Genomic DNA, 72089 nt, shown 5'->3' with positions numbered 1-72089 from the left:
ACCATTCAGACAACTCATCAAAGAAACAGTTTCAAATTGTTTGTTTAGAACTCCAAATCTTTCTCCAAAGAATACCTAAAAGAAGAGTTTACCAAGTATAAATTAGTAACCCTGCACAAATAAAGTCAATTGTGAAAATACTATCAGCTGCAAAATGAAGCTGCTCTACAACAATCAGTTTAAGAATGAAGCATGTGTAAGAACCTGCATCAGATCTTTGCTGGATGTTTTGTTTCTCTGTCTTTTTGTCCATTATGTTTTAATACAACAACGGTTATTAACTTAGGTTAGTTCTGTCTTAGGGTTAAGGTCAGTGTTAAGTGGCAAAAGAATCCCCACAACTCGTCTAGCAGACGACTGAAAAGAAAAACCTTTAGTCTAAAGACAGCTGGGAGAACTTTTGATCATGACCACTAAAAGATATGAAGACAGAAATACATAAAATAAAAATAATTATGGGTAATTCAACACTTTTTCAAGTACTTTGTAATGAAAAATCCATCTTTAACTATTTCAATTAAAATGGACAGTTTCCGAAAAAAGGAAAATAATAATTAAAATGTTCCAATGTACATCGGATTTCTCAGTACTGTGATGCTTTTCTGAATAAGAATGCCTGAGAATCAATTAAACAATAAATAATCAGTGAATATATTGTAGGAGCCATCAGGATGCTTATATCAATTAATATTTAATTAAATAACCACTGGGTCCTGGGAATACCAGCCCAATTTGGTGGTGGTATTAGGACAATAGATGAAAGAGTGAATCAAGCTCTGGCATTACTGAACAGCAAACGTCTGCACACACATGGAATAAATTCACAACAACTTCTTAAAATGCAATAATTTATTAATGAAAATAATTCAACTCAAAGCTAAACATATGTTAATTACCAGGCTAGAACAATTAAACTAAAAAATATCAAGCACAAGGAATATTACAGAAAACTAATGAACTATATACAAATGAAGGAACAAGGGAATCTATAAAAATGGTTAAAAACCATAACCAATAAAATAATGCAATATTGCCGTTCATTGTTGTCTATGTTTGAGAACCATGGTTTATCTTGAGGAACCTGGAAATAAGGTTAGGTCACTCTTAGAACTAACTAAGAACAATAATTGGTACATCTCCAAACAACCAATCACAATGTGGATAAAATATTGTTTTAATTTCAATTAAATCCAATTCAATTTATTTATGGAGCGCCAATTCACAATACATGTTGTCTCAAGGCACTTCACAACAGTCAGGTACATACATTCCAATTAATCCTAACCATTGAACAATGCAGTCAGATTCAGTTATTTATTCAAATTGGATAAATAGTTTTTCTATCTAAGGAAACCCAGCAGATTGCATCCAGTCAGAGATTTGTAGCATTCCCTCCTCCTGGATGAGCATGTAGAGACAGTGGACAGTTACTGGCGTTGACTTTGCAGCAATCTCTCATACTGAGCATGCATGTAGCGACAGTGGAGAGGAAAAACTCTCTTTTAACAGGAAGAAACCTCGAGCAGAACCAGGCTCAGTGTGAGCGGCCATCTGCCACGACCGACTGGGGGTTTGAGAGAACAGAGCAGAGACACAAAAAGAACACAAAGCACTGATCCAAGAGTACTTTCTATGGGAAGGAAAAGTAAATGTTAATGGATGTAGCTCCTTTAGTCGTTCATCTAGAAAGAAAGAACAGATAAACTTTGAGCCAAGGTTTTCAAGGATAGAGTCTGAAAGAGAGCAGATATAATTAGTTACAATAAAAGCTCAGTCAATTGCTATATCTAGGAGAGAGAAAGGGTTAAACACTGAAAGACAGGGCCAAGTGGATCATCTGTAGAAGGTGAGCATTAAGTTGTTGGCAGCAGAAGCTTGGACGATGCCCCTCTCCAGAAAGGTGACACAGGTAGACGCAGTCAGGCCAGGTGTAGCTTCTAGGAAGAGAAAAGAGAGAGAACATAAAGTTAAAAACTGAAATAACAGCAAATAATGCAAAATTGGAGAGTAGTGTGAGAATGTAGCGAAGAGGGTGAAAGTGGTCATTATGTCCTCCAGCAGCCTAAGCCTATAGCAGGATAACTACAGAGATAGTTTCAGTTTCAGTTTATTTATTTATATAGGGCTTATTTACAACAATGTCGTCTCAAGGCACCCCACAAAGGGTCTGGAACGGCACGGGGCCGCCGGGGAGGCCAGACCAAACCATCGAGTGTCAGAGCCCGGCCACCCCAGAACGTGTAGGGGCAATAAGTAAAACTGATAAAGTTTGTCCATCTAAAGCCAACTGGTGGCCATTGTTATACTAAAAACCACAAGGATTGGGATACCTCTCTCTGTCTGACTGATTATAACCATTGGAAAAGAGAAGGGGTCATACAGGTAGCAGAAATGGAGGGTGTGCTTGCACCTCAACCATAACTGACCCGGTTTAGGCCAAGCCTGACTCCCCCTTACTCCAACCAACAGGGAGGGAGGAAGGCGGAGGTAAAAAATAAGGAAGATAGCCTAAGCCACTCTAACTATAAGCTTTATCAAAAAGGAAAGTTTTAAGCCTAGCCTTAAAAGTAGACAAGGTCTCTGCCTCACGGACCAAAACCGGGAGCTGGTTCCACAGGAGAGGAGCCTGATAACTAAAGGATGTGCCTCCCATTCTACTTCTAGAGACTCTAGGAACCACCAGTCTGAGGTCTGAGAACAAAGTGCTCTGTTAGGAACATATGGAACAATCAGATCTCTGATGTATGATGGAGCTAGATCATTAAGGGCTTTATATGTGAGGAGGAGAATTTTAAATTCTATTCTGGATTTAACAGGGAGCCAATGAAGGGAAGCTAAAATAGGAGAAATATGATCTCTCTTTTTAATTTTCATCAGAACTATTGCTGCAGCATTTTGAATCAGCTGAAGACTTTTAACTGCATTTTGTGGACATCCTGATAGTAAAGAATTACAATAGTCCAGCCTTGAAGTAACAAATGCACGGACTAGTTTTTCAGCGACACTCCTGGATAGGATATTTCTAATTTTGGCAATGTTCTGGAGGTGAAAGAAGAAAATCAAAGAAACCCGTTTAATATGGGATTTAAATGACATGTCCTGGTCAAAAATAACACCAAGGTTTTTTACTTTATTACCGGAGGTCAATTTAATGCCATCCAGGTTAAGTGATTGACTAAGCAGTTTCTTTTTTAAATACTCCGGTCCAAAGACAACAACGTCTGTCTTGTCTGAATTTAGAAGCAAAAAATTTAACGTCATCCAAGTTTTTATGTCTTCAAGACATGCTTGTAGTCTATTTAACTGGTTGGGCTCATCAGGATTCATGGATAAGTAAAGCTGAGTATCATCAGCATAATAGTGAAAATTTATCCTATGATGCCTGAAGCATATATATATTAGATATATATATACGAGAAATGGCCCAAGTACTGAACCCTATGGTACTCTACAATTAACCCTGGAGTTTAAAAATGATTTATCATTTACATGAACAAAATGGAATCTGTCAAATAAGATTTAAACCAGCCTAGCGATGTTCCCCTGATTCCTACAGCATGTTCCAGCCTTTCTAGAAGAACATTGTGATCAACTGTATCAAATGCAGCACTGAGATCTAACAGAACCAGAACAGACACAAGTCTATTATCTGAGGTCATAAGAATATTATTAGTGACTTTCAGCAGAGCTGTTTCAGTGTTATGATGAGCTCTGAAGCCTGACTGAAACTCTTCAAACAGGTCATTGCTGTGTAAATGCTCACACATTTGATTAGCAACAATTTTCTTAAGAATTTTAGATAAGAATGGAAGATTGGATATAGGTCTGTAATTTTTCAAGTCATCTCAATCAAGCGAAGGTTTCTTAAGTAAATGTTTAATTACAGCTACCTTAAAAGCTTGTGGTACATATCCATTTACTAAGGATAGATTAGTCATGTCTAAAATGGGGCTGGTAATCAGAGGGAAGACTTCCTTATATAATTTGGTTGGGATTGGGTCTAACATACAAATTGAAGGTTTAGATGAAGCTAATATTTCTGATAACTCAGGAAGCTCCACAAGATCAAAACAGTCCAAACACAAATCAGGTTCTGCAGTTACTTCCAATGTTGTCTCACTTGCTGAGGATGAAGTAATCGTCTTCGGGAGTATGTCAAAGATTTTATTTTTAATAGAATAAAATTTTTTTAAGAAGAATCCCATAAAGTCATGACTGCTGAGAGCTAAGGGAATGGATGGCTCAACAGAGCTATGACTCTGTAAGTTTAGCAACTGTACTAAAGAGAAACCTAGGATTATTCTTGTTGTCTTATATTAATGATGAGAAATAAGCTGTTCTGGCTTGGCGAAGTGTCTTTTTATACAACAGTAGGCTATTTTTCCAGATTAAGTAGGAATCCTCTAGGTGTGTAGAGCGCCCTTTTCTCTCAAATTTTCTAACATTGTGCTTTAAAGTACGCATAGCTAAATTGAACCAAGGAACCTGCCTTCTGTGAACGATTACCTTCTTTTTCAAGGGGACTGCATTGTCTAATGCACTACGCAATGTTGAAGTAACACTAAGAACAAAAGAATCAATTTGTGAAGGGGCAGAAACAGAATTATTGCCCTCCACTGTGCTTTTCTGTGACAATGAGGAAATTAAAAGTGGAACAGATTCTTTAAAGGTTGTAACGGCATTGTCTGATAATGATCTACTATAATAAAATTTTCTTTCAGGTGTGGAGTACTCAGTTAAATTAAACTCAAAGGTTATTAAGAAATGGTCAGACAGGACAGGGTAATGAGAAAATATTGTTATGTCTTTACAGTCAATGCCATATGTCAGCACAAGGTCCAGAGAATGAAGACAAAGGTGGGTAGGTTTTTTTAATATTTTGAGCAAAGCCAATTGAGTCTAAGATAGCATTAAAGGCTATATTTAGGCTATCACTTTCAGCGTCAACTTGAATGTTAAAATCCCCCACTATAATAACTTTATCTGTATTTAACACTAAATCAGATAAAGGGTCTGAAAACTGATCTAAAAATTGAGAGTAAGGGCCTGGTGGACGGTACAAAACAACAAACAGAAGTGGTTTTAGTGGTTTGGAATTTGGATGAGGAAAACTAAGGATTAAATATTCAAAAGAGTTGTAGCTATTGATTGGTCTGGGACTAATCAATAAATCGGACTGAAATATGGTTGCTACTCCTCCTCCTCGCCCAGTATTTTGAGGAATGTGAAAATTTAAATAATTAGTAGGAGTTGACTCATTTATAGTAACATAATCCTCTTTAATGATTTGTAGAAAAAAACACAACCTTCTCGATAATTAACTCTCAATGTTGTTAAACATTATTAGTAAATTAATATTTCAGGAAATATTACTTTCCAATATTTTATAATTATTTTCTAGATTGGAAACTAATAACCTTTCCAGATAGTTGATTTGTAATGTATTATTAGCCATCACATGGAGTAAAGGACTACTAAAATCGCCATCAGAAATGTCTATGGACTCAAAAGATGGCGACAGGTCAGGTGTAAACATTTGATTTCACTGGCGCTAACCATTAGCGGTTGTAGCTAACAAAGGGAGCTTATAGCTTGTTCACCACTTCTTTAAAGTCAAGCATGTACCTTGAAATACCATTAATATAAGGATTACAATGCATAGAGCGTTATGGCCGATGTGTGTCTAAAACAACCATTTAAATAAAGTCTGTGTTTGTCCTGTCGAAAAGATATTACAGGTTTTGTTCTACAGACATTTCTGATGCAGAAGCAAGTTTTCTTCTGAATAATTTCACCAGTTGAGCTTAAACAGTCGTCCAGATCCACATAATTCCTTCTGGAGATTATATTAATCAGCCCTAGCCTCATCTACCAAGAAGGAACAGGTTAAATGTTTTTAACTAATGCTGTTTTTTGTCACAATTAAAACGTCATCGCTTTTTTACTTTGAACAGTTTATGGGTAGAGAGAGTTAGGACATAACTAACAAATTTACAAAACGAATCGCTGACAATCATTTGGGTGAGAAGCCATAATGTCAGCTTCATCAAAGATGCAATAATAAAGCTGTAACAAACTCCTATGAGCGGGTCATGCTCACGATGGGCAGAACCCCCGTTTGACTCTGTAGGTTTGTCTGGTGTCGGCTGTGGGTTCGCTGAGATGTGGAGATGTCACGGCCAGCAGCGGGGGGTCTATGAGAGCACAGCGTTTGAATGTCGTATACCTATCAGGTTGTCTGCGCTGAGGGATCGTTGGTGCTCAGAAATCTTGTTAGAAACAGTCCTTATAAGTCCCACCAGTAGACACATCTCTTAATAGCAGATGGAAATGCTGGTTAGCATTACAAGTTTGTTAAACCAGCCAAACATCAATTTGTTGTAAAACACAAGAACTACTTTGGTTGAGTAGGTTAAGTTAGAGAGCCATATCTAGAGTTATGTCTCTCTAACTTAAGGTTCCACAAAGCTTTCAGGTAATCAAATATGTATTTCCACAAACTTTCCTGGAGTGTAACAGTTTGCCTTTGCCAGACGACAGCCTTCATGATCCCTCATCATCACAGTCATGAGTAAACCTAAGGGAGGTGGTCTCCAAGGAGACAACATCCAGGATGCTTTGTTGGTCAGCAAAGGTGATGAGAGTACATACGAGTGTGTGTGTGTGTGTGTGTGATGTCTGGTTTCCCGGGGCAACTAATGGAGCGGACGAGAGCCGGGGCCATTATGTAGAAGCAGTGAGAGCACTTGAGACCCTCCCTTCCATTTTTCTCTGTTTCCCTCTCTTCTATTCTTCCCATCCCTCGGCCCAGACTCGAACCAGCTCACAAAGACTCTTCAGTGGCAGCAATGAAAACAGAGCAGGGAGCGTGTAGGTCAGACGTATATGAGAGGACAGGGAGAGCGAGTCAGAAGAGGATGGGGGCACAGACGGCAAACACACACATGCAGGCAGAGCGCTTCTGTCCAAATCATTAAAAACAAGCCAGCACTCACAACCTCTTTCACACACAGTCATGAGAAAAGCAATTGCAGGAAATAAAGCTGTGGTCCTCCAAGTGCAGCCCCTGGCCTCTTCACTGGCTCACAGCCAGACAGCAGAGATGCCACAGCTTCCATTTATTCAAGCACTTTTTCTGGCTGATTTAAGTGCATCTTATTATATTGCTTTTATTAGAGGGACAAGCATGTTGTGCCAGAGCCTTTTTGTGTACAACTAGCCTATGTGGCACCAAAAAGGCAAAAGCATTTATTTGAATGAATGTTGAAACATTAGGAAATGCAGTGGTGATCCACTAACCAAACAGAAATCTGATACTTATGAGGTGGATGAATCTAACTAAATGTTCGGTTTTGTTTTAACGGGTCCTCAGCACCCCCCCAATTTGCGTATCTCTGTATTCTTAGGTAAAAAAACGGACTGCACTCTGTTTTTTTTTCTGTAATCCAGAGCATTACTGCATCTTTGCATGTGCAGGACTCATTTTTACCTTTTTCTTGAATGGATCAAAAGAAACATTTTTAGAGCCATTTTTTCTCAGAGTTTCTACATGTTTTTCAATAAAAAAGTTCACACTGATCAATGGCTTAATTTTCCAGGGTGAAATGGTGTGTGTGCATGAGTGTGTGTGATGGTGGGTGGGCATATGTATAGAAATAAATGTGTTGTGTTGAGTGGTTGTGTGTGCGAGTTTGTCACCTGGAAGTATACATTTATAAGTGTGGCGAGGAGAGGCCTGCAATCCACAGCACCTAGGAGCAGCAAAACTGGCTGTGGAAGGCCCCAGCAGTCCCAGGCAGCCAGACATAAAGCATCACCGCAGGGCAGCCATAACGCAGAGGAGCAACAGCCCCCAGACCAAAGAGTCACAGAGCCCCCCTTACCCAGCCACACTGCCACCCCCAGCTACAAACACTAGTCCTGGAAACCGGGGCCCACACCAACCCCCGGCAGCAGGCCCACCCGGCACCAAGCAGCAGAGACCCCTCAGAGTCCCCAACATGTTGTGCAGGCGCCAGCTCATGACAGCAGTTGAAACCTGGAGGGACCAAGGTAGGAGGGGCACATTGTACTTCACTCTGGGGGGCCAGTGCCCAAGAGGTCCCCACCAGAGCCCAGCACAGCCCCTTCAGCCCTCAACCAGGCCAACACATTTAAATTTAGACTAGATAATAGATTTAAGTTGGTGATATTAAAATAATGTATTTTTATCAATGCCATATAATTCTTCTTAATCATTAAATGATATGATATCTTTTCCATCAAACATGTCCTCTAAATGATTTATTCCTTTACTGTTCCATGTTGAAAAGTTAAGGGCCCTTTCATTTTGCAAGATGTCTGGGTTGTTCCAAATGGGCGTTTGTATGCATGAGAGAATTGAAGACCAATTAATTTGGAGATAATCCTGCCAGAGCTATTGATGCTTTCAAAACAGCTGTGCTGCTAAATTAAAGGGCTAATAAATGGAACATCTGAGATACAGATTTCTTTACATGTTTGTTCAATTTGTGTCTATAGACTGTCTGATGGATTTTTCCAAATCAATTTTAAAATATATTTTAATCCACAGGGGTTGGACAATGAAACTGAAACACCTGGTTTTAGACCACAATAATTTATTAGTATGGTGTAGGGCCTCCATTTTCAGCCAATACAGCGTCAATTCGTCTTGGGAATGACATATACAAGTCCTGCACAGTGGTCAGAGGGATTTTAAGCCATTCTTCTTGCAGGATAGTGGCCAGGTCACTACGTGATACTGGTGGAGGAAAACGTTTCCTGACTCGCTCCTCCAACACACCCCAAAGTGGCTCAATAATATTTAGATCTGGTGACTGTGCAGGCCATGGGAGATGTTCAACTTCACTTTCATGTTCATCAAACCAATCTTTCACCAGTCTTGCTGTGTGTATTGGTGCATTGTCATCCTGATACATGGCACCGCCTTCAGGATACAATGTTTGAACCATTGGTTGCACATCGTCCTCAAGAATGGTTTGGTAGTCCTTGGCAGTGACGCTCCCATCTAGCACAAGAATTGGGCCAAGGGAATGCCATGATATGGCAGCCCAAACCATCACTCTGGGCATGCAACAGTCTGGGTGGTACGCTTCTTTGGGGCTTCTCCACACCGTAACTCTCCCAGATGTGGGGAAAACAGTAAAGGTGGACTCATCAGAGAACAATACATGTTTCACATTGTCCAAAGTCCAAGATTTGTGCTCCTTGCACCATTGAAACCGACGTCTGACATTGGCATGAGTGACCAAAGGTTTGGCTATAGCAGCCCGGCCGTGTATATTGACCCTGTGGAGCTCCCGACGGACAGTTCTGGTGGAAACAGGAGAGTTGAGGTGCACATTTAATTCTGCCATGATTTGGGCAGCCGTGGTTTTATGTTTTTTGGATACAATCCGGGTTAGCACCCGAACATCCCTTTCAGACAGCTTCCTCTTGCGTCCACAGTTAATCCTGTTGGATGTGGTTCGTCCTTCTTGGTGGTATGCTGACATTACCCTGGATACCGTGGCTCTTGATACATCACAAAGACTTGCTGTCTTGGTCACAGATGCGCCAGCAAGACGTGCACCAACAATTTGTCCTCTTTTGAACTCTGGTATGTCACCCATAATGTTGTGTGCATTTCAATATTTTGAGCAAAACTGTGCTCTTACCCTGCTAATTGAACCTTCACACTCTGCTCTTACTGGTGCAATGTGCAATCAATGAAGACTGGCTACCAGGCTGGTCCAATTTAGCCATGAAACCTCCCACACTAAAATGACAGGTGTTTCAGTTTCATTGTCCAACCCCTGTATGTGCCAGGTTATATTTATAAAAATTTGGAAGCTCCAATCCACCTAAACTTTTAAGCTTTTAAATTTATGTGTGGAGGTTTAGATTCTATTAGCTGTTTACATCATAAAAATATTTTAGTTCTGACAAATTGCCGCTGCCAGTGGACCAATGAATATACCAAACAGTGAGAGGGAGAGTGGACTGACATGTCTGGTGCCTCTCTCAAAACTAAGGCTCTGTGAAATCCAGTCATTTGTTTTTTAACAGGCATTAGGTGAGCTATAAAATAGTTTAATCCATGATGAAAAAATATGTCCATAATCAAATTTCTGTAAGGTAGCTAATAGGAATGTCAAATTAACTTTGTCAAAAGCCTTATCTGCCTTGCAGATACAGTAAATGAGTGTATTATTTATTGCATACTATTGCATACCATTTTTTTTAAAAAACCGAGCCTGGTCTGGTCAGGATGCATAGTATGAGGTATGAGGAGATCTTTTCAAGCCTTATGGTCAACGTCTTGCAGATTGTTATAAGCATGGGGTGATTCTACTATAAGATCTGCATTTATAGGTGATATTGAACAGTAGGTAGATGGAAGTGTTTGGATCTTTATTCAGCTTGTTGGGACCCACAGCCATGGAAACAACATGAAAGATGCAGTACAAACTTTTCTGGAACTTTCAAAATAGCAGCGGACTTCCCATGATGTCACTGCCTGTATAAAACCCCCACCTTTCCAATGGTCAGTGTTGCCAGGTGTACGATAATTATCGTATTTGTACAATAATTTTGCTCTCTGTACGATGTACGATCAATATTCCTTAAAAAAGGCCAAATGTACGATAATTTGACCACTCCGTGAATGTGTGGTTGTAATCAGTTGTCATCAGCCTATCGCCAAAGTCTGTCGGAGATTTTTGTGAACCTTGAAGGCATCTGTGTCCGAATTCGGAAACAGATGCTGGAAATTACAGCCAATCGTGCTTTTCTAAATGTGACTTACGAGTGACGTGAATGCGTTTGCCTCAGAACAACGGCCATGATTGGCTGAATAATCCACTGCGCCCGCCCATGATTGAGGAATGAAAAAAAGAAAAGAAGAAGCAGAGCCCGGCACTGTGGGGCTGCAGATGTTGATAAATCCATTCCGTACTGACGCCACAAAGCTGCGAGTGCCTGTTAGACGCTATTCAACACATCAACGATAATTTCCCTCAAAATACGATAATTTTATGTCTCTAGTGCGATAATCCTACATTTCTCACCTGTCAACACTGCCAATGGTCCTTTCTCTACCACCCAGACTCCATGCGAGGCTGGCCGGGGAGACAGCGCGCTAATGTCTCTTTGCTGGCAAACAGACGTAAACTCTTGAAACTGGATCTAATGGTGTCATACGATCATATGCACTTAGTTAAGCACAGATGAATTACTGTTTGTGTACCCGGTATTCATTCATAAAAAGGGGAAATTAAGGTATAAGCATTGCTTTACTTTCTCTCTGAGGTCTGCAGAAGCAAACTGTGTTCCAGAGAAGTCCCCAGTAGAGACGATGTCTCTACGAAACCGAGTGGAGCGGTTTTCCCAGTCTGAGAGGAGGACAACAGGAGCCGCATCACCGTGTTAACGTGCAGTGTGGTCAGCAGACAGAATGGGTCGCCCAGCCTCTGTTCTGGAGGTTAGCTGGAAGCTAACCCTTTGTTCACAGAGCTTTCTTCAAACTTCGTCATCGCCTGGACAACTCCTCAGTATGGTTCATACGAGGTTAGGGTTTGGGCAGAGTAATAGAGAAAATTTATGATCTGAACGTTTTTCATTTTATGAAGTTTGGTTTTGTTTGTGTTGAATTCAGCTATCTTGGTGCTAGCAGAATATCTGCAGCACACGTGCTCAGCTTTGTGTTCGGTGTTTGTGTTTTTTTTAAGTTAAGACAAACTTTATTTAAAGGGTGATTTTAGACACAGAAGATTGATCATAACGCGTCGTCCGTGCTTATGCATTTAAACCCTTTTGTTGACGGTATTTTAAAGGTGTGTTTTTGATTCTGGTGCTAAGCTATCAGCTTCCTTTGTTAGCTTTCACTGCTAATAGCTAATGAAACCCCATTAAGCCCCATTTCTCCAGAAAGATTTGGTTCTTTCGCAAAATACCTCCTTAAATATTTGACCATTTCCTTAATAATATTTCTTTAAATATTTTAATAAATAAAGGCAGCTAATGAGACACCGTTGAGAATTAGTCATCCAGAAGGTTGGTTTTATTCAGCAGATCATTCTTTAAAACATTATTTTATTAAAATAATATTTAGCTTGAGGATAAGATTTATGTTTTGTATGTACAATTCATATCTGGAGAGAGTATTGAGGTTCCCTGAATTTCTGTGACCATCAATTGGAAAATGGGGGCCAGCAGCAGCCAGGGGTCTTATTTACAAAACATTGTGTAGGATCTATACTACAAGTTTACGTACAACCAAAAGCCAAAAAAGGCTTACATCAAAAACAAATCCACACTTATAAAACCATGCTTACGAGCAAGCAATTTCCCCTTTATAAATCACAGCTACATCTCAACGTTTTCATATAAGGTTCTGCCTCATGCTCACATCCAACCAATAAGTGGTCAATGTAAAGCACCTCATGAATGTCTATGTGTATTTAAATGAGCCCGCTTGTCAATATTATTTCATTACTAACAATGGCAACCATGGAGAAAAGAGCAAAGAAACACAATTTCACCGAGACAGAAATCAATATGTTGGTGAATGAGGTGAAGAGTTGAAGCCATTTCATGTTTGGTAGCCACAGTAGTGGCACAACAAGTAAAAGGGAGTGTTGTGAGTTTCACCATGGTATTGAAATGTTTACAGCATTCAGTGTTATTGCCTCACACCTTGTCACAATTTATGTGTTAATCTGTAGTACACATCACCCTGGTGAATGTGATGGTGAGAAAACTTTAATGACATTTTTCACGCCTCCAGTTGGCGGGACAAATGTCCAGCTCAGTGTAAGTCAGCAAATGTTCTAGGCAGACTCGGATGAATTATAACATCCACAACTATTATTTGGCAGGTATTTACAATAATTTATATATTTTTATTATTATTTTACAATAATTTAATGTCCCGATAGGTCATTTCTTTACACTGTATATTGTACTCAAAACAAAATCAGCAGTCAGATAAAATAAAAAATTATTAACTAAAATAACCACGAACATTTTTCTTGCCCTTAAATCAAAATGCCTCATGTGTCCATCCTTCACTGTGTTAACATTTTACTCTGGAAAGAGTTGTTTTTGTCTTGTTTGCAGGGCTTTGCTGCCCTCTGGTGACTAAATAAGGAAACATCAAAGTAAGCTACAGATGAAAACTAACGTTGTGCAAAACATGCTCCTGTGTACTTTTATTTGAATAAAATTCAATGTTGTTGAAGATTAAAAATGCAAATCTTTCTACATCACTTTATACTGTAAATGCAATGAGATATTAAACACATTAAGCTTTAGCATGATAACAATTAACACTACTGTCCATTGTCCAAAAAGCTACACACTTACAAGTGTGACGATGGCACATTCTGCAGTGAGCTGTGCAGCGCTGAAGAGTGTTCTGACGAAGCGATAGATCAGTTTGTGTTCTGGGTCCAGATATGCGTAGTCGTCTGGCACTGGCTCTTTCTGTGTGGGATGGAAAGATTCATACATGACTGAGGGAGGAAACAGGATATGAAGGTGGTTGTGGTCATCGCTAGAGATTGGTTTGTGATGTAAATGGCTAGAAGGTAACAGTATCTATATTTTTGTTTGAATCTTGAGCCATTTAAAACCACAAATACCACACTGCTTAGAAAGAAAGCAGTAGCATCAAGAAAAACCCAATTGTGAAAACAAACTTCACCAAGCTACTTAGTGTCTTTTATAACGGATCATTTTAACAAATGCATGTTTAAAGCAGCATTTTGTCATTTTCTACAATATTACATTTAAGCAGGACCTTCAAAATGAGCAGTTCTCAAACTTTTTAAGCCAAACCTCTTTTCAGAGGAGGGAGGTTTTCCATCTACCCACCTCAACCAGACTGTAAAAAAATAATGGATAAAGTTTTCGTTTAAGAAAAAGGATACAACATCTTTTCAAAATTATAAAGTTAATTTGTGCTTTATGTTGTGTTACTTTATCACACTTCAGTGGTTTATTCTTCACCGGATCATTATTCATTTTTCTGTTAGTGGTAACAACATTTTCTCTTCCTAAAACCTGCTTACATGAGGTGCAATATTTCAACATTTCCAACTGATATGCTCTTACCTGACGGATACAACAAACATACCAGACTCCACAACAATGTGTCCATTCTCATATTTTCTTCATTTTTCCTCTGTTCTCATTCCTCAATGCAGATGCCTCGCAAAAAAAGGCAAAGATATATCATTTTTATTCAGAATGGGAAGAAGAATTTATCTTTACCATGGTGAAGGACAAGTGTGTGGATGTTGTGTCACCAAAGGCAGGCACTTTCTAAAGGAGGGAATCTGCAGCGGCACCACAAAATGAGCCACCCGAAGTTCAAAAACAGCTATCTGCCAAAAAGCACAATTCATCTGAAAACGTTGGCAAATTGAAAACCTTCAACTCAACACAAAACTGCGACAGAAGGATCGTTTCACATGAGCCACATCATGGCTAAACACAAGAAGCCCTTTACAGATGGCTAGTTTTTAAAGGAGCTACAGCAGACTATTTTTAATGACTTCAAAAACAAAGACGGTAGTAAAAGTGCCCTGCGTGCAGTTCCACTGGGACCTACGACGGTGGCAATGAGGGTAAAACGCTGTCACAACAACATGTGCTGATGGACTTGTCACTGTAAATATTTTTCCCTGCAGTTTGATGAATCTGTGGACATTACGGACACCGCTCAGCTTGTTGTCAGGATGGCTTTCCAGGTTTTTTACCACAAAGGACTTCCTAACAGTTTGGCATTTAAAGGAGAGAACCAGAGGTGAGGACATTTACAAAGATTTAAAAGGTATATCACTAAGACTAAAGGTGTGTTCCGACCAAACGCGAATGATGCGACAGGAACGAGTGATTTACATCTTAACCCTATGTAAAGGCACGTTCAAGAGCCAATTGACATGAAGGACGCGAACGCCGCAATTAGCACAAAGAGAGAGAAGTGAGACCGAAGCAAAACCCGTGATGGACGTGAAGCGAATTTCACAAAAATTATCATACAAATGTGAAACTCACAGCAGTTACGGTACATTTATATTAATGTAGAAAATGATATTTTATTTATACGTGTTTAATATTCAGATCATATGTCAGGAAGCCTGATTTCTAGGTCGCTGACCAGCCGTTATTCCATTATTATTCAATACTTATGGCTACTATGCTACATTCTGTTATCATATCAGCTCCAAATTAGTTCCGTCTCTTGTGAACCCATGGACGTCAACGCCGGCGAGTGTTCGGCTTTTTATAAATAAAGCACCGTAACTAGCTCCATAAAATCCAGGTCCGACATGTTCAGTTGAAACCCACAGGAGGCGAACAGAAGGTCCTCCTATTTGAAGACATGGTGGAACGAGTGGAGCATTGTCGTGTGTTGGCCACGCGAATTGCTTTGTGTTGGGATTATGATTATTGATTAATTCATATTTATCAATAATTATAATTAAAAATCATAATTTGAGAAAATTAATTTCTTAACCAAAAATCCTCATTTATGAATCCAAACCAGAGATGTCTTCTGGTGTTGTAATTGTGGCTCAACGCCTTTGGTAATTACAACCGTTAAATACTCAGTAATAATTGATAACTATTACTAGATGTCACTGTTTAATCAACCGTTTCTGCCAAAATGTGTGGAACTTTTTAACCTTATTTTGACTGACAAATCACTCTTGCGCAAAATAAACACAAACGACTTCTCTTTATCTACGTGAATCTTTATTGAATCGACCGCCTGATCCACCTCGCTATTCTGATTCAATAATCTTCACATAATCAAACATGCAAAGTTCTATACAAAAGGGTAAAATATCTAACTAAACAAAATAAAACAAAACAGCAGTGGGTGTGTATGGAATCAACCAGTAGTTATGGCAAAAGTGATAATATGACAAGGGAATATGGTGTTGAACGAAGCTTTGGGAGCGCAGCCCGCCAGAAAGTGTTGCTCAGTGAGATGCACAGTCATAAGCCTACCCCCCAGCAAGGTTGTAAACCTAGAGGACAAAGGATAATAAAACTTTTGGCGGCAAGCCAGTAGGCAGGATAGTTGAAGACAAAGAAAATGGTTGATTTTCACCATAAGGTTATTATAGCAGTCCAGTTTCACAGCGCACCTGCTCTCAGGTGTTCGCACAGTACAAGCACAATCTTGCGAGACTCGGCGGCCTCAGAAAACAACAGTAATCACGTTTCAAAAGAACAATGGCATGCACATACAATTCAGAACACATTAGACTCTAAGTGGCGATTCTACATCGCACTAAATCTCCTCTATCCTGCCCAAGCTATTCCTAATAAAAAAATACAAATAAAAGGTGGATTTTACTTGTTGAAGTCTTCCTTCTGGGCAGCGAGTGAGTGTAAAAAAAAAAAACAAGGGGGGGTGAAGAGTTCCACGCGTCCGCGGATACTCCAAGAAAGCGGTCAATCTCCGTCTTTTGGCCTCCTTGGCGAAAAGGAAAAATATGATCTGACCGTCAGCAGTCAACTAGAACCAAGCAAGGAGGGAAAGTTGCGTCTCCTTGAAACTCCGTGGTTTTTGGTTACGTGTTAAACTCACGTTCCAGAAACCTCTTTCATGTATTTTTTCGTTGGCCAACGAAGGAGAATAAATGAAGAATCCACGTGGGACCTCTTCTTCTCCAGAGAAAGATGCTTCAGATGTTGGTCCGGTCTCCAACGTGAAAGCGCTTCTTTCAAACGTTCACCTTCCTATATTACCTCCTGTGACGTCAGACCTGGGACGGCCCCGTCATAACAGCCGCAGTGGCAGCTGGGTTTTGTAGGACAGACTATCCTGCGGTACAAAATGACCGATGACGTTGGAAAGGCATAGTGGCGTCCAGCAACGTGCAAATGGTCCAATATTCAGCAAACAAGTGGTCCAACATTTGCCATTGTGAAATGTCATGCAAGCGACAGCACGCAAACGAGACAAAAAAATTCACTGAAATCATGTTCGATCAGAACGCACCTTAATGGTCGGTTCCGACTGAATGTGATTTGAGTTTCTGGTTTTCATGCAAAGTCTATGGTAGACGCACGTCTTGGGGCGTCAAGAGGTCCTGTGTCAACCAATTAGAGGAGCTCAGTTTTGTTTCGTAGTGACCAGGAAGAACCCGGGAAATCTCACAAAGTTCTGCAAAGAAAATGGAGGACGTACTTATTGTCGCGGTTTGTGCCCATTCTGTCATTTATGACACTTTCAGCTATCACTACAGAGACAGGAATAGAAAGGACCTTCCCTGGAGGAGAATTATTGAGGAGGTCAGGATCTTGGGTAAGTTTATAAAACTTTGACCACGGTAAATATTTCCTAGGCTAGCTAGCCGAATCTGTCCAGCATAATGTTCAGCCACTACTAGATTCTCGCTGACGAATGTGTTTATTCAGAAGATATGTGCAGAAAACACTGGAAGAGCCTGAGGGACACAAATGCTAAGGAGTCAAAAAAGGAGAAGGAAAGAAAAAAGATTGGTGCGGTTCTGTCCTTCCTCGAACCCTTCATTACTCCACGAGACACCACCGGTAACATGCAGCGAAAGGTTGAGAAGGAGCAGGCCGCCGGGTACAACCACCCAGAGGAGCCAGAAGAAGCAACAGCCGGGCTATCAGATACAACTTTGGAGGCTGGTGGTGTTTTCTCCAGGGGGAGCTACAACTCCAAAATAGACATATACCAAAAAGCAAGCAAGCATGTATTAAGTTTTATCACACCAGGCTTTTAAATGTGTGTGTGTGTGTGTGTGTGTGTGTGTGTGTGTGTGTGTGTGTGTGTGTGTGTGTGTGTGAGAGAGAGAGAGAGAGAGAGACATTCAAAGAGAGCAAGCGAGCAATTCAGGCATGATTCAGCTGGTCTTTGTGGGGACCTAACATTAATAATGTTTGCCTCTCCCCCTCACTTTAAACTTAACAATTATGCATTATTTTCTCTTTAAACAAAAGTATATAAACTGATGGCGAGTGTCCTAATCATCAAAATTAATAAATTAGGTTTTTCGCAGCACAATATCTTTAATTTATGGGTAGGAAATACAGCCAAAAGAATCAGGGAGCTGTGTTCTGTCATTTATAACTTTTCCAATAAACCATTACACAGGTAAGTACCAAATCTAACAACACATATGCATTTAATTTAAGTGACTTTGACATCTAGTTATCTATCTTCTGAAATCCTGGACATACAGTATCTCACAAAAGTGAGTACATCGCCCACATTTTTGTAAATATTCATTATATATTTTCACGTGACAACACTGAAGATATGACACTTTGAAACAATATAAAGTTGTCAGTGTACAGCTTGTATAATTGTATATTGTGTAAATTTGCCGTGTACATCAAAATAACTCAACACATTTATGTCTAAATCACTGGCATCAGACTATCATTCAACAGTCAAAGTCAAAGACCTTTTCAGATGCAGTGCTAAATCAATGCACTTTGCAAAAAATAGGAAGGAAATGATAAAATCTTAGTGGACCATTATGGGAAAGGTGTAGTAAACAGTAAAGTTGTCCTTCCTGATTTCAATGAGCCAACTGTTCCTGCACAACTCAAAAAATGGCTCTCTACATTATGTTATTTTAGTGTTTAAAATATGCAAAATATATAAAACAATAAAGCATTAAGATTATAAAAATAATAAGAAATGCTTTCATTTTTATCCATAGCAGTGCTTGCTTTTCACTCATGCTAACCCTATTAGTATAAGTCAATGGGAATTTCCATTATAAGCATTACCCGCGATGCTAACGACTGTCGAGTGACCCATTTCAATTCAATTCAATTAAATTCAGTTCAATTAAAAAGTACTTTATTAATCCCAAAGGTGAATTAAATATTTATGATCAATCTCAAAGTTTGGCAAAGTTAGATCTCATCAACTTGCTAACCGATAAGACAAACTCTAGGCCATTCTCACAAGGCAAATGGTTGAATAAACACCAGTTTATCTTATCAAAAACCCTGAGCAGAGTTCTACGCGTGAGTGCTACGTCTGTCATACATGATGAGAACTTTGGCTGAGCCCCCACAAAAGAGCCAGCTGTTTTGATTCTCCAACAGCTCTTAATTTAGAATCTTTCGCAAACCTATATTTTACCTTAAATTTGCAGAAATAATGATTTATGTGTAGAAAAACACTTTCCTGCTCTGAGCAGAGCATGGGCTGACAATTTAAGAGCTATGCAGAGAAAGACAAAAACTTGAGCAGAGCCAAAAGAACTGGCCCTCCCAAAAAAAAGCTGAACATCTGGTCACTAGATCAGAGAGTCAGTGTCAAGGAGCCAGGCTGCAGTCTGTCAGCTGACCTGTCTCCTCTATAGCAGCTTCAAGCGGGGAGAGTTGGGGTTTAGTGACTCAACAGTATTTCCTCTTGGCTTATGTTACTGATATAGAACTGACATTTATCAGAATGTATACATAATTGATGCAAAAACATTTTTTAAATGTAATACACATACAAAGTAGAATATATTAATACTGTGTGAAAAAAACATTTAACTTTCTACCGAACATAGATTACCTATATGAAAGACAGTCTTGCTCCTCTCTACTGGGGTGGCACACATGTAAATATAGACATTGACAATATGATGTGAATTGTGCAGTTATTCTGTTGCAAACCCATTCTTATTTTTGTTAAACATTTTTATAAAACTTTATTACTGCAATTAGCACCAAAATGCAAAAAACAATCCTGAACAGTACCAAAACCAAACCGAAACCAAAGAGTTACAAAATTGTTTTTGTGCAATTGTTTGACCGAGTTGACCTAGAGTTTAACTATTGAAGTTCTTAAACCAGAGCTCAAGTTAGAAGAAAAAAGCTTTCCTTACTGATATAAAACATTTATTATAAAGTGTAATTTGTAATAAAAGACAAAATATGTGAAACAAACCTTACTTATAATAAAAAAGTAAGTTGGTGGCAATAACGTTCTTATTAATTCAGTTAACCAACAATGTAGATCAGGAATGTGCAAAAACAATTTGTACCTTCCAAGCATAGGTGAACTATCAGATTGGTCAAAACCATACAGATGACTTTCAGTTGAAGTTGTACAGGTTGGTAATCAATTTATGTTTAAATTGTATATTTAAATTGTCTAGGATTAAGCAGTGACAAGCACAATACAATTGAAATACAACCAAAACAACAGCTCTAAATAGCAGGTTAAAAGTCAGACAAGAATGATCACTCGTGAGGTGTAAATTGTGCATGAAAAACTAACAGGCAAAAAGAAATCTGAAGTGATTCATTTCAGCCAGTAATAATGTAACATAAAGCAGGTAATTCTAAAGTAGGAACTGATCCTAACACTTCAGTTATCTGGGATAACAAACAGTCTTAATGATCATCAGTTAATTTGTCAAACCATTAACATTTACTGTCAAACAAGTTGGAAAAATTCAAACTAAGCACCTACTTACAAACATAGTTTTAACAGGCATTTAAAAAAGGAAAAACGAATATTAAATATGTAATTCAACTGCTCTGTGTGCAACACTGCATACAGTGTAACTTTGACAGGAAGGGTCCACTTTAATGAAGAGTGCACTGTGACAGTCTTGTTTCAAGCAAAATGTTTGCTTTTAAGAGTCTGGACCTTGTTAGACAGCTGTGAAGCATCTAGTTCTAAGAGAAGTTTTTGGAAAATCTCAGAGGTGTATTTGAGCTGCCTGGGATGACAGATCCATATTTTCTCTTTTTTGGACCATTCTCTGTAAACCCTAGAGATAGTAGTGTGTGAAAATCCCAGTAGATCAGCAGTTTCTGAAATATTCAGACCAGCCCGTCTGGCACCAACAACCATGCCATGTTTAAAGTCACTTAAATCACCTATCTTCCCCATTCTGATGCTCGGTTTAACTGCAGCAGATCGTCTTGACCATGTCTACATGCCTAAATGCATTGAGTTGCTGCCATGATTGGCTGATTAGAAATTTGCGTTAATGAGCAGTTCGACAGGTGTACCTAATAAAGTGGCCGGTGAGTGTATATATATATAGTGAAGAGAACTGGCCCAAGTACTGAACCCTGTGGTACTCCACAATTAACCCTGGAGTTTAAAAATGATTTATCATTTACATGAACAAACAGGAATCTGTCAGACAAATAAGATTCAAACCAGCCTAGCGCTGTTCCCCTGATCCTTACAGCATATTCCAGCCTTTCTAAGAGAATATTGTGATCGACTGTATCAAATGCAGCACTGAGATCTAACAGGACAAGTACAGACACAAGTCCATTATCTGAGGCCATAAGAATATCATTAGTGACTTTCAGCAGAGCTGTTTCAGTGCTATGATGAGCTCTGAAACCTGACGGAAACTCTTCAAACAGGTCATTGCTGTGTAAATGCTCACATATTTGATTAGCAATATTTTCTCAAGAATTTTAGATAAGAATGGAAGATTGGATATAGGTCTGTAATTTTTCAAGTCATCTCGATCAAGCAAAGGTTTCTTAAGTAAAGGTTTAATTACAGCTACCTTAAAAGCTTGTGGTACATATCCATTTACTAAAGATAGTAATAATCATATCTAACATGGGGCTGGTAATCAGAGGGAACACTTCCTTAAATAATTTGGTTGGGATTGGGTCTAACATACAAGTTGAACGTTTAGATGAAGCTAATATTTCTGATAACTCAGGAAGCTCCACAGGATCAAAACAGTCCAAACACAAATCAAGTTCTACCGTTACTTCCAATGTTGTCTCGCTTGCTGAGGATGAAGTAATCATCTTCGGGAGTATGTCAAAGGTTTTATTTTTAATAGAATCAACGTTATTTAAAAACAATCCCGTAAATGATGACTGCTAAGAGCTAAAGGAATGGATGGCTCAACAGAGTTATGACTCTGTATAAGTTTAGCAACTGTACTAAAGAGAAACCTAGGATTATTCTTGTTCTCTTCTATTAATGATGAGAAATAAGTTGTTCTGGCTTGGCAAAGTGTCTTTTTATACAATAGTAGGCTATTTTTCCAGACTAAGTAGATGTGAAGAGCGCCATTTTCTCCCCAATTTTCTAACATTTTAGAGTACATTTAAGTACGCAACTCTGAATTAAACCAGGGAGCCAGCCTACAATAAATAATTATTATAAATAATATTTTCAAGGCGGTGCATTGTCTAATGCACCACACAATGATGAAGAAACACTATGAACAAAAGAATCAATTTGTGAAGGGGAAGAAACAAAATTATTGCCATCCACTGTGCTTTTCTGTGATAATGAGGAAATTAAAAGTGGAACCAATTCTTTAAAGGTTGTTACAGCATTGTCTGATAATGATATACTATAATGAAAAATTATTTCAGGTGTGGATTACTCCGTTAAATTAAACTCAAAGGTTATTAAAAATGATCAGACAGGACAGGGTTATGAGGAAATATTGTTATGTCTTTACACTCAATGCCATATGTCAGCACAAGGTCCAGAGAATGAAGACAAAGGTGGGTAGGTTTGTTAATGTTTTGAGCAAAGCCAATTGAGTCTAAGATAGCATTAAAGGCTATATTTAGGCTATCACTTTCAGTGTCAACATGAATGTTAAAATCCCCCATTATAATAACCTTATCTGTATTTAACACTAAATCAGATAAAGTCTGAAAACGGATCTAAAAATTGAGAGTAAGGGGCTGGTGGACGGTACAAAACAACAAACAGAAGTGGTTTTAGTGCTTTGCAATTTGGATGAGAAAAACTAAGGATTAAATATTCAAAAGAGTTGAAGCTATTAATTGGTCTGGGACTAATCAATAAATCGGATAGAAAGGTGGTTGCTTCTCCTCCTCCTCGCCCAGTATTTTGATAATCTGTCATTTGTAATGGCACTGAAAAAGAAAACTACCGGTTTGGACATTTTGGACGACATTTAACGGACCAGTAACATCAAAATGGAATATTCTTCGGCCGACCCGGTGCCAAGGGGCAGGCCTGGGGGGCTGGGCCGGCCCATTGAGGTATCTGGTGTGCCCAAGACAGATTACAACCCCCGTGTAAATTAAATTGCCACTATGCAATGTATTCACTCAAGACATCCAACAGAGGGTGCTGTAGGCTATTAAGTGGGACTTTGAATGCGATAAAGAAGACACTTTGATGCGATAGTATGCCAAAATGAGCTTTTGCTGTGCCCACATTGTTATGTATGGAAGCAAATCGTTACCATATTTCAAATGAAAAAGCATTTCCAGAAATGCTTTTTCATTTTAAGAATGTGGCTGCATTATTTGACCCATAAATAAAATTAGTAATCAATCATCCTATTTGCATTTGCATTTTCTTCTTCAAGACTGCTCATTTTATGCCATAATCAAAAAGAAAACAAAGCAGACATTGCTTTTTCGTTTTCGTGGTCTGCCCGCAAAGTACTGCCCAGAACTCGAAAACGAAAAAGCATTCCGAGCGGCGGGCGCAGCAGTGACGTCAGCAGCCGCTCTTCCTCAGCTCCCTGCTGACCGAGATTATCGGCAAACAGGATGTCATTGTTGTTATAGCCTGTTACCTTTAAATAATGATTTCATTATTGATTATTATTTAATAAACAGCTTTAGAACCATAGCATAAGATGATTGTATTTACTTGACATGGAAAATAATTAGCACTATGTGTATGTGTGACGTGTTGAAAGGATGACGAAGATTTATTGCACAAACGGTTTATTATAGAGCACGAGCGGCTATTCTGAATTGTCACTCACAGAAAATTATAAATAAATGCTTAAAAACACGCTGGATGTCCCAGACCATAAGGCTGCCACAAGGGTGCCAAATCCTGCCACCAGAACTACCAGTTCTGCCTGCCACTGCCACAAATTGAGCTCGGCCCTGCTGCAATTCAATCAATTTCTCGGCATGTTTGCAATGTAATGCAATGCAGACATGCACAGTGCCCCCTACCGAACAAGATGGGTTGCTCGGTCAGCAGGGAGCTGAGGCAGAGCGGCTGCTGACGTCACTCTGCTGCACCCGCCGCTCGGAAAAGCATTCCATCCCTACCAGAACGGTGAGATGTAACAAACCCTGGATCACCAGTGACCTGAAGGACCTGATTAATAAGAAAAAAGAGCCTTCAGAGAGGGAGAAAAGGAAGTATACAGAAGCAACTTTAAGTCAAGATAAGAGACAGCAAGGAGGTGTACAAAAAGAAGCTGGAGAGCAAGCTCCGGCAAAACAATATCAGACATGTGGTCAGGGATGAAGATCACAGGCTTCAAGCAAAAGGAAGATCGGACCGATGGATGTCTAGACAGAGCCAACTAAACACATTTTCAATAGGTTTAGTTCAGAAATAAGCTCAGCATCCTCCTCTCCTGCTCACAGCCAAACAGACATTCCACCCTCCTTTGACCCACAGCTTTTCTGTCACACCTCAAATGTTGTATCTTCCTCCTGAGCCCTAGACTTTTCTGCTTCTACATGTTTGTCTTCAACCAAATCAGATGATGATGTTCCCTTTGCTTCCCCCTTCCACCTGTGTGTCTAAAGAAGTCAGATGAAGAGACAACTGGAAAGACTGAACCGGAATAAGGCTGCAGGTCCAGATCATGTCAACCCTAGAGTCCTAGAGTCTGTGCACAGCAGCTCTGTGGGATTCTGCAGCACCTCTTCAACCTTAGCCTGGCCCAGAAGAAGGTTCCAATGTTGTGGAAGACCTCCTGTCTTTATCTGGTACCAAAGAAAACTCACCCATCAGTTCTCAATGACTATAGACCTGTTGCCCTGACATCCCACATCATGAAGGTCCTAGAGAGACTCCTGTTGGCCCACCCGAGTAAGCAAACAGTAAACCATCAGGACCCCTTCAGTTTGCTTATCGCTGTGGAGTTGGAGTTGAAGATGCCATCATACACCTGCTTCAACAAACCCACTGTCATCTGGACAAAGCCAGTAGCACTGTGAGGATCATGTTCTTTGATTTCTCCAGTGCATTTAATACAATCCAACCTGATTTTCTTTGTCAGAAACTCCAGAAGACTCAGGTGGAGGCCTCAACAATCTCCTGGATCAAAGACTACCTGACAAACAGACCACAGTTTGTGAGACTGAAGGGGTTGTGAATCTAACCAGGTAGTCAGCAGCAAAGGAGCACCACAGGGGACTGTACTCTCACCATTCCTTTTCACTCTGTACACCTCAGACTTCCAGTACAAGACAGACTCCTGTCATCTGCAGAAATACTCGGATGATTCTGCAGTCGTGGGGTGGATCAGAGATGGACAAGAAGCTGAATGAGGAAGGTGGTGGACCGCTTTGTGGCATGGTGTGGAAACAATCATCTCATCTTGAACGTAAATAAAACAAAGGAGATCATTGTAGATTTGAAGAGAAACAGGAATAAGTCAAAAACTATTTCTATCATGGGTGAAGAAGTGGAGGTGGTGGAGGAGTATAAATACCTCGGTGTTCATCTGGACAACAGACTGGAGTGGAGATGCAAGGGACAGAGCAGGCTGTACTTCTTGAGGAAGTTCAGGTCTCTCAGTGTTTGCAACAAGATGCTGCATATCTGCTGGGGAAGCAGCATCAGAGCCAGGGACTCAAAGCTCAACAAGCAGATAAAAAAGGCCGACTGTTCTGGAGACTCCTCTGGAACCTCTGGAGATTATTGTGCAAAGAAGGATTCCTAATGAAATTAAGAAAATTATGGAGAACCCTGAGCATCCTCTTCATGAGACTGTTGTACAACAACAGTGTCTTCAGTCAGAAGCTTCTTCAGATCTGCTGTAAGACGGAGCGCTACAGGAGATCCTTCCTGCCCACAGCATCTACAATGGCTCTTTGAGGAAACCTTCATAATATGAGCTACAACAACATTTAACTTTTCTTTGGGATTAATAACGTATTTTTGAATTGAATTTGAAATTACAACCTAAATTTACTGGTGCTCATAAAGAAAATGTCACAGGGTTGTAAATAATTAGAAAATCACAATTGAAATTAGCTAACATTGCCACAATCTTGGGTAGTTTAAACAATATTTGTGTGTTATTTTGTTCTGGATATGCTAAAATTAAAAAATTTTGTTCTATTCAATATGTTAAGGGGGTACATAACATGCAAAATCTACTTTTTAAGTCTTTGAAAAGATATTTTGTTTTGTACTTGGAGTTTGTAGGAGTGCAGAAAAGTTGAATTTAGTCTTTCCAGGTGCTGCGTAGATATCTTTATATTATGTTTGGATCATATTTTTCCAGTCCGTTCAGTTTTCTCTGTCATCTGTTACATGTTTTGAGCTATTACAGCTAAATAAGGTCATGGACGTCCGGCTGATAAAATTTGCATATGGGCCATTTTTATTTTCTGCTGTGATTTTGTAGTCCAAGCTCAAGTATGCCTAAACTGAATGAGGATAAGTTCAGTTTGGTTGAGTGTATTAACCCACACAATTCATTACACCGTCCCCCAGCATCAGAACCTCTTCGAAGGGCCTGGTTAAGTTTTATATTCCATGGAAATCTACCCACATCAGTGCGTAAATTTTACTTTCCCACTTCAAGGAGGGGTGCCTTCATCAACCTCCACCAGTATAAAGAAGGATTTGCTGAGAAACTTCATCTGATTAAGGGGTCAGTTCCTTCTGTCTATGGAAACGACGCTTGCAGCAAAGCAGTAAGCTGCAAATAACGCTAAAATGACAGCAAACTTTATTTTAGACATGAATTTGTCTGTTGATACATCCTGGCCATTGTTTTGATAGCAGTAGCATCATGTCTTCTGCTTACGTTAGTTCTGTGGGCTGCTTTTAGCTCCTTGAGGACATAACCGTACTGCATGTTTTGAATAGTATTACAGTTTTTCTCAAATGTTTACACACATTCCCTGAAAACATGCCTCATATTCTCAAAACTATACAAACAATTCAAAAAACACACAATCTTCAAAACCCCTCAATTCCCCTGCAAATTCAAACTTTACTTTCAAAACAATACCAATCCCTCTCAGAATGCTATTTTGTTCCCAAATGACACACTAACCATTAAATGAATAAACATTTATAAGAAACACTGAGTGAAAAACACTATGAAGAATGGAAATCACAATGTCTCCTCAATGTAACACTTGCTGCAGACAGTACATAGATGTGTTTACATAATTTTTTTTATTTGCAAACTCAGAATACACAAAAACAGTATATCTTATACTGTCAGTACATTTTATTTTTCCCACAAAAAGAATTACATCCAACCAACACAAAGTACATTGTGCTACACATACAAAATTAAATTTACTGTACAGGTCCTTCTCAAAAAATTAGCATATTGTGATAAAGTTCATTATTTTCTATAATGTCATGATGAAAATTTAACATTCATATATTTTAGATTCATTGCACACTAACTGAAATATTTCAGGTCTTTTATTGTCTTAATATGGATGATTTTGGCATACAGCTCATGAAAACCCAAAATTCCTATCTCACAAAATTAGCATATTTCATTTGACCAATAAAAGAAAAGTGTTTTTAATACAAAAAACGTCAACCTTCAAATAATCATGTACAGTTATGCACTCAATACTTGGTTGGGAATCCTTTTGCAGAAATGACTGCTTCAATGCGGCGTGGCATGGAGGCAATCAGCCTGTGGCACTGCTGAGGTCTTATGGAGGCCCAGGATGCTTCGATAGCGGCCTTTAGCTCATCCAGAGTGTTGGGTCTTGAGTCTCTCAACGTTCTCTTCACAATATCCCACAGATTCTCAATGGGGTTCAGGTCAGGAGAGTTGGCAGGCCAATTGAGCACAGTGATATCATGGTCAGTAAACCATTTACCAGTGGTTTTGGCACTGTGAGCAGGTGCCAGGTCGTGCTGAAAAATGAAATATTCATCTCCATAAAGCTTTTCAGCAGATGGAAGCATGAAGTGCTCCAAAATCTCCTGATAGCTAGCTGCATTGACCCTGCCCTTGATAAAACACAGTGGACCAACACCAGCAGCTGACACGGCACCCCAGACCATCACTGACTGTGGGTACTTGACACTGGACTTCTGGCATTTTGGCATTTCCTTCTCCCCAGTCTTCCTCCAGACTCTGGCACCTTGATTTCTGAATGACATGCAGAATTTGCTTTCATCCAAAAAAAGTACTTTGGACCACTGAGCAACAGTCCAGTGCTGCTTCTCTGTAGCCCAGGACTGGGGAATGTGGCATCTGTAGCCCATTTCCTGCACACGCCTGTGCACGGTGGCTCTGAATGTTTCTACTCCAGACTCAGTCCACTGCTTCCGCAGGTCCCCCCAGGTCTGGAATCGGCCCTTCTCCACAATCTTCCTCAGGGTCCGGTCAACTCTTCTCGTTGTGCAGCGTTTTCTGCCACACTTTTTCCTTCCCACAGACTTCCCACTGAGGTGCCTTGATACAGCACTCTGGGAACAGCCTATTCGTTCAGAAATTTCTTTCTGTGTCTTACCCTCTTGCTTGAGGGTGTCAATAGTGGCCTTCTGGACAGCAGTCAGGTCAGCAGTCTTACCCATGATTGGGGTTTTGAGTGATGAACCAGGCTGGGAGTTTTAAAGGCCCCAGGAATCTTTTGCAGGTGTTTAGAGTTAACTCGTTGATTCAGATGATTAGGTTCATAGCTCGTTTAGAGACCCTTTTAATGATATGCTAATTTTGTGAGATAGGAATTTTGGGTTTTCATGAGCTGTATGCCAAAATCATCCGTATTAAGACAATAAAAGACCTGAAATATTTCAGTTAGTGTGCAATGAATCTAAAATATATGAATGTTAAATTTTCATCATTACATTATGGAAAATAATGAACTTTATCACAATATGCTAATATTTTGAGAAGGACCTGTACATGTGGTAACAGCCAAAAAAAAAAACAAAAAACCAACTATGCTGCATCCTCTTATCCACTTCACAAGCAACGTTTCCCTGTCCAAGCAGCGAGGGAAATATCACCTTGCATGGCGAATCCAGCCATAAAAAGCATCAACGGCTACATCTCCACATGCATCTTCCATAGCTTGGAGAATGGGTATATATGTGTTTCTGGATTTCTCTCATATACTTTCCATCTCCATGTGGCAAAATATTCCTCAATAGGATTGAGGAACGGAGAATATGGAGGGAGATAAACAACTACAAATCGTTGGTGGACAGTGAACCAGTTACAAACCAGTGCAGCCTGGTGGAAATCTAAGTTGTCCCAATTGATAACGTACCTGAGCAGCACTGGGCCATCTAGCTGACCTGGTGGAATGAGCATGTTGTGTTGGATGATCTGTCTTTTTGTGAGGTGGAATCCATCTTCATCAATGAAGATGAACTGTTGTTCCACTGCAGCCACCTCTAGCTCAAGGACTTGCTGAAGCACACAAGACAATGCCAGAAATAGACATGGAGTGGTCACTTTTGTGAAGCACAAGATTACAATACTGAAATATGTAATCAATAATTTATAGTGTCGAGAGTTTACATTAATCGTGAGATTGTATGGAACCTACTTGCACATAGATATTGCAATTCTTTGATTTTTTCTGCATTGCGTTCAAATGGCACCCTGTAAACGTGCTTCATCCTCAGATTATTTATGCGCAAGACACAGTCCAATGTTGATAAGCTTACCCTATCAATATTTTGAAATAATTAATTGTTTTCAATTATCTTTGCATTTGCTGTAATGCTATGGCATTATTTTTTAGTACCATGTCTATAATTGCAGTTTCAGGAGTTCAGAAAACGTTCCCAACCACCTTGTGTTGGTATTCTTTCAGTTCCGCAATATAAGTGGTAAAATACTGTAAATACTGAGCAGGAATACAAAGTAGGAATACAATTCCCAAATGCTTGAATCATATTTTATTTTTACAGTCGTACAGAACAGTCTACAAGCAATACTGTCAAACTGTATAATTGAGTACTGTATTGATAAGCAGTACAGCAATTTCCTAGTGAAAGTAAACTTCTTACCTATTCTCATTTCGGAAAGTCCAGATGATGGATGCCACAGTGTAGCTGTTCAAGTTTGGCTGTACTCTTTGCCCAGCCTCCCTTATTGTTAGACCATGGTTGACCACATGGTCAACTAAAGTGGCTCGAATCTCTTCCTCTTCTTACTATCACTCTTTGTCCTGCCCATCCTCCTCCTCTTACTCTCACTATGTTTCCAATGTTGGCCTCCATTACACTAAAACAGAAGGTCTCACCTGTGGCCCTTTTCTTCTCAAGCTCAGATTGCTAATTGTAGAACTGAAATTATGAGTTGTGTGCAAAGTCGGGCAATTGCTTTTAGAATTTTGAATAACAGTGTGTTCCCTGTGTGAAAACACGACATTTTCCTCATGAAAATTGTGTTAAATTTATGAGAATTGATTGTAGTGTTTTGACAAAAGTGTGTTTCAGAACTACATCTATAGAGAAGAGCAGGAATTGTGTTTGTAGGTCAGCAGAACTGGTTCAAGGGGTAGGTGCATGAGTTGCATGTTGTGGTCATTGTGTCTCAAGTACCACTTTTTGGTGTAAACAATCAACAAAAACTGTATTACATTAACAGTTTTGCATTGTCTCTGCGCCACTAGATAATCGTATCTGTTTTAAAAAAATGGCCGAACAGGATTAAATGGCAGCGCTCCTTTACATCGAGGGGGGTGGGGTGTGGAGTGCATCAATGGCATTTAAAAAGACCGCACCAAAGGGAGTTGCTCTCAGACGCACCTTAGAACAGGTAAAAGAGGAGCCTGTGGAGCTACAGGTCCTTCTCAAAATATTAGCATATTGTGATAGTTTATTATTTTCCATAATGTCATGGTGAAAATTTAACATTCATATATTTTAGATTCATTGCACACTAACTGAAATATTTCAGGTCTTTTATTGTCTTAATACGGATGATTTTGGCATACAGCTCATGAAAACCCAAAATTCCTATCTCACAAAATTAGCATATTTCATCCGACCAATAAAAGAAAAGTGTTTTTAATACAAAAAACGTCAACCTTCAAATAATCATGTACAGTTATGCACTCAATACTTGGTCGGGAATCCTTTTGCAGAAATGACTGCTTCAATGCGGCGTGGCATGGAGGCAATCAGCCTGTGGCACTGCTGAGGTCTTATGGAGGCCCAGGATGCTTCGATAGCGGCCTTTAGCTCATCCAGAGTGTTGGGTCTTGAGTCTCTCAACGTTCTCTTCACAATATCCCACAGATTCTCTATGGGGTTCAGGTCAGGAGAGTTGGCAGGCCAATTGAGCACAGTGATACCATGGTCAGTAAACCATTTACCAGTGGTTTTGGCACTGTGAGCAGGTGCCAGGTCGTGCTGAAAAATGAAATCTTCATCTCCATAAAGCTTTTCAGCAGATGGAAGCATGAAGTGCTCCAAAATCTCCTGATAGCTAGCTGCATTGACCCTGCCCTTGATAAAACACAGTGGACCAACACCAGCAGCTGACACGGCACCCCAGACCATCACTGACTGTGGGTACTTGACACTGGACTTCTGGCATTTTGGCATTTCCTTCTCCCCAGTCTTCCTCCAGACTCTGGCACCTTGATTTCCGAATGACATGCAGAATTTGCTTTCATCCGAAAAAAGTACTTTGGACAACTGAGCAACAGTCCAGTGCTGCTTCTCTGTAGCCCAGGTCAGGCGCTTCTGCCGCTGTTTCTGGTTCAAAAGTGGCTTGACCTGGGGAATGCGGCACCTGTAGCCCATTTCCTGCACATGCCTGTGCACGGTGGCTCTGGATGTTTCTACTCCAGACTCAGTCCACTGCTTCCGCAGGTCCCCCAAGGTCTGGAATCGGCCCTTCTCCACAATCTTCCTCAGGGTCCGGTCACCTCTTCTCATTGTGCAGCGTTTTCTGCTACACTTTTTCCTTCCCACAGACTTCCCACTGAAGTGCCTTGATACAGCACTCTGGGAACAGCCTATTCATTCAGAAATTTCTTTCTGTGTCTTACCCTCTTGCTTGAGGGTGTCAATAGTGGCCTTCTGGACAGCAGTCAGGTCGGCAGTCTTACCCATGATTGGGGTTTTGAGTGATGAACCAGGCTGGGAGTTTTAAAGGCCTCAGGAATCTTTTGCAGGTGTTTAGAGTTAACTCGTTGATTCAGATGATTAGGTTCATAGCTCATTTAGAGACCCTTTTAATGATATGCTAATTTTGTGAGATAGGAATTTTGGGTTTTCATGAGCTGTATGCCAAAATCATCCATATTAAGACAATAAAAGACCTGAAATATTTCAGTTAGTGTGCAATGAATCTAAAATATATGAATGTTAAATTTTCATCATGACATTATGGAAAATAATGAACTTTATCACAATATGCTAATGTTTTGAGAAGGACCTGTATAGACCACAACTGAATGATTTAAGTGCGAAAAGAAAGGATTTAAAAGCACATGTTCCTTTTAAATAAAAAATGTTTCCATTTAAAAAAAAGCCACTTTGAACATTTCTGAAATATTCTGACATTAGCAGAGTTGATACTGTAATATTACTCATAAATTTCAGAGTTTAGAAACCATGTTCCTGCCATGGCTTGTTGAAACATACAGGTCCTTCTCAAAATATTAGCATATTGTGATAAAGTTCATTATTTTCCATAATGTCATGATGAAAATTTAACATTCATTTATTTTAGATTCATTGCACACTAACTGAAATATTTCAGGTCTTTTATTGTCTTAATACGGATGATTTTGGCATACAGCTCATGAAAACCCAAAATCCCTATCTCACAAAATTAGCATATCATTAAAAGGGTCTCTAAACGAGCTATGAACCTAATCATCTGAATCAACGAGTTAACTCTAAACACCTGCAAAAGATTCCTGAGGCCTTTAAAACTCCCAGCCTGGTTCATCACTCAAAACCCCAATCATGGGTAAGACTGCCGACCTGACTGCTGTCCAGAAGGCCACTATTGACACCCTCAAGCAAGAGGGTAAGACACAGAAAGAAATTTCTGAATGAATAGGCTGTTCCCAGAGTGCTGTATCAAGGCACTTCAGTGGGAAGTCTGTGGGAAGGAAAAAGTGTGGCAGAAAACGCTGCACAACGAGAAGAGGTGACCGGACCCTGAGGAAGATTGTGGAGAAGGGCCGATTCCAGACCTTGGGGGACCTGCGGAAGCAGTGGACTGAGTCTGGAGTAGAAACATCCAGAGCCACCGTGCACAGGCGTGTGCAGGAAATGGGCTACAGGTGCCGCATTCCCCAGGTCAAGCCACTTTTGAACCAGAAACAGCGGCAGAAGCGCCTGACCTGGGCTACAGAGAAGCAGCACTGGACTGTTGCTCAGTGGTCCAAAGTACTTTTTTCGGATGAAAGCAAATTCTGCATGCAATTCAGCACGACCTGGCACCTGCTCACAGAGCCAAAACTACTGGTAAATGGTTTACCGACCATGGTATCACTGTGCTCAATTGGCCTGCCAACTCTCCTGACCTGAACCCCATAGAGAATCTGTGGGATATTGTGAAGAGAACGTTGAGAGACTCAAGACCCAACACTCTGGATGAGCTAAAGGCCGCTATCGAAGCATCCTGGGCCTCCATAAGACCTCAGCAGTGCCACAGGCTGATTGCCTCCATGCCACGCCGCATTGAAGCAGTCATTTCTGCAAAAGAATTCCCGACCAAGTATTGAGTGCATAACTGTACATGATTATTTGAAGGTTGACGTTTTTTGTATTAAAAACACTTTTCTTTTATTGGTTGGATGAAATATGCTAATTTTGTGAGATAGGAATTTTGGGTTTTCATGAGCTGTATGCCAAAATCATCCGTATTAAGACAATAAAAGATCTGAAATATTTCAGTTAGTGTGCAATGAATCTAAAATATATGAATGTTAAATTTTCATCATGACATTATGGAAAATAATGAACTTTATCACAATATGCTAACTGGGAGGAGGCCCAGGGGACGGCCCAGGACACGCTGGAGGGACTATGTCTCTCGGCTGGCCTGGGAACGCCTCGGGCTCCCCTTGGAGGAACTGGAGGAGGTGTCTGGAGAGAGGGACGTCTGGGCGTCTCTGCTGAGTCTGCTGCCCCCGCGACCCGGTCCTGAATAAGCGGAAGACGACGAACGAACGAACGAACGAACATGCTAATATTTTGAGAAGGACCTGTACATCAACAACCACAATGTCTTTTTCCAGGTCACGTTCTGTTTCTGTTGAGCTTTCTAAGTACGTGAAGTAAGTGAAGTACTAAAAGGGGTTTTAACAGAAATAAAAGTAACTACTCTTCAGTCATATTCACAACTCATTGTGTAGACTCCACCAAAATATATAATTTGATCAATCAGAAACTACACATAGGGCAATAATGAAACAGAAATACTGGCCTTAACCCCCGACCCCAACATCCCCCCACACACATATACTGAGATAAAGAGATTGATTTGATCATTTGTTCACTACCTCTGTTATTTGCATTCAGAGCTCATAAGGTGTTTGGATGCTGCATAATTGCAGACGCATTAGGAAATTAGGATGTAGTCAAAACATTAAATTAAAAGTTGACATTATATAGATTTATTACACAGTGATACATTTTAAGATTATTTTAGATTTTTGATGATTATAGCTTCCAGCTAATGAAACCCAAAGTTCAGTTTCACTGAGAATTTGAATATTACATAATACCACAGGCTGATTTTAGTACACTCAACAGTTGGTCAGGAACTTCACTCTGAACTTTCAGCAATGTAGATTCTGTGCCTGACCACTACTTTCAGACTTGGTTCTTGATATCAAATTAAATGCAAACTTTACTTTCATCCAAAAAGAAGACTTTCTCCTTAGCCCAGATAAGATGCTTCCGTTTTTTTTTGTTTTTTTTTAACTGTGTCCTGTCCAGCAGAGTAGCGCTCAGAATTGTTGTCTGAGTGCCAAGAAAAAGCCCAAAAAGGAAAAGGGGAGAGAAGGAGAAAAGAATGGAGGAAAGAAAGAAGGATGAAGAGAATACAAGATAACACCCTGCTTGCTTCTACACCTGCAGAAACGTTCATATTAACAGCTGTTTACCAAAAAGTGCACGGTACTTATGAACGCAGAGTACCAGGGGTACCACTCAGCAGCCACAGTGCAGAAGCCCCAGGGAGCTGCAGCAACGAGCCCACAGGCCCCGCCGGCAGCCGTCTACGCCCGAGCAGATCCAGCCATGGACCCAGAGACCTGAGACCCCGGGACACACCACCCCCCAAGCAGAGGACCGGCAGAGTCCAGGGGGCCAGGCCCTGTCAAGCAGACACCAGGAGTGAGCCAGCTCACACCAAAGCACCCAGCCGTGGATACCGAGAACCACAAGTACACCGGCAGGTAGTGTGGTGGGGCGGGAATAGGCCCCACCTGACACAAAAAACAGGCACACAGTCACAATCACACATTCCTACCCTCATGCGTACACATAAAAACACTCACACCCATGCACCCAACGTAAAGACAAACAACAATGGACGTCATACACTCACTCACACTCCCCATACATACTGTATACTCCCAGGTCCAGGTGCTGATACCCCATAGGGGCAACCAGCCCCCGAACCCAGGAGGTGGTCCCCTTTCCTCCGGGGGGGAGACAGGCAGACCGCCCCAGCACCTGAACTGGTCCAGGCTTGCCCGGTCTCGTGCCTGAACCTGAGCGACCCCAGTCCCCAACGAACCCCATCCTCATCCGGAGAGGGGGCCATGTACAAGAGGAGTCTACATGGTCCAAACTATCCCGCCAACCAGAGCCGCCACAGAATGAAAGTCCCAACCCCAATGAGCCCAAACATGAATTAGGTAAGAGGCTTCTATTGTTGTTTCTGGTTCAGGAATGCCTTGACATGAATAATGTGACATTTGTAGCCCATGTCCTGGATAAGTCTGTGTTTGGTGGCTCTTGAGGTTTGGTCTCCAACTGCAGTCCACTCCTTGTGAATCTCCTCCAAACTCTTCAATGGGCTTTGATTCTGAAATCTCTCAAGGCTGCAGTTATGTTGCTTGTGCACCTTTTCAGACCAGAATAGAACATCTGGATGCTCAGGATGGGCTGATAGTTGTCAAACACTGTTTCCAATCAGCATCTTTCAACAAATTATTTTAACAGCTAGAACAGAAGCTGTTTGTGAACATAAAGCAGAGTGATTTTACAGTAAGGTATTATAGATTATGTATAATGTGTGTAGCTATCATTCAGAATCTGAACAGTAAACCATTGGGCTGGCCCTCAGTTTGGTTTTGAAGGGTTAAAACTTTGTTAAAACACATTTGAACATGAGCAAACTTCCAGAGTTCCACCATAGCTCAAAGTACTTTTTTAAATAACCAAGATACAATAAATGTTATATTTGCTGCTGTTGTAACTGGGACCAGATGGCTTACACCAATTATCCATCATAGATTACATCCTTGACAGTTTGAGCCTATAAAGTAGAATTAACCACCACACCACTTCTTTGTCACATGATTAGTGTTTATTTAAAATACTCCATTTGCAAATTCTTCTTTTCATTAAAAATAATAATTTCACAGCTAGTAGCCTACATAGTAAGCAAAAAGGAGAGGGTTGTCCATCAGTCTTTTGTTCCCTTTGTATCTATGTTGGGTTTTTAAACAAGGGTTGGGAGATTTCTGATGATGGTGAGATCTGAGGGGTTTAAAACCAAAGCTGGACAGTAGGGGGACCCCCCACCAGCAGTACTGGTCTATAATCAGTAGCATTTGATCATCCTAAGGTACACATGTACAGATGGCGTTACAACATCCCAACACTGGCACTCCTGGTTCCTGAAACACAACAGCTGACTGGAACCTTGTTTACGTCCACAGTCTCCATTAACAGTGCATTAGAGGTCAGATCCTGTGTTGTAAGACTTCCTCAGTTCAGACAGAAAGAAATAATAAAATTTAAAAGTATCAAAAGTGAAATTTTATATAAATCCAAATTAATTGTACTGCGTAAAGTCTTGGTAGGGAAATAAAGTTATCCTTCATTTCTCTCTAATTTGAATTCTAGGATCAAGATCTTTGAGAAATATTTTAAAGTTGTGTTGATCACAGTTCATTGATCTTTCTAAAAGGCTGACATAGTATCTTTGGATCCTTTTTTTTTTTTTTCCTTTAACTTCAGTTTATAACCAGACTTTTTTCAGAGGAATGTCTATTTTTTAAGCCACATAAGACTGAATAGGCATGGGCGGGTATCAGACTTTCACAGCATGATAAACTCTGATTGTTACAGTATAGGAAAACTTTACAACATGATCCAGTTGCCTATATTTAAAAACAGAAAAGCAACAATTATTCTCTGTTGCTGATAAAATAATCAAGCTGCATGATATCTGGAACATATTTAAGAGCAGCTGAAAATCGTGACGGCAATTTAATTAACCCACAGTTTCTCAGACTCTTTTCTTTCTCTACCATTATACAGAGTCCCCACCACTCTCTGAGCTTCAGTATCTCAGCCACTAAAGATGGCTTTTATAGAGTCACACACTCCCTGTGTGACCATCTGATGTGGCAAAGCTGCAGTCTTCGATTCTTGCCTCTTACCATGCTAACCGTAGTTAAAAATAAACAGCATAACCCTAGAACAGTAATTATTGGCACTCCTTTAACTTGCAGGTCATGGCTGTGAAGACAGCCGACTCGGGTTGTTTAAAACAAGAGAAATGTGTAAGAGTGACTGGGGGGGGCGCCAATACATTAAAACAATACTGTTTTAGTGGTTTGGAAACCTTACATTTTTCAAAACCAGTCTAACTGATCCAATAAACTGTTCAGACAACTCATCAAATAACCAGTTTCGAGTGGTTGTTAAGAGCTCCATATTTGAAGTTCTGTCACCAAAGGATAATAAAAAGATATTACTTTACCACGTATAAATTAGCATTTCTGCACATATAAAGAATACATACACTGTAACCAATGAACAGATAAGCTAATGAATAATTGAATTTTTTTCCATTACTTTTTAATACAACAACAGTTATTAACTTAGGTTAGTTGTATATTAAAGTTAAGGTCAGTGTTAAGTGGCTCAAGAAATAAAAACCCCACAACTCGTCTAGCAGGATTTAAAATGTCAAAAGAAAAAGACTTTAGTCTAAAGACAGCCAGGAGAACTGTTGATCATGACCACTAAAATATATGAAGACATGGAAATATTTAAAAAGAATAAAAGGGTAATTTAGCACTTTTCCAGGTACTTTGTAATAAAGAATGCCTCTTTAACTATTCCAGTTAAAATGATAAAATGACCAATTTCAGAACAAATTCAGAAAATTGTTCCAAAAAGCTAATATTTCTCAGTGCTGTGAAGCTTTTCTGAGTACCAATGCCTGAAGATCAGCGATACAATAAATAATCAGTGAATATATTTGGATACAATTAACACATGAACTTTACCCTCTGTGTGAAGCCAAAGCGGTAAAATCTGTTTGTAAAAATTAAGTAAAAAACCCACATTTCCAATGTTAATTTCACACAATTATGAAAAATGTAGGCTGTAAAAAACTAAAGATAAAGAGATGTGGTTATTTGATAAATAAAAAGAACATTGAGGAACGGATCCGTCCTGTTGAAAAGATATTACAGGTTTTGTTCTACAGACATTCTGAAGTTTTCTTCTGAATAATTTCACCAGTTGAGCTTAAACAGTCGTCCAGATCCACATAATTCCTTCTGGAGATTATATTAATCAGCCCTAGCCTCAACTACCAAGAAGGAACAGGTTAAATGTTTTTAACTAATGCTGTTTTTTGTCACAATTAAAACTTCATTGTTTCTTTACTTTGAACAGTTTATGGGTAGAGAGAGTTAGGACATAACTAACAAATCTGCAAAACGAATCGCTGACAATCATTTGGGTGAGAAGCCATAATGTCAGCTTCATCAAAGATGCAATAATAAAGCTGTAACAAACTCCTATGAGCGGGTCATGCTCACGATGGGCAGAACCCCCGTTTGACTCTGTAGGTTTGTCTGGTGTCGGCTGTGGGTTCGCTGAGATGTGGAGATGTCACGGCCAGCAGCGGGGGGGTCTATGAGAGCACAGCGTTTGAATGTCGTATACCTATCAGGTTGTCTGCGCTGAGGGATCGTCTCATTGCTACTTTACTCAGGTCCTTGTACTTGTCTTCACACAGTCTTGAAATGGCCTGGACAAACAATCATAGAAAAAGAAATAAAGAAGGTCAATGGTGTCACTGAAGTTGAAACCTCAGGCAGAAAGATTGCCTCTGGAAAATCTCCAACTATAAAAAACTTAGTTGAAACACCAGCTCTCTCTTCTGTGTAGTTGTAAGTTATAATATCAGTCCACCCAAAAAGGGAACAGCTCAAGTAAATAATTAAGACATTAATAACAATGATGATTGCATGTAAACATCAGACTACAGATGTCAAAATGCCCTTTCTAAGTCTTTAGAGGTCAGCTCACCTCTAGTTTCTGAGCACGCTGGTTGTTGAGGGGCTCCAGCAAGAAGTTCTGATTGTTGTCGTCAGCCAGCTGCCGCAGGTCAAAGTAGTACTTGGCGTAAACACTGGCTGGCACGTTGATATTAAACTGGAGGAGTTCCAGGAACTGCCGCTCCATTTCATTCCTGGAGGGTAAGGAGACACCTGAGGGTTAATCATAGCGACTCAAACAATGACCTCAAAAAAATAAGGACGTGGGGGGGGGGCAAGGACATGCGGGACATTATTAGTTGGTGCTCAGAAATCCTGTTAGAAGCAGTCCTTATAAGTCCCACCAGTAGACACATCTCTTAATAGCAGATGGAAATGCTGGTTAGCATTACAAGTTTGTTAAACCAGCCAAACACCAATTTGTTGGAAAACACAAGAACTACTTTGGTTGAGTAGGTTAAGTTAGAGAGCCATATCTAGAGTTATGTTTCTCTAACTTAAGGTTCCACAAAGCTTTCAGGTAATCAAATATGTATTTCCACAAACTTTCCTGGAGTGTAACAGTTCGCCTTTGCCAGACGACAGCCTTCATGATCCCTCATCATCACAGTCATGAGTAAATCTAAGGGAGGTGGTCTCCAAGGAGACAACATCCAGGATGCTTTGTTGGTCAGCAAAGGTGATGAGAGTACATACGAGTGTGTGTGTGTGTGTGTGATGTCTGGTTTCCCGGGGCAACTAATGGAGCGGACGAGAGCCGGGGCCATTATGTAGAAGCAGTGAGAGCACTTGAGACCCTCCCTTCCATTTTTCTCTGTTTCCCTCTCTTCTATTCTTCCCATCCCTCGGCCCAGACTCGAACCAGCTCACAAAGACTCTTCAGTGGCAGCAATGAAAACAGAGCAGGGAGCGTGTAGGTCAGACGTATATGAGAGGACAGGGAGAGCGAGTCAGAAGAGGATGGGGGCACAGACGGCAAACACACACATGCAGGCAGAGCGCTTCTGTCCAAATCATTAAAAACAAGCCAGCACTCACAACCTCTTTCACACACAGTCATGAGAAAAGCAATTGCAGGAAATAAAGCTGTGGTCCTCCAAGTGCAGCCCCTGGCCTCTTCACTGGCTCACAGCCAGACAGCAGAGATGCCACAGCTTCCATTTATTCAAGCACTTTTTCTGGCTGATTTAAGTGCATCTTATTATATTGCTTTTATTAGAGGGACAAGCATGTTGTGCCAGGTAGTTGCATTGAGGACAAAATATAAATATAATCCAACGGATTATAAAAATTTATCCAACGGTCTATAATGTACTTTATACTTGTTTGTTAGACTCCTAAAGAGTTTATATAAAAAGCTCTATAGAAATGTTCATATTCAATCAAATTTCTAGTCTCCTTTTGCTCTTCTACAGCATGCTTTAGCCCATATTCATTTGTATCTTTTCAGAAACCTACTTTTATTTTAAACTAAAAGAAACCTGATACATACCAGGCTATTGTGTTATTTTCTTTTTCATCAAGTGTTTCAATCAAAGTCACATCTAATACTTGAAACAGAAGCAACAGATGTTAGATTTACTTTCATTTCAAGTTACTTAAACGTCTTCCAACAAGACCTCGTTAGGGAAAAGTCGCTTCTTTCCTTAAATTCACGTCTATCAAGGCTTCATAAGGATTGTATCTATGCATGCACACAACTCACATGTCCTCCACAGTGATGTCTTTAAGGATCTGGCAGTAGTCAACGTTCCACACAGCCTGGTCATCCCAGACTTTGGAGGCTAACAGGATGGCTCCCAGGACGATACGCTTCCAGTTGGCGGGACAAATGTCCAGCTCAGCATAAGTCAGCAAACGTTCTAGGTAGACCTGGAAGAATAGTAAAACCCATAACTCTTATTTGGCAGTTATTTAATCTCTCTATAGGTCATTTCTTTACACTGTATATTGTACTCAAAACAAAATCAGCAGTCAGATAAAATAAAAAATGATTAACTAAAATAACCACGAACATTTTTCTTGCCCTTAAATCAAAATGCCTCATGTGTCCATCCTTCACTGTGTTAACATTTTACTCTGGAAAGAGTTGTTTTTGTCTTGTTTGCAGGGCTTTGCTGCCCTCTGGTGACTAAATAAGGAAACATCAAAGTAAGCTACAGATGAAAACTAACGTTGTGCAAAACATGCTCCTGTGTACTTTTATTTGAATAAAATTCAATGTTGTTGAAGATTAAAAATGCAAATCTTTCTACATCACTTTATACTGTAAATGCAATGAGATATTAAACACATTAAGCTTTAGCATGATAACAATTAACACTACTGTCCATTGTCCAAAAAGCTACACACTTACAAGTGTGACGATGGCACATTCTGCAGTGAGCTGTGCAGCGCTGAAGAGTGTTCTGACGAAGCGATAGATCAGTTTGTGTTCTGGGTCCAGATATGCGTAGTCGTCTGGCACTGGCTCTTTCTGTGTGGGATGGAAAGATTCATACATGACTGAGGGAGGAAACAGGATATGAAGGTGGTTGTGGTCATCGCTAGAGATTGGTTTGTGATGTAAATGGCTAGAAGGTAACAGTATCTATATTTTTGTTTGAATCTTGAGCCATTTAAAACCACAAATACCACACTGCTTAGAAAGAAAGCAGTAGCATCAAGAAAAACCCAATTGTAAAAACAAACTTCACCAAGCTACTTAGTGTCTTTTATAATGGATCATTTTAACAAATGCATGTTTAAAGCAGCATTTTGTCATTTTCTACAATATTACATTTAAGCAGGACCTTCAAAATGAGCAGTTCTCAAACTTTTTAAGCCAAACCTCTTTTCAGAGGAGGGAGGTTTTCCATCTACCCACCTCAACCAGACTGTAAAAAAATAATGGATAAAGTTTTTGTTTAAGAAAAAATTATACAATAATCACCTGACATCTTTTCGAAATTATAAAGTTAATTTGTGCAAAAAAGAAAACAAATGTATAAAAGATACAATTTACAGTTTTTTGGCTGCATGGAGTCAATTTCTACACTGAAAAAGAACAAAGCTCAGTGCAGCTGTTTACCAGAAAACCCCAGTTCCTTCATTAGCCAGGTGTTGATGTTGCCTTATTTGGCTTCAGTGCTTTATTTTTCTCTGGAAAAGTTTTTCCAAGTCATTTTCCTCCTAATGGTAACAATTTTCCCCCCCAAAACTTGCCTACATGAGGTGCAATGTTTCAACTTTTCCTACATATATTCTCTCACCTGACAGACACAACAATCATACCAGCCTCCACAACAAGGTGTCCATTCTCACATGTTCTTCTTATTTTCCTCTATTCTATTTCGTATAGGCTTCACCGTTTAAGGGTATCAGCAGTGGTGTCTCTTAGTGCACAGCGTGAGCACTGGAAACTTCACGGCCACCTGTTGGATGGGCCCGGTTTGTATAAATTGCGCTCAGACCGGGTAATTGGATTCCATTTTTTCTTCAGCGACAAGCAAAAAGGGCAGATTCCTTCTCAAGAACACTGATTCCAGGTGGATGGTGCTGTCAAGGAACCATCCACCTGTGTCTGTCTTATCAGACAGGTTACATTCTGAGCTTTAACCTGATTGCATCTGCGAGGGCACCTCCCTCTGGAGAAGCAACAGTGGCTCGGGATCTTCTCTCCGCTACAAGGGAAATTCCCTGTTGCAGACCGCTACTTGCTGGAAGGTGCGCTAGACATCTTTGACGCTAGGCAGGAATCAGATGATTCCGCCTTTGAGACACAAACTGGTAGCACCTCTGCTCGCCTCCCAAAGACAGAGGAGCCATAGAAAGGTGCTTACAAACAAGGAATCCTGAGGTCAGCGAACTCTCCACTCCACACAAGGGGAGTATGTGTGAGTGAGTGGGAGAGCTTGTTAGCATGCTACTCGACATAATAGCTAAGGTAGCTAACACCAAAGATGTCCCACCGGCCCTGCACCACAATGCCCACCTTCCACAGATGACTGGCCGCCCTTCCCGGCAGTAACGGCGTATGGGTCGGGAGCGGCGGCTGAGCCCCTTCAACTGAAGGCACTAATCACCCCCTTCTGACCCATCTTGAGGGTGGGGTCCCTCACGGATTAAAGCTGGCCTCCTGTTCTTGGCCAGCACGTCATGCGACGACCTATGCCCTCCTCCCCCGGCAACCAGATTATGGCAAGAATCACTAATCACTCCCATCAGTGTGCCACTCAGTCTGCAGCGGCAACCAATAAAATCCTCTTTCTTACCTTCACCATCTCGAAGGCTAAAGATATAGATCTCCCGCCAGAAGATGCAGAAAATGTCTGCAATTTTGTTGACAGTTTTAAATTTATGTGTGGCATCAGCTGTGTGCTCCTCCCACATCATCACTTGGCAGATCCTGCTACAGCATCAAATGTGGCACCGTCTGTCCTCTTCCCTCTCTGAATACTTGAAGAAGGAGCTGTTGGAGGGTCCTATTAGTCTGGATGGACTGTGCAGCCCCCACTTCCAATCTGTGATGGAGAAGTTGCAAATGTCTCTTGACAAGCTTGAGCCCCTCCTACATCACCGGTCGCTGGTAGGACCGTTGACATCAGCTGAGATGATACAGCTTCCTGAGCTCCCCCACCCACCGTCTCTTCCACCCAACTGCTGGTGCCGCAGTTTGCTCTGAGCAGAGTCACAGAGGTCGGCAGCTGGCGTGCTCCAACCCACCAAAGGACATAAGAAAGATGCAAAAAATTACTTGCAGACAATTGTGAAATAGAACAAACCTTTCCTCTATGAGCAAGGTTTCTGAAAATGTCTACTACTCAGTCAAATCGTGCGATCTAGTGGTAATCTCCTCACACACATCCTTTGCACAGAATGAGAAGTGGACGGCTGTTTAACACTGTTTTACATCCCTAGTATCCTGTCAAGAGGTGCTCTTCTACACAGGGACTGAAGCCTTCATCCTAACCTGATCGCTCAGTTATAGAACAGATGCGGCAGAGCAGCAGTTGATCTGTTTGATACACAGGAAAAAAATGGCCAGTGCCAGCTATGGTTCTCACTGAGCCCATGGGAAGAGCCTTAGCTCACAGTCTGTGGCCATAGATACTCCTTTATACTTTTCCCCAGTCCTGCTGATCCCGTGGCTCCTGGATCAGGGTCGAGAGGAACAGCTGTCAGTGACTCTCATAGCCCCCTGAGTACACAGGTGATGCATTCCTCTAGGTAGGAGGGGCGGTCAGGAGCTACCCAGAGATAGGTCAGTGCCTCTGGACAGGGGCGCTTACCACAGCGTTATACACGTGGAAATGAAAAGCTTTTGAGAGCTGGTGTTCTTAGTACGATGTGGGTTCCATTCTATGTCCACTACTATGTTAATTCTGCAGCAGCTTATGAACAGAAATGTGGTTTTAGCACAATTAAAACATATGCTGCAGCTATGTATCCTGTCATTAGGGGCTTGGAGACAGAACAGTCTTTAACCACCCACTGATGATGTTTTATAAAAAGGTATACGTAGACAAAGACCGGTGTCATGCTCACCGTTTCCTCAGTGGGATTTAGCGCTCATCTTGCGCGCACAGGTTAAAGATCCATACCAATGATTGTGGTTCAGACAGATCCAGTGAGGCATTGACTACATCCTGCTTCGCCTTTTATTCACTAGCGATAGCCTTAAAGGGCGGAGCCAATCTGAAATAAAATGTTCGTTACGTACTGTAACTGCAGATTCTATGAGTATAGGTGTAGCCCTTAAAGCTCTGAGCCTCACTGGTTCCTAAATGGCTCAAAGGGCCACAGCTTGTGGCATAGCGGTAGAGTACATGACCGATATGAGACGGCCTCAGTCCTCGACGCAGCCGGGTTTGAGTTCCGACCACAGCGAGGTGCGCTGCATGTCTTCCATCTCTCTTCACCCTACTTCCCAACTACCTACTTTTAAATAAAAATAAAAAGACCACTAGCGCCGCCAAAAAAATCCCAAAAACTATTTGGTAGCCGATTCCCCAGACTGACCGCAATTTACACAGACAAAGGAGAGGCCCATTAAGCAGTTTTCAGTGCTCACGCTGTGCGTGAAGGGATAAACCACTAGCAATGACAAGGGTGATTTCAGCTTTAACAAAAACATTTAAATAAATATTGCATATGGATAACATTAATCTCCAAAGATTTGAGATAAAAGGACTATTCTAGTTAAATCCATCCCTAGTAAGTTCTTGCGGTCCGCAAATGAACAAAGCATTGTTCAGACATTTTATTCCTTTATTAAAAACCCGGGACTTTATACATAACAAATTCTGAAAGCACAAAAGTTGGACCTTTTAATTATTTTAACTTGTTTTATGTGGTGTACAGGGACTTGCTTATTAATAAAAATGACCTTTAAGGACTTCAAATAAGGCTCATGAACTGTGCAAGTTTAATAAGGAGTTACATGTGGATCACAATTTTCACTTCGAATACCTTTCACGACAAATAGAGCTTTAAATATTGGTGCTAGGAGCATCAGACTACCTCAAAAACGTGTTGGTTCAAGATTACCTGGCTCTTTTGCCATCCAAAAGGAAACGAGGGTGGAGCTCACACTTGTGACATCAAGCTGCAGTGGGTCTATTATACCATCAGATCCTTCTTGATTTAAGGCAGCGCCTTTTTCACATCAGGAAACACTTAATGACAAAATAAACTGGCTCCGTGCTGTTTGTCACCGTTTCGCTCTGTGCCGTTTACCTGGAAATGCTCACTTGTTTGTTGTTGATTGTGTAACATGGATACAAATCTGCTTTGCAACACCAAAGGACTATAGTTAGTTCCACTAGCGAAATATATAAATACCAGCAAAGATCCCTACTACTTCATTACAAGTTTAAATGAAAACCAGTTTTGAACTCATTGCTTTTAATCGTGTTTCAGATGCACCCTCGTAAACAGTAAACATAACACTGACTACAGCTTTAGTTTTTCAGTTAGGTAACATTTTTGTGCAAGGAACTGTGTGTATTAATATGCAGGATTGTTTCAGTGTTTACATCACTTTGAACTGCATCCTGGGATTTGCACAAGAGAAAGATTTCACTCCGACTGTTCCACATTAATATTAAACAGATACATTTAAAAGCGAAGCGACTGGGTGGGACTACAACAACACAAAGCAAAGTTTAAGATTGGGAAACCAGGACATTTCACCATGAATGTGTAATCCCACTCCTTAAATGTAAACGCAACAAAAACAAAGAGTGAGAAAACCCTGAAAACATTCAGATCAACTCTACTAAAATCCATTCAGGTACAGTATACTGCTGTTAATCATTGCTCTAAATCCAACCATTAAACTACAAAAATAATGCAGCAAAAACTTTTTCCAACAGGGAGTTAAATTCTATCAAGATACTTACTGATAAAGGGTGCAACTTCTCATCAAAGATGTCCAGTGACCTGTCAGAGTCCCTAAAAACCAAGCAGAACATCTGTTTAGATCACATAGACAACTCAGTTATAAAATAATATTATAATAATAATGTAAAAAGTTCTAAAAGCTTCAAACCTACCTGTTTTTGATGTGGTAGTATATTGCTAAAGTGACACTGCGGAAAAGAAATAACACGTTTGTTAATTTTACTTTAATTTGGTTGTTTACTATTTGTTTCAAACCAATGATTAATGAAAAGACCGATTACTGCCTGCGGGTTTAGGGCGACAAAGTATTTGACACATTTAGCGCTAAGGATTCAGGATACATAATCCTGATGAAACAGGATTAAACCATTACCCATAAAACAACGTCATAACATTGAAATGAGGCAAGATAACATCTGTTATCTGTTGAGTCAAGCATCTGTTAGCTATTACTTTAGGATTACCAAAGTGTGACGCAACATGATTTTCTCATGTGAAATAGGAGATTTTTCAGCAGCGAATCGATGAGTGTCTGTGTTTCTGTACGAGTCTCACCATTTAATTGTGCTTTTGAGGTTTGGCTGGCTCACGGTGCTATCGTCTATGAAGATGGTAGAACAGGAGCTGTACTTCTTTAACGGGGGACCAGGAGAAACCTGGAGACAGAAAATTCACACAATGAACATGCGCAGAATGTACAAGTGTGTTTTTCCAAAAGAAAACAGAGCTGGCTTTGTTAATAAAGCATGGAAGAAGGTAAAAGAAATATATTCAAATATTAAACTTTAAAATAATGTTATCTGGTTTAGGAACAATTTTATTCAACAACCCAGTTCCATTTCTCTTTACAAAAGAAACATTTTACATTCCACCACCTAGCGGCAGCAGTTTGCAGAAAACATATGCGTGTACCCAGAGAGAACATGCAAACTCCATGGAGACACGCCCCAACCAGGATTCAAACTCAGAACCTTCTTGTGGCAAGGCAAATGGCATGTTTGTGCCGCTGGTGATTTTTTTTTTTTTTTTGTGGTGAAACATATGTCACAAAGGGTTTGGATGACTACTTCTCAAATTAAAATTTGGCAAAAGTTACGATAAATCTGTGAGATTTGACCTATATTGAGTAAAACAAGGTTTTGAACATGAGCTGATTCTGCCACACCTGCTGACCTGGTACACCTCCGTTTTAAAAGGACGTCATGACATCACAAACTCAGTGTCATACGACTGCAGTGGGAGGCTGAGCATTATGTGTTAAAATTGATGAATTATTTCAAACTGTTAAATTTTTAGGTTACATGTGTGTCATAGTGGGCTCTTACTGGAGGCTGGATCCTTTTGTTACAACACAACACATCAACTTTATTTGACTTTTAGATCTAGAGAACAATTTGTTAGTCAAACATCATAAGGTTGAACAATCAAATGTTTACTGAATTATACAATTTATCCTAGAGAGAATTATAGTTGATCCAAACTATTCATAGATGAGATTATTTGGAAACTTTTAACCCCAATTCTTAAAAAAGAAGAAGCAAATCAAATACTTACATGACTCATATGGTTTATGTGGTTGCTTTTTCTCTTGTCGCGCACTGCAAGGAAAGAAGTGTTTAAAACAGGAAACAGAAGGCAGTACCAAACACAGGGTCTTACTTGCTACCACTATAAACGGCACCAGTTTTTTTTTTTATTAAAAACAGCTACATTATTAATTAATGCACATATTTTAAGGTTCCATGATGCAACAGAGCAGGAAGTGAACCCAACTCTGTCATAGTTATGAAATATTATTAGAAAAAAAGAAACTGTTAACCTTAAACTGTCTCAACTAGCTGCAAAACATAGTTTGACCTTTTTAAAGTGAGATTGTTTGAAGTTATCACCAATAATAGTTTCCCTGCCTGTAGCAGACAGATGAGTAGACATATCACAAAGATACAGTAAAAAAAAAAGTAACAAAATGCTCAAAGCAGTAACGACCAATATATTACCCACTAATATTAGCGTCGTGACCTTTTACTGCTCTGAGGAATTTTTTTTACTTGCTTCAAACTCACTCTTGATTTGACATCCGTTTACTACAGGTAAATAATCTACTGTTTCACATAACCTCATCTCAATAATTTCAAGCTTTCCCTTTTAGACCGATTTGGGCTGCCGAGAAGGAATGGGACAAAGAACAAAGTCATTTCTGAAGAGCAAATATAAATATTGGCTCCACTGATATTTTAAGGTTTTAAGTCCTACGTTTTTAAATCTGATTTATGCTTGTTGAATAAACGAGCAGGACATCAACTTCAAACAACCTTGGTAAATTGGCCCAATGCTTAAAGATTCCTGACAGATCTAATATTAGCAGGCCATGTTTGTAATTGAAGCAGTTTGGTTACAGCCCATCACCAATCCTTTCAGCTGGTCTGAGATCTGTCAATAAGCGATGAGAAGTTATTTGAAGTTATGGAGAAGTTAATTGGATTCACCTAAGGGTTATATAAGTAAACATTTAAATAAACACTGGGGAGATTGTAGCGAACCAGAGTTTGAGCACCATCAGGAACTCCAAGTAACCACAAAAAAAGGACCAGAGATAGCATCACAAACATAAAGGAATCATTGTTATGGCATGCAAAGCAATCAGCTTCAGATATATGCTGACTGTTCACATAGATGACATTTAATGTGACGTTTGGGTGTGTGTATATAATGGTGTGATATATTAGGACCACTGACCGTCTGTCTGGGACTTGCTGAGGAAGATGGTGCTTGCTCGGGCGTGGTCCGATGGATTAGATTCCAAGGCCAGCTCTGTGAAAACATTAAATGCTTAAAAGCCGGGCTGGGAGTGTCTGCTTGCTTCTCGCTTGTGGGCAGAGATGATCCCAAAGCAGAGAACTAAAACCATGAACAGACAGACAGATGACAGCACTCTGTGCAATTCTGCTAAACAACATTTCTTAGGCTCAGCTATCAGCAACAGCTGTAGCAGGTTGCTTGCATGAGTTGCAGCGGAAGCCCAAAAAAACAACAGCATAAAAATAAACATAAAAAACCCTTCCCTCTATTAGCATGACATGAAAGTCTTCTTTCTTCAAATCCCTGCAGAAGGCACATTACATAATGAACAAGGGATTAGAGGATGGGGGTATTTGTGAAGCGAGAACTGTGAGAAATGCATGAAGGACTGCTGGATGGATTCTGACCCTAGCCTGACCAACAGCCGGTGTCCCTAGACCGTCCACAGTGACACAAATGTCATAAATGCTGAGCATATCTGGAAATCAATGCAAAGAGGGAAGACAAGTGCTGACACCACAAAAGTGAGCTTTAACTAAAACTACAGAGACATACTTTAAATACCTTTACTGAGCAGGGGTCAGCAGAACAATGGGAAAACAAACCTTTGCTGGAACTTTAGAACATCAATTTGCAATTTCAACATCCCTAACAGCAAAAAAAAAATAGCATACTGAGAGCCTTTAATATATATTATAAGCAAGACTTCATGTTTTTATTAAAACATAAAATCATAAAAATACTTAACTTTATAAAGAAAAAATCAACCGTGATAGATCTACATAGTAATGTAAAATCGTAGAGGTAGATGAAAAATGATTTTAAGTGTAGCATGCACTCTGAGTCAATACATTGTAGAACCACCTTTTGCTACTGCTCCATGTCTGCTATTATATGTCTATATCAGCTTTACACATGTAGAGACTTAGGCTTTTGCCAATTCTTCTTTACAAACACATCTTTACACTGGGCCATTTCAACATATATGCATTGATATAATGCATGTATTGGCGGGGGGGCTCTGACTGAACACATTCTCCCACATGTTTGCTGTGTCCCATACTGGCCGGTGGCAATCAAGACTTTTTATAGCTTACTGTCCAGAAAGTGCTTCTTCTTGCCACTCTTACATGCAGGTCAGATTGATGAAGTGACGTCAACGGATTCTTCAGATTTCTGCAGCTCCTCCAGAGTTATCACAGGCAGCTTGGCTACTTCTCTGATTAATATTCTGCTGGCCACCCCTCTCGGTTTAGGTTAAAAGCTATTTCCTGGCAATTTGTGCAAAACTCTTTCCGTTTTTAGGTGATGAATTCAACAGTGCTCTATGTGGTGCTTAAAGCTGATGGGGATTTTGTTTTATAAATGAATCCTAATTTAAACGTCTCCACAACCCTATCCCTGAGCTGTCTGGTCTGCTCCTTGGTTGTTGTTGTAGTTGTTTTTTAATAATGCTGTATCAGTTTCCTTCCACTGCACAATCGTCATCACTTTGTGTTGGTTTATCACATAAACCTATAAAATAAGGTGAGGTTTTTTTTGTTTGTTTTAATGTTATAAAATGTGGAATACTTTTGCAAAACACTATAAAACACTTCTCAATAAAAGAGAGTTTCATTTCTTATCTGATGAACAATTTGTTTTAATGTGTAACTATAATTTGACGCCAGTAGGATCCATATGATGCAGTGGGTAGCTAAACACTACCAAGAATGTTTTCGTCCTTGCTGCAGATTGGCTAGCGGGCTGGCAACAAACACTTTGGGCAACTTGTCCAGTAATGTATTGATACTTTCACTATTACTGTGAAGCGTCTCGGTGTTTGTATATGAAGTTAATATTTTCGTACATTTAAGACACTTAAAGCATTTTAAAGTTTTTTTTTTTTTTTGCAAACAAATGGCTGAGAGGTTTACTTAGGTTAAAAAGCAGGGAAATAGAAATTACCACAAGACATCGGAAGTCTGAGTAATAATCTGGTCAACATACCATCAGGGACCTCCCTGTCGCTTATATGCTGCAGATAGGGCCCGGTGTTGTCGTCGCTCACTTCGGTGCTGGTATGAAACTCCTCCAGCCGCTCGGCGGGTTGCCTCGAAGGGAGTTTGGGACTCGACTCCGAAGAGACGCAGCATGACACCGTGTTCCCCATTCCAAACTCTGGGCGTAAGCTTCACACTTATCGCTGCCAAGTCCGAGTAGTGCATATATCTGTAGCTAGCTAAAGCCGACCTCGCCCTTCCTAATAAACATTAGGAGACGATTGTCAGGTCAGTACCAACACAGCGCTATCTTAGCGTGCTAAACTGCCGCTGCCCATCCACTCCCAAGCAAAGCATTCCTGTCCATTTGTGGGTAGCCAGTGTTAACAGTCGAGGAACAGTTCCCCAGCAAGGTTCTCCAGAGTAGAGAAAATCAGTAGCACGTTGTAGGAATACGTGACATAAACTCGCATTAAGAATAAACACTTGTTTTTTTGTTTTTTTTATCCAGGTAGCTTCAAGTTACTTCATTCATTCATCCAGTTCGTTGCTATGTAGCTAAACAGTTAGCTTATCTCGTTAACTTAAATCTAGTCCGCATTAATTGCAGATTTTGCTATGACGTCAACAGAACCAACTTTATAAAGCGAACCTGTTACACCTCAATACAACACACCTGATTAAATACATTTTAGGAAACTTTCCGAACAATACTCCAGACGTCTCCTTACGCTGGGGTCCGTCTATCGCCAAATCTAGAACGAGGCTTTTTGAGGCCTCCAGCAGAAATAGGAAGTCAAAACAAAGAAAATAACAGCTATAAAAAGTAAATTATTAATAAAACTCGGATGGCATGTTTTTTTTCCAAATCCAACATTAGAAACCAAGAGTCTGGAGTAGGCCGGGACTCTGACATCAAAACATCCACCCTGGCAGATTTGAACCGCTCCTGTCGTCGCCATCTGTTGCTGGACCTCACAATGATACTACTTGGCACCGGGATGTTGTAGCCACGCCTATTTCAGAATTCTCTTCACTCCTATTGGCTATGAAAAAATCAAAACTGCGACTTTTGAGAACTACTCATTGGTCAAATGAGCTGTCACTGAAAGGGGATTTAAATCACCGAATTGCATTTACAACACTACTATTTTTGTAACATTACTGATCTACATCCTTTCTCAACAGTGAAAACTGAATCACATCTGTGACTGAAATCAAATCAAAGCCTTTACCTTCAATCAGTCAGTCATGATATTTATTTAGAAATAAATACGTTTATAAATAAATAAATATGTATCTAAAAAAAGGATTTTTTCAATCTTCTTTCTGGGCCGGCCAAAAAACAAAATAACAGTACTAAAAGTATGCTTATGAAAAATAAATTCTGCTTGTGTAACAGTATTTAAAATAACAAATAATTATTAGTTAGAATCAATTATCCACTATCCGCTTTCTTTACTGCATAGTTTTTGATGCAGAGGGGTGTTTGCTCATGTTTTGACCTCCAAAAGTTGATGATTATCTTCATTTTGTCCACATTAATCAACAGATTATCACTGCACGAGCAACAACCTGGGGATTGTATGACCAACTCCCTGTGCACTAACTTATCATTTTCATTAATGAGTACCTCTATAGTGTTATCATCCAAAAACGTAATGATCCAGTTTTTGTGTGGATGCAACTGGCATTGACAGTGTGAACCACAATGGCCCAAGCACACAACCCTGATGAACCCCAGTGTGCAGCATGATAGAGACAAGATGTTTTTTTGTAGTACAGACTAATGATGCAGCATAATCCAGTTAATATAAATAATTACATTTATAGTAATATGTAGTTGTTCACTGTCATGGATTAAATATATAAATAAAACAAAAAAACAGTACACTATTTAGAGCAGTTTATTAAGACATGTCAGTAGTTTACAAAAGAGTGATGTATATTAGAGTAACATCACTTTAATTTTTGGGCAGATACAATGTTGTAATGGGACTTTGTTAAAACAAACTATATGTAATGTGACATTTTGTAACCTTGTCTTTAGAATACACTGTACAACATATGTGATTTATGTTTAGACTTTGTAAAAGTAACAATCATTACATTGATCACATTAAAAATGATGCATTTTATTTTTATATGGCAATTAGGTACAAACAATTCTGGCACTCAGTTTCACACAACATAAGTTTGTAAGTAAAAATAACAAGTAATCATGCCACAAGGTCTTATTTAGCACCAGCACTGGATGTGTGAATCACAAGGGATGGCAATTATTTTTATCCAAGAATACACTTTTTATAGTAACTCAAATACCGTTTCAGCTGGGTACTGAGTGAAACTAAGCCCTGAACACAACGTACATATTATGATACTGACAGTTTGTATGAATTATCAAAACTTGTATTTATAAAGTTCACTCCATTCCAATAAATCCAAATTGACAGTATAGTTAACGAAGATGCTTTGTCTCTACACTGATCCATTAAACCACACTGTAAAGCAAAAAAGGAACAAAATGTATGAGAAATATTACATGCTAATCTGATTATTAAATACTAGTGTTTCCACATTTCCAAAACTAGTTAAAATCAAGAACAATGCCTTGAAAGTAATTTGTGAATCTAGGAAAAGATTTGTAGTAAACAAAAAAAAATAATACTGAAAGACTGGGATTAATTTAAAAACTAAGAATTTTAAATGATCAAACTTTTTAAGGTCAAAACACAACGTTGACACTTAGAATTATAATAATGTTGATTGACAAGCATGATCACAGATGTTTTCAGACCAAACTAAAATCCCCGTATGTTTCACCTAAAAAAAACTCACCCAGTTCAGAGATGGTTCCTAAATGCTGATTCTCAGTCGTTTTCCTTACGACTGCAAACATAGTCAATTATATGAATAAGAAGCAACCTTCTATTGAAATAAATGCAGATAAAGTATAATTAAGAAAAACATAAGGGCTTCAGTGGGGGGAAAACATTGTGCTTTCATCTGATAACTTTGTATATATAAAAAGATTTGGTGTTGGAGCAGTTCACACTTAAAAGATAATATATATATATATAAAGATTCAAACAGAAACAATAATGCTCAAAAAAGATCCAATTGACATCTGCTATGTGGCCGAACATCTTTTAAACCCATTTACTCTTTTTCTACAAACACCGCTGATCCAAAACTGATTAAAACACTCCAAACATCAAACACCTCCAACACAGGCCGTTCCTCATTCACTAGCTGCCATAATGCTGGTTGGCCAGGAGGGACACATTAATGCACACATACAGTTCACTGCTGTGAATTATACAATGATGTATATTACAAATATGCAAAGTTTTTTTTCTCCATACAAGTCATAAAAACCATTTGTCAAATAAACTGAAATATATGAGGTCTACACATGCTGTAGAGTCTATGTACAGTTATATAAAATATAGACAATCACATACACATTTCTTCTCAACACACACACGCAAACAACACAAGTGATCTCATTCCAACAGGATGTAATATACAACTAATGTTATTTTAAAGAAATTGTAGCAAATTGCTTTTCTAGATGTCAGAGTCCAATTTGCAAGAAAATAAAATAACACAGCAATTTACATTTACATGGTTTATATTTCACCAATATTTGACTAAATTGAAAAAGTCAAAATAATACCAAATGAAAGAAAAAAATACCTAAAATGTAAAATTTTGTACATAGTTAACTTGAATGATAACAAATTGGATTTGAAATTTACAACTTCAAATCAATTTTTTTTTTATTATTTGTAGGTTGTGCTGTTATGCATTAAATGGTGTTGTTTTACACACGTTTTTATGTGTGGGCATGTAACAAGTAACATAAGAGGTAATATGAAGAAACAGCCATTTAAACCATAAACTCACTTAAGTGTCAACAGAAAAACAGCTTTTGTGCCAATTAGCAAGATGCAGTCCAACTGGACTATTGCTATGCCGTGTGACAAAAGGTTATTTTGGTCTCTTGCAAAAACAGATAACTGAACAAAATATTGTTATATTGTTATTTCCCAAATTATTCAGTTAATATAGCAGCTTTGGCAGATATTATTATGGATATCACAATCCAGTGAATGATGGGTAATGGGGTCCCTAACACATCTAAATTCAGGATAACTGTGTTTTTTGTACCATTTATGATTTTGTAAGCAGCACTCCCACCATGCCTTGCAACATTCACATTGATGGCTAAAAAGGACAATAGTGCTCTGTGCTGTGCTCAGATATCTGAAGCTGTCCTGGAAGACGTGCACAGAGAGCAGCTGACACACTACTCATTAATTTTATGATGTTCAAAGAAAAACAATAAGTTCATGGAGAGGCACAACTATCTCCATACGTTTTGTCTGCACATGATTGACATATTTCACTACCAGAATCAACAAGTCACGTCTAAATGGTGAAAAAATAAAAATAAAACATGCTAGCATTAGCCTAGCACTTTAGCAAACTACCCCACGTGAAAACATTGCCAGCTGTAGCAAGATGTGAGTTTATTGAAGACATACGCTTAGAAACAAATGATATGCATGTTTTAGAGGGCGTACTGTCAGAACATTATAGTATATTTCCAAACTTAGCTAACTGGTTGGAGCAGCCTATTGAGGCTATCCACACGCTCCGGTTGGCAAAAAAGAAATCCATCATTATGAAGCTCCAGATGTCACTTGTGACTTAAATGCTACACAATCACTAATTGAGATCATGTCATTCTTATGAAATGTAGTGTTTTACTTTACTGCAAGCACATGGCATTGGTTTTCATAAAGTTTTAGAAAGCGTATAAGTATTGCCAAATGCCTATTCTTAAATGACTCAGATCGGTTTGTTAGACAAAAATCTTTACTGGGTCATCCCTAAGTTATTATTAGTGGGAAGGTTGATAAATATACAATAAACAACAGAATAGCCAAGTGTTTTGTTACACCACAACTGTCCTCTTTTCAAGTAATACAGTATCAGGAGTTGGTAGAATCTTTAAAAACTAGTTTTCCCCAATTAGTTGTAGACTGATCTGTAAGGCATAATTCACATGAAGGTTAGATTCACAGTTCATTCTTACATACACCCTGTTAAAATATTTTATGATGGGATCGCTTAATATATCATAAAACGTTGATAAAAACGAGAAAAAAATAAATCCTAAAAATTTTTTCTAGCTGAATAAAAAGGCAGCCAATGTTTCTTAGGAGACGAGGCTTGTCATTGCTCTGGCCTGCATTTTATAGGCGTTCAAAACAATGTCATAAATCGTAACGTAGGGTAAACGGTGATACCTTGAAAACACATTATTGGTTGCACAGTAAACAGAAAATGGCTAGCTATGACAGTACATAAAAATCTAAAGTGGGTGTTTATGTTTAAAAGAAATTGGAAGCTTATATCTCCATGGCATTTGACGCAGGCACCTTTGCCACACAACAAAGAGGAAACACAGCATGGAGCATAAATACAATGATGTACAAACGAATGCAGATGGTGACCTAAGCTATGATCTCAGCAGGATCCAGCACCAAATTAACTAATGGTTAACAGGATTCTGGCTATCAGTTTAGAGTACCACGTTTTAAACGGCACTTTTCTCATGTTTTCCCTGTTGATCCCGACAGTACTACTTTATATTGTTAAAATTTATTGTACTGTTGAAGAGAAGGTTATTTGGGAAAAACTTGCCTGGGTAAAAAAAAAAAACAGGCCAGCCATGAGCAGATTGGATGCCCAGGCAGAATCAAACAGTCAAAGCATTTGAAAGAAACTGGAAAACTACTTGGCCCAGCTCCACGTTCAGGACACGAGCTACTCAGATTTATGACAGTAAAGATCTTTAAGTGCTTTCAGTTCTTCGATTAGTGTCTTGTTTTGGTTCTCCAGGACAGCGACTCTGTTCTCCAGACATTTAACATACTCCTTCTTCTTCCTGCGACATTCCCGGGCTGCCTCTCTGTTGGAAGGATGAGACACAGTTTTGTTTCTTACTTGTGTGTTAGGTATTAAACAGACTTGATGGGATGACAGGATCAATAAATATTTGATCTATTTATAATCTTCCACAAAACTTAATAGAGAGCCTGTTATAAATTCGGTACACAAGTCTTCCAGTTTATTATTGTAGAACATTCTTCCATCAAACCAACTCCCGGTTTTATCTTAAGGCATTGCTACCACACAAAGATGGCTGGCCATCCTCTGCTCATACCTGTTCTTCATTAGGCGGACCTCCCTTTTTCTGGTGACCTCTTCTGTAGCTCCTTGTGTTGGGAGGGCAGGGGAGGAGGCCATGACAACCCCAGGGGTGATGGTGCTGGCAGGAGCCGCTCGGATTTGATAGGCCTGGACATCACCCGAGGTGGCTATATGGCAAGGTTGGTTAAAAAAAGTGATAAATTGATTAATTATTTTGTGACAAATCTGCTTAAGGATAAAATAGTTGAAAACAAAGGGCTGCCTGTGTCCAAAAACAGAAAATATCAAAGGTTCCAAAACAAAAATGTTCATAATTTTAAGATAGAGGATCCAGCATTCACCTTGGACCACAACCTGGTTACTGGGAACCAGTATCTGCTGGCCATCGCTGGTCTGTGCATACTGCAGGATGGTGGTTCCAGGCTGAGCGGCTGCAGCAGCGTTGGTCATGGTCAGAGTCTGAAGGCCCTGAACTCCATCTGTGCCGTTATTGGCCAGCTGAATGGCTCCGCCCTGCGTGATCGCAACTGTTTGGTTGTAGGGACGCAAATCAGGAAAGACACAAAGAACAAATGAGAAATTCATTCATTCATTCATCTTGTGTACCGCTTATTCCATAGTGGATCACATCGGGGCTGGTCACCAGCAGTCTACGATGACCTGCAGGTACACCCTGGACAGGTCACCAATCCATCGCAGGGCAACACAGAGACATACAGGACAAACAACAATGGACGCACCCATTCACACCTAAGGGCAATTTAGAGAGACCAATTAACCTAACAGTCACGTTTTTGGACTGTGGGAGGAAGCCAGAGTACCCGTTGAGAACCCACGCATGCACGGGGAGAACATGCAAACTTCATACAGAAAGACCCCCGGGCCGGGAGTCGAACCCCGGACCTTCTTGCTGCAAGTCAACAGTGCTACAAACTGCCCCAAATGAGAAATAAGCAAAGACATTTCTTTAAATGGAGGATGAGTCAAACGTTTCTACTGAGATGTCTGGTAATTCTGATGTCTCTCTTCTAATAAATAATAAATTTTTAACCCCAAACCACAAAATCTGACCAGGCCTCTTTAATTTTATATTTTGTTATTTTTTTACTTTATATTTTTTTCCCACTGCCACCTTCCTTGGTCTTGAATGGAAGATGTGTTTCCACCTAAGACAGTTATTTGTGCTTAAATGGTATATTATTTTTGCAGGCTAGTGATCATTTCTGTCCAAACAAAAATTAAACCTACAGCGCGTCAAGTAAGACCTTAGTATGGAAGTTGTAATGAAGCATAGGTACACTGCTTTAAAAGGTAAACAAAGGATTTGGCAGTAACATTTGACATTTCAATAGTCTATTTCCTGTTTCTTATTTTGAGTCAAACAGTAGACACATTAGGTCAGCTGCCACTTACTGTACTGTCCGCTGCTGGTCTGGTAGATGGGTGTGGGAACGGTTACGGTGGTGATGGCGGGTGTAGCTGCAGCTGCAGATGAGTCTTCCTCAGCCCTTTCCTCCTCGATCCGAGGAACTGCTGGTGCGTCGGATGAAAGGTCATTCAGGATTTTCCTGTTGGGACAAACAGTCATGAGATTTGCTGTCAAAATCCAATGGCCTGATGATTTATGGCGTCTTTAAAAACCACCATTTCACAACTGCAGGTTTTCTTGATGCAGAGCAAAATTCAATAGGTAAGTTACAATTATTGGATCAATTTGAATAACCACTACAAGAAGTGAAAAGCTAAATTAAAATGTAACCTTTTCTGGAAGACATGAACATGTATACATGAAAAATATTAGTCTGGAGTTATTTTGGATTGTGTTTGCCGTTTACCTGTATGAAGGGCGCCGTGACAGAATCTCTCTGCGCTTCTGGGAGTCTGTCACACTGTCCACTGACTCCTGGGAATCTTCACTTTCAGCTATGGTGGAGATCTGAAACAAATAAATAAGACATTATGCATCAATTAAACATAAGGTTCTTTACACAGTCCTGAATGTTATTACACACTCAGACCCAAAAAAAATATTACATTTGTTTTACCTGCACGGCCTGGACTTGTGGGGACTGGATAACAGATGGCTGTGCAGCCTGAATGACTCCATGGACCTGAACCGTCTGCCCGTTGGGAAGCTGTACCAGCGTTACAGTGGGACCTGTTGCCGAGGCGTGTCCTGTTGTCATGGAAACCTTGAATGCAGAAGTGTGACAATTTTCTGTTCAACAGAACCAGTGCAAAATTTGTAATACTGCAAATTGGTATTAATCAGCACTTCTCATCATTTAATACATATATATATAATCCAGTCGTCCAGTCTTCAAACAGCAGAAACCGTTTGCTTGTCCTGTGTTACCTGTGCTAAAGTAGCGATCTGAGCCGCGGTGATGTGCTGGTTCTCCGTCTCAGTCACAGCAGTGTCCGCCGCCTGCTGAGCCTCGGCTGCTGACTCCATCTTCATTGGCAAACCTGAGGATGGAAATTAGAACCAAAGTGGGTAAAAAAAAAACTGCTACCAAAGCATCTCTTAGATACAGGTTCATATAGCACCCCCTTCTCTTATTGGCACCCTTGGAGAAAAATGTCCATAATTAAGAAATAACAGTTAATGTTTTTTGTCTTTTTCCCAAAACCTTCTATTCCTATCAAATAAATGTGACTGAAGAAAACATTTAATACATATCCACTTTAAGTTGATCAAAGTGTCCAGAAACATATAATTAGAACTGCACACGTTTCTGTTTCCCTAGGGTATAAACATGACACACAAGCCAATTTCTCTTATTTACTCCTTACACCACAAGCTTAAAATGTGTTGAGTTTATTTCACCTTACTGAGACTTTAGCTGATAAGACCAAGATTGAGGTTTTCAGCAATAAAGGATGAATATTTGAAAAAGGCACATAGTTTCCACAGTTAAGTATGGTGTAGGGTCTGTGATGCCGTGGGTCCGTTTTGCTTCAAAAGGCCCTGGAAGTAGATGGACATTTTGAATATACTTCTGGTGGACTTTACTAGAAAATGGCCATTGGGTCTCTCAGCCATATAATGATACAAAAGACGTTTTTAAGGTGTTTTACACCCTTTACCAGGGTTGTCAACATACTTAGAATGCTGTTCAGTTGAAACAAGAAAATTGCTATTCATGGTTCTTCAGAATTTCTATATATATATTTCACCTATAATCTGTATTTTCACAGCAAGCATACGATGTTCTGCTAATTAACATACATACTTGCTGGGATCTACTGAATGTATTGTTTACACTCACTCTGAAGTGCTTAGGTACTGAATCATACATATTCTGTTTTTTTTTATAACTGACAAACTGAACAGTGTGAAATTAGAGGTGGACACAAGCCTACTAGTAATCCTATTCTTTTCAACTACTATTAATATTTCGTACTGCTACCAAAGGTAAATTATTCAGTTTTTTTATTTGGAACAGTTTCTAGATTTCTGCACATGTATTTTTAAACATTTGCTCAGAAAGAGGCAGATTAAAACAGTAGTTGTACAGAAGCAGTGAGGCATAGCTGTAGAGCAGAAGCCCCACATACAGAGTTCGGTTCCCAACCTCAGAACCTTTTGTTTACAGGTCCTTCTCAAAGAATTAGCATATTGTGATAAAGTTCATTATTTTCCATAATGTCATGATGAAAATTTTACATTGATATATTTTAGATTCATTGCACACTAACTGATATATTTCAGGTCTTTTATTGTCTTAATACGGATGATTTTGGCATACAGCTCATGAAAACCCAAAATTCCTATCTCACAAAATTAGCATATCATTAAAAGGGTCTCTAAACGAGCTATGAACCTAATCATCTGAATCAACGAGTTAACTCTAAACACCTGCAAAAGATTCCTGAGGCCTTTAAAACTCTCAGCCTGGTTCATCACTCAAAACCCCAATCATGGGTAAGACTGCCGACCTGACTGCTGTCCAGAAGACCACTATTGACACCCTCAAGCAAGAGGGTAAGACACAGAAAGAAATTTCTGAACGAATAGGCTGTTCCCAGAGTGCTGTATCAAGGCACCTCAGTGGGAAGTCTGTGGGAAGGAAAAAGTGGGGCAGAAAACGCTGCACAACGAGAACGAGAAGAGGTGACCGGACCCTGAGGAAGATTGTGGAGAAGGTCCGATTCCAGACCTTGGGGGACCTGCGGAAGCAGTGGACTGAGTCTGGAGTAGAAACATCCAGAGCCACCGTGCACAGGTGTGTGCAGGAAATGGGCTACAGGTGCCGCATTCCCCAGGTCAAGCCACTTTTGAACCAGAAACAGCGGCAGAAGCGCCTGACCTGGGCTACAGAGAAGCAGCACTGGACTGTTGCTCAGTGGTCCAAAGTACTTTTTTCGGATGAAAGCAAATTCTGCATGTCATTCGGAAATCAAGGTGCCAGAGTCTGGAGGAAGACTGGGGAGAAGGAAATGCCAAAATGCCAGAAGTCCAGTGTCAAGTACCCACAATCAGTGATGGTCTGGGGTGCCGTGTCAGCTGCTGGTGTTGGTCCACTGTGTTTTATCAAGGGCAGGGTCAATGCAGCTAGCTATCAGGAGATTTTGGAGCACTTCATGCTTCCATCTGCTGAAAAGCTTTATGGAGATAAAGATTTCATTTTTCAGCACGACCTGGCACCTGCTCACAGTGCCAAAACCACTGGTAAATGGTTTACTGACCATGGTATCACTGTGCTCAATTGGCCTGCCAACTCTCCTGACCTGAACCCCATAGAGAATCTGTGGGATATTGTGAAGAGAACGTTGAGAGACTCAAGACCCAACACTCTGGATGAGCTAAAGGCTGCTATCGAAGCATCCTGGGCCTCCATAAGACCTCAGCAGTGCCACAGGCTGATTGCCTCCATGCCACGCCGCATTGAAGCAGTCATTTCTGCCAAAGGATTCCCGACCAAGTATTGAGTGCATAACTGTACATGATTATTTGAAGGTTGACGTTTTTTGTATTAAAAACACTTTTCTTTTATTGGTCGGATGAAATATGCTAATTTTGTGAGATAGGAATTTTGGGTTTTCATGAGCTGTATGCCAAAATCATCCGTATTAAGACAATAAAAGACCTGAAATATTTCAGTTAGTGTGCAATGAATCTAAAATATATGAATGTTAAATTTTCATCATGACATTATGGAAAATAATGAACTTTATCACAATATGCTAATATTTTGAGAAGGACCTGTATGTCTGCCCTTTTCCTGTCTGAACACTGAAAATAAAAATCCATTAAAGCCACAAAGGCTTTAAAAATGTCTAAGATTTAAAAACAAAATGTTTTAATGATTGTACAGCTTCAACTAGTAACTGATCAGGTGCTCTAGGCAGGCAGAAAGTTGTTACTACTGCTTGCTACCTAATATAATCTGAACTAAACATACTTCATGTAATACTGGATTTAGGAAAAGTGTGACAGAACTTTGCAGCACCCTCCATATCTACTGGTATAATTTAACACGGAATATGTAAAAAAAAAATAAAAAAAAAATGCCAGAAATTATTCAGCAGGAAAACAATTTTACATTAAGAAATATTTTTTTACTAAATTACCATTGCCACCATTATTGGCCACATAACAATCCCTATAAAATCAGTCAGTCATTTTCTACCGCTTCTTCCATAGTGGGTCGCGGGGAAGCTGATGCCTATCTCCAGCAGTCTATGGGCGGTAGGCGGGGTACACCCAGGACAGGTCGCCAGTCCATCGCAGTAAAATAAATGTAAGTAAAGATTTTTAATGTATACTTTACTGCCATAAGTTTATCAATGTGTCGAGGGACTTTTATAAGTAAGCCATGAGTTTTTTTGTTTTCCTGATGTACTGGTCCTTCTCAAAATATTAGCATATTGTGATAAAGTTCATTATTTTCCATAATGTCATGATGAAAATTTAACATTCATATATTTTAGATTCATTGCACACTAACTGAAATATTTCAGGTCTTTTATTGTCTTAATACGGATGATTTTGGCATACAGCTCATGAAAACCCAAAATTCCTATCTCACAAAATTAGCATATTTCATCCGACCAATAAAAGAAAAGTGTTTTTAAAACAAAAAACGTCAACCTTCAAATAATCATGTACAGTTATGCACTCAATACTTGGTCGGGAATCCTTTGGCAGAAATGACTTCTTCAATGCGGCGTGGCATGGAGGCAATCAGCCTGTGGCACTGCTGAGGTCTTATGGAGGCCCAGGATGCTTCGATAGCGGCCTTTAGCTCATCCAGAGTGTTGGGTCTTGAGTCTCTCAACGTTCTCTTCACAATATCCCACAGATTCTCTATGGGGTTCAGGTCAGGAGAGTTGGCTGGCCAATTGAGCACAGTGATACCATGGTCAGTAAACCATTTACCAGTGGTTTTGGCACTGTGAGCAGGTGCCAGGTCGTGCTGAAAAATGAAATCTTCATCTCCATAAAGCTTTTCAGCAGATGGAAGCATGAAGTGCTCCAAAATCTCCTGATAGCTAGCTGCATTGACCCTGCCCTTGATAAAACACAGTGGACCAACACCAGCAGCTGACACGGCACCCCAGACCATCACTGACTGTGGGTACTTGACACTGTACTTCTGGCATTTTGGCATTTCCTTCTCCCCAGTCTTCCTCCAGACTCTGGCACCTTGATTTCCGAATGACATGCAGAATTTGCTTTCATCCGAAAAAAGTACTTTGGACCACTGAGCAACAGTCCAGTGCTGCTTCTCTGTAGCCCAGGTCAGGCGCTTCTGCCGCTGTTTCTGGTTCAAAAGTGGCTTGACCTGGTGAATGCGGCACCTGTAGCCCATTTCCTGCACACGCCTGTGCACGGTGGCTCTGGATGTTTCTACTCCAGACTCAGTCCACTGCTTCCGCAGGTCCCCCAAGGTCTGGAATCGGACCTTCTCCACAATCTTCCTCAGGGTCCGGTCACCTCTTCTCGTTGTGCAGTGTTTTCTGCCCCACTTTTTCCTTCCCACAGACTTCCCACTGAGGTGCCTTGATACAGCACTCTGGGAACAGCCTATTCGTTCAGAAATTTATTTCTGTGTCTTACCCTCTTGCTTGAAGGTGTCAATAGTGGCCTTCTGGACAGCAGTCAGGTCGGCAGTCTTACCCATGATTGGGGTTTTGAGTGATGAACCAGGCTGGGAGTTTTAAAGGCCTCAGGAATCTTTTGCAGGTGTTTAGAGTTAACTCGTTGATTCAGATGATTAGGTTCATAGCTCGTTTAGAGACCCTTTTAATGATATGCTAATTTTGTGAGATAGGAATTTTGGGTTTTCATGAGCTGTATGCCAAAATCATCCGTATTAAGACAATAAAAGACCTGAAATATTTCAGTTAGTGTGCAATGAATCTAAAATATATGAATGTTAAATTTTCATCATGACATTATGGAAAATAATTAACTTCATCACAATATGCTAATATTTTGAGAAGGACCTGTATAAATACGGCGGGATACATAGGCCCATTTCTCCAGAGAACATAACCATCAAGCAAGGCAGCTACTTGTTGATCTTTCAAAGACAGAAAATGGCTTAAAAAACGTTACTAGCCAAAATGTGCCCATACCTAAAGTCAGAATTAAAACACCTCCCTGTCATTTTTTTAATGTGCTTTTTTGCAGCCCTATTGGCCTTTATTTTATCACTTTTTTTTTACAGTAAACTGGCAGGAAAGGGGTGGAGAGAAGGGAAAGATATGTGGACTGCGTTGAGGGCTGAAGCCTCTGAATATGGGTCGCACGTTTTAACCCTGCGTTTTTCTGAGAAAACTTGGTTATTTGATTTAGATCACTCAGTTTGAACATCATTGTTGGGGCGTGTCCTCCACTGGGTAGGCGTCTTGTCCTGCAGTAAAGGAGGAAGTCCCCCTAAAAAGAAGCCCTTTTAGGAGAATCAGGAATCTCATAGGTTACATGAAGAGAAGGGTGGAGTAAATTCAAATTTGTTTAAACTGTAAAAAGTCGATGTGATGAATGTTTTGGTGAATGTTATTATTTTTCCCCCTCTAGAAGGAAGGAACCACAGGCCAGCATTAACTGGGAAGCCAGTTTATTAAAAAAACGCTACATGTGGACTGAAGAGTGTGCCATTCTTTTCCACACGGTCACAATGTTCCAATCACTGTCAGTCAACTTTAACATCTTCAAAACCTGTATCAAGCAGGGGTATCAAGAACAGGGAAAGTCAATCAAACTGGCCAAAGATGTTATTTGTGGGTAGCTGCAAATGGATGGCACTTTAAATTTAACGGCCAACAAAATATTTCACACAAGCATCTGCCCATTGTCTTTGCTAGCTTAGGGCTGGTGCCTATCTCCAGCTGTGGGTCAGGTTGCCTTTCCATCACTGATCAACACAGAGTCACACAAATACACACACACACACTTTAGAATAACTAACCAAACAGTCAGGTTTTGGACTACAGGAGGAAGCACGAGTACCCGTCAAGAACTAACGTATGCATGGGAAAAGCAAGCAAATCCCAACTGTGATTTAATCTACTGTGCATCTTGAAGGAAGATTATGATTCACAAATTATCTTCCTGGTCGATACAGATTTCTGGTTGTCTTTGAGGTCTGACCTGCTGATTCCTGTTTCTCAGTAGACGTCATAAAAGAGAAAACTCAGTTGCAGGTTTTTAGATAGAGGTTTTGAATGCAATGGAAAATGAATATTTAATGAATTGACATGATGTCCACATAGAGACTGTAGCAGCCTATATTTATATCCTGGTTGTATCATGTATGTTGTATCGCTGTCAATTGTACTTGTACTTTTCTTTGGATTTGTTCTTTATTGGCTGCAAAACAAAATAAAGTTTATCTTGCTCTTGAAAATGAAGGAATTACTGCACCACAGGTTATGCTGTTGAGGCCTTTATAGACCAAAAACAGAGGGAATTCTTAGTTTCAATACCTTTAATAAATAGGAAAAAAACATCTGATTTTTCAGAGATTAAAAGGAAAAAGGGGGATTCCAATCTGTGCCGGGTTTATTGCTGCTTAGTAGATAGTATTAATAGAACTAGTAGCAAAGAATGATGTAAAAATGACAAACAGACAGAGAAATTTGAATTAGGCTCAAGAAAAAATATATATGTTATTTTGTATGATGCCTCTGGGATACCTCTGTTGGTTACATCATCGCTTTAAAAACCACACCAGAGGTTAGAAACTTCCGAACCCGCTGAGGCAGACTCGAGTTCTAGCCATTAGAACCAGTTTTCCAGTATTTAAATGTGGCTGTAGTGATCTGTAGGTGTGCTGAGGCGCTCCTGGTGATCTGGAACGTGTTGTTCCCTGTTCTTAGTGATCTCACTCTGTGCGTAGCGTCTCTCCGCTGCATGATTGGCTTTACACATTTCTCCCTCTGCTTTTCAAAAATCACTTGGATGCTCACCGAGTGACAGTCGAGCCACATGGCCGGGCAACGCCCCCCCCCCCTCCAAGGCAAACGATTTACATCCCAGGAGATGTAGAAAACAAAAGAAAACCGAACGATTAAAACCACTGTTTGGCCGAAAAAACCTTCTGGACTCATTTCATGTTTTCAGTGTCGGCCTAAAGAAGAAAACTTCAAAATAACCGGATGGTTGAAAAACATGCAGTGGTGAAAACATTTTAAAGGAAAATTAAATAAACGGTTTAAAGTTGGAGAATCAGAGTATATCGAGTCAGATGCTTTCATTGCACCTTTCAGGAAAACGGCGCAAATGTTTGCGCATGTAGCGGCTTCACATTAGAGCATTCTACGGCAATTGAGCGCGATAATAACGCAATAACAGTTTCTAACGTGTTAACAAACAAACTGTCCGTCTTGCTTCACTTTCAAAGCCGCACAGTTCCCCAGATTCTCCCAAACAGCCGCAGCCTCCCCTCCCTCCATCCTGCTACAAACACACCGCGGCGCCATGATCTCTTTGTTTCCTTCGGGCCGAACCCAACCAAACCGAGACTTTCAGCGGCCTCCTCCTGTGTCTCTGAACCCCGGACATCCCTTCCTCCTTACCGATACAGACACCCTTTCGTCACTCCCGGGTCTCCGGAGCTCCACTTTTATTCTGGCCGACACGTAAGAGCCCGCGTCAGGCTACACCTCCGCCGCGTCACCGGCAACAACAACACGGAGATTGGAGAAGAACGAGAAAGCAGATGGCGACGTTGACCGGAAACGAACGAAGCATCAACGAAGACGCCCGGACAATCCCGAGGAGATCCGGATCACGACGACGCTCCCGTCCTGGATTTAACGTTAGGAATAAATTTAATATTAGCTGATTATGGAGGATTTTTTTTAATTAGTCTGGTTTTTAGTGGTTATACTGGTGCATGCAAATAAATGATGATATCATTGTGAACTTAATTTAATTCAACGATTGGATATTTTAAAGTAAAACTAATAAACATTCATTAAATAGAGACTAATACATTTTAGGTCTTGTAAAGAAATTACTAAATTAAAGTTACTCGAAAATTTAGGATAAGTTCAATTCAATTCAGTTTTATTTATATAGCACCAATTCACAACACATGTTGTCTCAAGGCACTTCACAAAATCATTCCAATTAATTCTAACCATTGAACAGTGCAGTCAGATTCAGTTATTTATTCAAATTGGATAAAAAGTTTTTCTGTCTAAGGAAACCCAGCAGATTGCATCCAGTCAGTGACTTGCAGCATTCACTCCTCCTGGATGAGCATGTAGAGACAGTGGACAGTCACTGGCGTTGACTTTGCAGCAATCCCTCATACTGAGCATGCATGTAGCGACAGTGGAGAGGAAAAACTCCCTTTTAACAGGAAGAAACCTCCAGCAGAACCAGGCTCAGTGTGAGCGGCCATCTGCCACGACCGACTGGGGGTTTGAGAGAACAGAGCAGAGATACAAAAAGAACACAGAAGCACTGATCCAGGAGTCCTTTCTATGGGTAGGAAAAGTAAGTATGCTGAGACAAAAAAATAAAATAAAAATTTCAAATACAGTAATGTTATAGCCGATACAATCATGGGAAAAACTGCTTGAAAAACTGACTGGACCCTTGTCCAGGAGACATTCATTGCCAAAGTACCTGGCTGTTCACATCATGGTGTATCCAAGCATTTTAATGGAACGTTGAGTGGAAGGATAAACTGTTGCAGAAATACTTGCACAAGCAACAGTAATACCTGCAGCCTTGGGAGGATTGTTAATGCTCATTCAAGAGTTTGTGCTGAGCCACACCTGAGCAACAAATAATGTCAGAAACTTGTTACCTGCTGTTGCTCAGTGGATTCAAAGTTTTCAGATGAAAGTAAATGTTGTATTTGTTTTGGAAACCAAGGTCCCAGAATCTGAAGGCTGAGTTCAGAGGACCATGATATCACATTGCTTGACTGGCCAGCAAATTCACCCAACCTAAACCCTCATAGAAAATCTATGGAGTATTATTAAGAGGAAGATAACACATCTATGGTCACCTCCACCCACACGCTGCAATGATGCAGTAATTAATACAAAAGACGCCCCAACTATGTACATACAATCATATTCAATAAATTAGAATATGCTTTCTGATGAAGATCATTTGTCAGATTAAATGTGACTTTGGAAAATAACAGCATTCAAGCAGGTTCTAAACATAATTTTCATTAAGCACACATTTTGTATTTCAATGTTTTTATGGGTCTGATGTAGTAGTCTAATTGTAAATTTCGTGTTTTTATTAGCTGTAAATCACCACACTTAACAGAAATAAAGGCTCACAAACCACAGTCTGTGTGTAATTAAGCTATATAACCTTTTCAAAAATATTTTAATCTATTGAAACGGGTCTTTACACTTTGCATATATAGGTACATCTAAAAAAATATGTCACATTTCAGAAACTGAAACTCATGTATTTTATACATTAATTACACATACAGTGAAAGTGAAAAAAAATGAAAAAACAATGAAGATGAAGATGGCCTGAAGCCCGCTATCAAAGCAATCTGGGCCTCCATTACGCCTCAGCAGAACCACAGGCTCATCACCTTCATGCCACACAGTACTGATGCAGTACTTCATGCAAAAAGAGGCCCAATAAAGTATTGAGTGCATAGAAATTAACATATTTTTCAGACGGCTGACATTTCTGCTTAAAATATCCTACTTTAATTGATCCAGTGTAATATTCAAATTTTTTGAGACACTGAATTTGGGCTTGACACAAAGGCTTGACATTTTTCACTCTGTGTGCAATGAATCTATACAATTTATGAGTTTCCCTGTCTAAAAATGAGTAACATAAATATTGAACCAATGTACCTGTACTGCATACACTGTACAGTACATAACGTTTTAGTAAGCTAACAAATCTTTTTCAATAATCATTTTCATTGGTCGCTCACTCCATGTGTACAGAATCTATATAAGTCTTAGTTTTAGAACCGAGTTACTGAAATAAATTATATTCTTGATATTCTAAGGTATTGGGATGCACTGTACTATGTGTCATATTTATAAGAACTAAAAGCTACTGTATTTACTTGAATTACAAAAAGACTATCTTCTATTCTATCCTGTTTAAATGCGAGTGTGTGTGTGTATGAATGGGTGAAAGTGACTGATAGTTTAAAAGTGTTTGGATTATTCCTCACTAAGACTAGAGCAACATATTTATGCACATGCAACGAGAAACCTTTCAGTTTAATGATGATTAATTGGACCTGGTCTGGGAACATGTCTTAAGTTTGCAAGAGTTGCATGTCAAAACAACTGATCACATCTGAAAGAGCAATAAAATCAAATTTAAATGATACCTAGATCATGCATATAGTTCAAAAACCGAGATACAACATATTAAGTGGGTTTATTATTGACAGTTAATTAATAGTAATCTCTTTATTCAGCCAAAAGGTCACATTTGTTGCAGCAGAGGAGGCATTTTCACCCTTAAAAGCACTGACAGAGAAAATTCCGCTTTGAAACAAAAAGACATCCTGCATGCATTCTTTTTAAAAGTGAAAATTATTGTTAAATTCTGAAACAGAGGTAAACATTATTCTCAGTTTTTGAGGGAAACTTCGCTCGTCTGGAAGAATGTGAGCTCACCTTTTAAATCAGTTGATCTTTGGTTCATACAGTGCCTTGCAAAACTATCCATACCATAACTTTAACACCTTTCATGAAGTTGTTACTACAAACCTCAATTCATTTTGTTGGGATTTATTGAAATATACTAAAACAAACAGGAATTATTGTAAAGTTGAAGGGAAAGGATACAGAGTTTACAAAACCTTTCACAACTTGTAACCTGAAAAGTGTCAGACATTCATATTTAGTGCCCTTAGCTTGGATATCCCTAAATAAAGTTCAGTGCACCCAATTACTTTCAAAATTCACACAGTTTGTCAATAGTGTCTACCTGTGTGTAAGACCATCTCAGTATAAATACAACTATTCTATGTAGGCCCCAGAGATGTTTTTAAATAACATTAATGAATAAACAGCTTAATGAAGATCAAGTAACAAAGCTGACAGGTCAATGAGAAAGATGTGAAGAGGTATGAAGCACAGTTAGCTTTTTAAACAATATCCCAAGCTTTGGACATATCACAGATCACTGTTTAATTCACCACCAGCCTAAACTGACAGGCCAGGCAAGGAGAGCATTAATCTGAGAAAAGACCAACTTTGAAGGAGCTGCAAAGATCAGCAGCTCAAGTGGGAAAATCAGTTGACAGCACATGAATAGGTAAGGCACTCCACAAATCTGGCCTTTATATCCTTATGGTGCTCTGGTCAGAAGAGACAAAAATGGACCTTCTTGGGCTTTATGGAAAACACTATATGTGGTGTAAAACTAATGTTGCACATTAACCTGAACACACCATCCCAACAGTGGAACATGGTGGTGGCAGCATTACACTGTGGGGATGCCTTTATTCGGCAGGGACAGGGAAGCTGGATGGTACAATTTGCAAGGGGTGTCAAACTCCCTACCTCGAGGGCCCTTTCTTGCAACTTTTGAATGTGTCCCCACGCCAGCACACCTGAATTAAACGATTGAATTACCTCCTCATGAACTCAGGTTCTACAGAGTCACTATTCCCTCAGAAAACCTGGAGTATTCTCCTTTTAGCTAACCCTTGTATACAACAGGACACTATCCTTTTTGTTTTTATCATTTGTAATGTGTATTTATGATTATTATTTTTTGTTTGTTAAAGCATTGGTTTTAGCCAGAGAAATTAAAATAAGCATATGTCTTGGTTTTGTCATTTTTTTTGCATTAAA

General features: G+C 39.8%; 2 protein-coding genes across 2 annotated transcripts; both read right to left on the bottom strand.

Moving 5' to 3' along the window:
• Positions 1-37965: 37965 nt before the first annotated feature.
• ccnyl1 (cyclin Y-like 1) lies at positions 37966-52579 on the bottom strand. The gene is made up of 11 exons (XM_047370938.1): positions 52264-52579; positions 51595-51847; positions 49543-49617; positions 48361-48404; positions 47362-47462; positions 46959-46994; positions 46806-46857; positions 41780-41899; positions 41129-41295; positions 39455-39617; positions 37966-39173 (listed from the first exon to the last, which is right to left on the bottom strand). Exons 2-11 carry the CDS (start codon positions 51755-51757, stop codon positions 39057-39059), a joined length of 1038 nt encoding a protein of 345 aa, XP_047226894.1. The 5' UTR covers positions 51758-51847; positions 52264-52579; the 3' UTR covers positions 37966-39056.
• Positions 52580-53478: 899 nt separating this feature from the next.
• On the bottom strand, positions 53479-67996 carry creb1b (cAMP responsive element binding protein 1b). The gene is made up of 8 exons (XM_047371031.1): positions 67842-67996; positions 60169-60281; positions 59858-60004; positions 59648-59748; positions 59226-59380; positions 58154-58339; positions 57826-57979; positions 53479-57570 (listed from the first exon to the last, which is right to left on the bottom strand). The coding sequence occupies exons 2-8, from the start codon at positions 60271-60273 to the stop codon at positions 57426-57428; spliced, it is 993 nt and encodes a 330-aa protein (XP_047226987.1). The 5' UTR covers positions 60274-60281; positions 67842-67996; the 3' UTR covers positions 53479-57425.
• Positions 67997-72089: the final 4093 nt, after the last annotated feature.

This window comes from Girardinichthys multiradiatus, chromosome 7, assembly GCF_021462225.1.
Source record: "Girardinichthys multiradiatus isolate DD_20200921_A chromosome 7, DD_fGirMul_XY1, whole genome shotgun sequence".
NCBI classification, from domain to species: Eukaryota; Metazoa; Chordata; class Actinopteri; order Cyprinodontiformes; family Goodeidae; genus Girardinichthys; species Girardinichthys multiradiatus.
The sequence above is the reverse complement of the archived record's forward strand: the minus strand, read 5'-3'. Positions and strand labels throughout refer to the sequence as shown.

What these genes read in the sequence shown, in the direction of transcription:
- ccnyl1 (XM_047370938.1), bottom strand. Translation starts at nt 51,757, where the DNA reads ATGGGGAACACGGTGTCATGCTGCGTCTCTTCGGAGTCGAGTCCCAAA. An exon ending in AATGTGCCATCGTCACACTT is followed by an intron (nt 41,296 to 41,779) that starts GTAAGTGTGTAG and finishes CTATTCTTCCAG; the next exon opens with GTCTACCTAGAACGTTTGCT. An exon ending in AGCGTGCTCAGAAACTAGAG is followed by an intron (nt 39,174 to 39,454) that starts GTGAGCTGACCT and finishes TTGTTTGTCCAG; the next exon opens with GCCATTTCAAGACTGTGTGA.
- creb1b (XM_047371031.1), bottom strand. Translation starts at nt 60,273, where the DNA reads ATGAAGATGGAGTCAGCAGCCGAGGCTCAGCAGGCGGCGGACACTGCT. An exon ending in CACAAGTCCAGGCCGTGCAG is followed by an intron (nt 59,749 to 59,857) that starts GTAAAACAAATG and finishes TATTTGTTTCAG; the next exon opens with ATCTCCACCATAGCTGAAAG. An exon ending in GACCAGCAGCGGACAGTACA is followed by an intron (nt 58,340 to 59,225) that starts GTAAGTGGCAGC and finishes ACAACCAAACAG; the next exon opens with TTGCGATCACGCAGGGCGGA.